The following is a 72,089-nucleotide window of genomic DNA, read 5'->3' on the forward strand; positions in this document are numbered from 1 at the left end:
TTCCCTCCACTTTACGGAATAAATTTGTTCCTCGTTTAAACGTTCACACAAGAGTGATCCGATTTCCGGAGAGGATGACACTTCCTCGTCATTCGACTGCAATGTTTCAACGTTCTTTTACGTACAATGCCATTAAACTTTACAATAACCTACTAACTGAATTGTCAACTTTAGATCAGAAGTCATTTAAATCAAAGTTTAAGAAATATCTTTTACATTTAACCTTCAACCCGTAATTTAGGCCTTTAATTATTTATTTTATTTTTGGCAATTTTTTATATTTAGCTATTTAATATTTATTTAAATTATATATATTGTTCTTTATTTGGGTATTTAATGAATTTAATAGAGTTAATTTTTATATTGTAGCTTCAGTTTATGACCGTTAAGTAGGGTTCAGAAGAGTAGCTGTCTTAGATAGACTGCGCCCTGCTTCTCGGGTACTTAATTATAGAATGTTATTATTGTTAACTACATCTGTAAATTTTGAATAAAAGACATTCCTTATTATTATTATTATATGTGTGGTCGTTTTAGGGCTAGTAGGTTAAATTTAGATGAGCTTTGGGCTAGCGATGGATCCGATATAGACATGTTTAGAGCAACGATGCCCCTAAAGCGTTTTAGGTTCCTACTAAGCTGCCTGAGGTTCGACAATAATGATTCTCGGGAGGAAAGACTTAAAATTGATAAACTAGCTCCAATTCGGGCAATATTTGATCGGTTTGTGGAAAACTCTCAAGCAGCTTATGTACCTTCGGAATATTTAATAATAGACGAAAAACTTGAGTCTTTCCGTGGTAGGTGCGGATTTTGGCAGTATATACCAAGCCAACAAGCCAACTAAATATGGCCTCAAGGTATTTGCACTTGTAGACTCAAAAACATTTTATGTACTAAACTTAGAAGCATATGTAGGCTAGCAGCACGAAGGTCCGTACGCCCTTAGCAACAAACCGGCTGACATAGTTCTGCGATTGGTAGAACCAATTAGGGGAACAAAACGAAACATAACGTTTGATAATTGGTTAACAAGTTATGACTTAGTAATAAAGATACTAAAAGAATATAAACTTACTTCAGTAGGGACGCTGAGAAAAAATAAAAGAGAAATTCCTGGCGAATTACTTACAACAAAGCGAGAAGAAAGAAGTTCCAAATTTGCATTTCAATCAGACATAACATTGGTCTCTTATATTCCAAAAAAAATAGAAATATTCTCCTTTTATCAACTCTCCATCATGACAACACAATTGATCCCAATTTTAGGGGCCAAAGTAAACCAGAAATAATAATGTTGATCAATTGATCAATTGTCTGCCACTTATAGTGTATCAAGGAATAGCCACAGGTGGCCACTAACTCTATTCTTTTTCTTACTAAACTCAGCTGCTATAAACGCTCTTGTAATTTTTAATTACAATACAAATGAAAATCTAAAACGGCGCTTTTTTCTAAAAGATTTATCTTTCAGTTTAGTAAAACCGTTCCAAATGAGTCAAGCAGTGCGACGTAAGATTTCCGATATACAGGGGGAAATTGTCTTGGGACTGTTGGCAACAGTTGGAGAAGACACAAAAAGGCAAAGATTTTCCAGAAGGTATTATATATGTCCAAGAAATAAAGATCGCAAATCTTTTTACACTTGAAGGGCCTGTAATAAATTTGTTTGCCTGAGTCATGCAGCGCAAACATGACGATTATAGCGAAACGACAACTATAGCTCTATAGATAGTACATAAAACATAAAGCAATGTATTAGTTTATATTTTTCTTTAGTTATTTGTAGTTTATACTAATCAAAAATTAATTTTTAAGTAAATATTTTTAAAATAATTATATATTTTTAATACCTGGTTGCGACTTGTTCAAAATTTTTGTAAAAATGTAGGTCTTTGGAAAATAAACCTTTAATTTTTTATTTTTTTTTTTGGTTGATTATTTTCATGTGTTTTATTTTTATTTACTTTCAGAAGAATACAAAAACATTATTTATTGATAATTTTGAAGTTGAAGAAGTAGTCCATACTTGCAGTGGAGTTAATATTATTGATAATGTTTCAAAAATGTTTAGTTTATATTCAAAACATGTTTGTTTTTTTATTGGGGTATGCTATACCCCAGCTTACCAATCTTGTGACAATTACCAACTTTACCAACGAAGGGTTAAAGTTGGTAAATCATGCTTAATAGACACAATTTTCAACACAAGTTGAGCAAAAATCTGATAATTTCTTAAAAATGTGAACAGTGTTTGAATTTTGTTTTGTAATTTATTATAAAATTGTTAAGAAATTCAAAAATTTGTAAGTACTAAAACACACTTTTTTATTGTCGGTGCTTTCTTATCCCTTCTAACAGTTACAATTGTAACGTGGTATTATAGAATTTAAATTGGTTTGCCGTCGATGCTTCGTTTTTTTATGTAATGTTATTTTATATTAGCTTACTTTTACGAGGGTTATGACCTAGTTCTATTTTAAAATATAAAAATTATTATGCAGGTTGTCGTCAAAACGTACCACCTAGATTTCGGCCCCTATAAAAATATACAAAAAACATGTCAATTTTTAACGTTAACAGGGGCGGGCAAAACACTTTTGTTTAACAAGGTTACGTGTCAAAAGACGCGTTATGATATTATTTTAGTGAATGAGGCCGATATCTCACTGACAAAATAATAAAGAAAACCAATAATTAGTTAAAATTATTATTAGAAAGAATGCAATTGATCCAAATTATTACTTGTATGGTAGTCTATCTAAACACGTAGTAGACCGTTGACAAAAACCTCAAACTCTTGAGTAATTGATATAAATTATTCATTATTACTATTATCTTATTCGTTGTTATTGATTAATTGATAAATTGATTATTATTTTAAAATTTAATTTGCGAGTTTTAAATTGAGACCACCTTAACCATTTATTTTGCGGCGTGTCCACCTAACTACACATCTTTTACAACCTTTGGGGTTTTTGGTCCAGTAAAGAAGAAGCGGCGAAAAGCATTGGACGCATGGACACAGGAATCAAGGCGCAAAGGAGTTATCTCTAAAGAGCAATTTCCATTACTTTTGACCAGATTGTGAGATGTAGTTTAACTATAAAAAACAATCTTCAAAGTGCGTTTAGAGCGACTGAAATTTTTTCATTTAACCCCGAAGTAGTTATAAACAAACTGCCATCAGAACTAAATGATTCTGGGAGACTTTTAAATGCAAGTTTGTTGGAGTTTTTAAAGGAATCAAGAGGGTATAATGAAGTTTGAATTCACCAAAGAAGAGGCAAAAAGCTCACCTCAAAACCGGGAACGCAGATTTCATTACATTGTAAATTAATTCAATCTGAAATTACTAAAACTCTTGAACGTCCATCATATAAACACGTGATAGTTGAAGATGATGAAATTTCACTGGAAAATATTGCGACCACCTCCACGAGTAAAAATGAGTCCTCCGATGCCTCATCTGCCTTTGGTTTTTAACTCACAAATAAAGAGGGGTTTGTTTGAAATGTATCAAAATAAATATATTTATGTTTCAAAACATATATAATTCGTTTTTTAACCCTAAAACTATTCAAATTACAAAAAAAAATTATACTGCGATGTCAACGTAACCCCGCGCGGGAACTACTTTCATTTAAGGCGAATAATAACGACATGTCAAAGAAGCCCATGCGGAGTTTCTTTGAGACTAATTTTAAATATTTTTTATTGTTTTAAAAATTTAATATACGATAAATTTGTAGTCAAAGGATCAATTGTTCCTATCAGATAAAACAATTATTAAATAGTTTAAAAGATATAATAATTGTTTTATCTGATAAAACAAACAATCAGATGATAACCCAATTATTAAATATTTTAAAAATTACAACACAAAATTCTCTAAAAAAAAACATGTAAAAGTAACCCCGTTTTAAGGTATATGTCCTGGAATTAGGTACTACGGTTGGTAAGAAAAATAAAATACATAGGAGGCTTAGACATAATTACTAAAGACAAGTACAGAATCCTTCAATAATTGTGAAATCTTTTTTTAAACAGTAAAAAAGGACTAAAATTACATACATTTCACTCGTATTAAATATAAAAACTTTAAAACTGTTTGACAATGATCTCCTAGAAAGTCCTGATTTATACCAGGTGGTGTGTCGCCGAGCGAAAGATAGGAAAACCCATGTAAATTTTTAGGGGGTCAATTATTGGCTTCCCTGTACATTTTACAGAAAAAATGTAAGATAATTTTATAAAGAGACCAATCTGACAAACCCTCGTGCAAAGTTTCAAAAAATTTTAATAAGCGAAACTTGAATTATTCAAATTAATGTAATTGCAAAATTACCAAACTTTCGGTTCAGGTAAAACCAGACACCAGCCACCAGCAAACAATTTGTTATAAAGCTTTGTCAAATCTGACGTACAGTCGAATACAAGAAATGTTTTTTTTTCGTTTTATCAATCTCACAAACATACATTCAAAGTAAGACACGTTAACATTACTTTCTTAACTAAACTTTTATTTAATATAACAATGAAGTTAAACCAATAACAATTATTAAAAAATAATTTTATCATACTTAGAATTTAATTAAACCAATAGCAGTATCTGAAATATTTTCAATTTATTTTCCCTTCAAGCCTATCTGGTCCATTTCAACCATTAAACCTATTGTTAGTAAATTCGAGTCCAAAGACATTGCAATAAATAATTGTAAATATTAATTGTAACTCAGAAGATCGAAAATAGATCCGAAAAAAGAGAGAACAGAACTCTTAATATTTTACTAAGTGTGGAAAAATAAAATACAATAACTTTTTTTAAAATAATAGAGAATTACATAAAAACATCAATTAATCAAATTATTAAACAACCCCCCATTATAAGCTAAACAATATCCTAACCGATCATAAAATTCATTTCTAACGTTACTAAGTTGATATTGGGAAATTTTATTACATTCTAACGAAATAGCGTTTTGTAACTGGTTTAGATTCTCAAATTTTACACTTTTATAAATGACCCCACAAAAAGAAGTCATTCGGTGAAAGATCAGGTGACCTGGCTGGCCAAAGTATCCGGTACCGTGGACCAATAACATCGCCGTTAAAAGTATTTTCCAAGTACTCTCTAACCATACGGGGATTATTGGCCGGGCAAGCATTCATTTGGTACCAGATCATTTAATCTTTCTGAACAGCTTCTTCCAAGGCGGGTCCAATTTGATTTTGGGTAATGTACTTTGATGAATGTACTTCTTTGAAATGACATATGATTTTAAGTAATTTGATTTTGAGGGTAAATGTACATTCATCGGTAAAACAAATATTTCTTAAAAAATTCCTATCATTATTTGCTCTTTCCATCATTTCAAAACAAAATCCCATTCTTCGCTCTTCATCTCCTTCCTGCAGCTCTTAATGTTTTTTAAATTTATAAGAATAATATTTTTGTTTTTAGGTCAGACAGAGAAGGTGGAAGGGTGACCAAAGAGGAGGCGGACCGCCTAAGGCTCCATCTCATCTCTGAGATGAGGAGGACCAAGGCTGAGCTTCACTCTCGAAACTCCGGTCTCACAGAGACTGTGGTCCGGAGTTCCGGAGTTTCGGAAGGGCTGGTTTCTGGTCACGGCGGAGGAAGAACCCCCAAGAGACTGGCTTTTGAGCTCCTGTCAACCACTGACCGAGGGGGGTCACACCTTCACCGCGGTGAAGTCATCCGACGCTCCATAGCCATTGGAGATAGTCTTCACTCACAGGACACGGGAGCGGCCAGACTTAGAGTATATCAGGGAAATCCTTGACATACAGAATAGGGCCTTAAGCGTCCCCAGCTGGCAACACCTGAGGACGGAAGGAGAGTCTATAATATGTTGCTGCTCGACCCGAGGAGGCTAGGTGGACACTCTTCTTCGAACTGGTTACTGTCCGAGCTTTTCGAGTGACCGTTCGGCGAACGCCCACCAGGCACAGCACCGCAGCCGTAACCTCCAAGCCACCAGGAGGGAAGCCTTAGGCAGGTAAGAGGGCTACCCCTACACCCATGGATATCCCCCATGGCGCAATTAAGGGTAAGTCAAATCAATCTCCAAAATAGTCGAGATGCAACTGCCGAATTGACGAGCATCATGACTGGTAAGGCTGGAAAGATTGTATTAATACAAGAACCTTACTTTTTTAGGTAACAAATAAGAGGACTAGGGGCCATCGGCTTCAAACTTATAGCCGGTGTTGAAGGAGACCAGAGGCCCAGAACGTGTCTCTTAGCATCCAGGGAGCTTCAACTAACACCGTTACCATAAGTAAGCTCCAAGGATGCTACGGCAGCTCTGCTGGGGTACACGGTAAGTGGCACAAAATATAAGTTAATAATATGCAGTTTATATCTTCCGTATGATAATGGAAAACTTCCCCCGACGGAAGAACTAAAAAGATTAATAAAATACAGTAGGGATAGTGGTTTTCCACTAATCGCGGGGTGTGACGCAATAACGCAAACAACATTGTATGGGGAAGTACGGATACCAACGCGAGGGGTGCAGCATTATTAGAATATGTAGTATCGGAAAACCTTGAGGTAACAAACGTAAATGTGGAAGTGGCTTTTGTCCCCGAGGGCTACCGACTGGACCAAATTTAAAGAGGGTCTTGTTCAGTCCGTCCATGGGTACTCTAGGTAGAGCCATATCCTCCAAAGAGGAACTAGATACAGAAGTGGTACGGCTAAACAGTATACTCATCAGTTCTTACGAGGCCACATGTGCTCCCAGGAGAGTTGGCGACAAGAGATTGCCCTGGTAAAATAATATTTTGGACCGTCTCAAAAAAGACGTAAGAAGTTTGCACTACCGCGCTCTCAAGGGGGGAACTCAAGAGAACTGGGATTTATACTTAACAGCTAGAAGGAAATTCAAAAACGAAGTCCGACGATGCAAAAAAAACTGCTGGCGCAAGTTCTGTGAAGAGATGGAATCAAACAAAGAAGAGACCATCGAGCTTCTCCTTAAAACTCCTGGAGAAGGAAACGCTGCACCTTGGGGCGAGGAACCAGATCCGGAGCCGGACTGGTCAGAGTTCAGGTTTAGGGCCTCTCCATTTTTTGTTTCATAATTATCAATACTTTTATTTGTAAGTTGCCACGAGAATAATTAGCAGAAATGTTGGCTTTATAAATAGCTTGGCTTTTTTATATACATTCTTGTATTTTATAGTAATGTTAATCTTTATTACTACCATGGTCCATGGTGTCTGCTAATTTCTCCCAGAAATCTTAAATGGGCTCTCATTTCCATTAATTCCTAATTAAACTATCCAACACCACCTTCTAGTCTTAAATTTTTCAGGAAAACATTCTTTATACGACTTTTGGAAGATATTCATAAACCATTCGCATTTCATTTCAGCACTAACCTCAATCATCATTATATTTTAACATTATTTTAAGGACCTTGTTAATACTCGTTGAATTCAACTTGAAACATGTTACATAATTAAAAAAAGGTAATAAATATCCTAAATGTGGCAGCGAAAAATAATTATAAACAGTAATTTCTATTTTATGTTTGATAGCTTCTGACCCTTATTCTCGTCCGGTCAACTTCGTACATGCTGATCGCTAGAGCCATAGTATATTGTTTCGTAGTGAACGGTGGCGGCCATGGGTCCACGCTTAATTAAGGAATTAGTAACAACTGAATCTCTGTGGAGTTATTGTGTGTTGCATTGCTGCATATAATGTTTTTTTCGATGTTTTCATTTTTGGTTCCTTATGTTAATTCTTAAGAAACTAGTAATCGTAAAAGTTGATGCAGATTAGTTACAAGAAGCATTTATTTAAATATATTACTAAATTAATTAAGTTAATATTTAATGTGTTACTTGCTTTCCATAAAAAAGATCCAAAATATTCCCCCATTGGTCTTTAAAATACAATAGATGTAAAATACCCATGAATTTGTAGGTGAACAAAGTTTACATCATTTTACTAATTGATGCTTATTAATAATGTACCTTACTTAAAAATTGACTAATCCTCTTAACACACTTAGTTCTTATACAGGTTAGAAAAATATCATTGCACAATTGTAAATTGTACATAAGGATTGCAGACGGTAGATCAGAATTATTGGAGGCTGGGCGTTCATAGGTTATTTAAGCCACAATTTGTATATTAAGGAAATAAATAGGCGCCATTTAGTTTTGCTAAGACTAAGAATACTTTCAACTAGGTCAGTTTAATTCCTGTTAAGATAATTTGGACTATGCTATGGCAATAAAAGTTTAGAGTTCCCAACAACAACAAAAACAACAAATTTTTATTTACATAACGCTATTTACACTTCATTCAGTATAAAAAATAAATCACTCTTTTAGAGAGACAAAGTCCACAAAACCGAATCAATAATTACTTTTCATAAAATGGATATATGAAATATAGTGACACTTCAAGATTAATTATAACTTATGGATATTGAATTATTTACTTCAATTATTTAAATTAACATAACAAAATATATGTACATCACAGGGAATGATGGGAAGAAGTTCATGAACCTTGTGTGGTGGGTGTAGTAATAAAAATTACCCTAAATTAAAAAAAAAATTAAATTATAACCAAACAGTTTTACAAATTCCAAAAATAAATTGTACAACAAATGTTACAAAAATTAAAAATAATGCAGAGAACAGATTATATGAGCTTGGTTGATCAATGATAAAGTAATGAATATAAAATAATTGGCCTGAATTGTCCTAATCTCCAATCGGCGACACGTGGAGTTTCACCAGGATAAACTGGACGGCCTATCTTCAATTCTGTTCTGTAAAATGGTGCCCATAACTACTGATAGTGCGGTTAGAATCCTCCGCAGTCAGTGATGTGGAAATCAAACTGTTCTGTTGTCACTTGTGGTACAATACAGACGTCCAAACCTTTACACCCTCAAGGCAGTATAAAGGTTAAGAAGCAATATTCGGAAAAATAATGGCAAGAAATGAGAAAGGAAACGAAAAAAATACTGAAATAATTTTCCAGTGATAGTAACAAAGCTCAATGTCACCATGTCGGTACAAATAAAGAAATGGTCTATCACTTATCTCGCTAAGTTTCCAATTGAATCTTAGGCATTTTAGCATAAAAGAGGTTCCAATAAATCAGTAGCAAGCTATGTTTAAGCAGTTTACACCAGCCTATTTCTTTGGGTGGTCGATAACAACACAGAGTGTCACAGAGGAACTGAGTGGAAAATAAAAATCGATACCGCACTTAACGTGTAAAAGATTCCCCTTCCACACCCAAAGCAGACAAACGTCAAGTCAGCTACGCGTAGAAAATAGAAACAATAAGAGCCGAATTCAAAGGATCAAGAATAAAATAAGATATCCGCGTAGAGATAGTGACGCCACCAGTATACAAAACAGCCAATCCACTTATAAATTTGAGATGAGCAATAAAGGTATATTCTAATTATATGTATTTATCACTAAAATTTGTTGCTTTATTGAATTGGTAATTGAAAATAATTTATATTATGATTCATTTCAGTTATACATCGAATATTAAAAATTAAATAAAATTGAAATGCTACAATATAGGTTGGGGAGTCAGTCATTATCCATAAAGCGCTAGTTAAAGGCGAAATATGGCCACACGTAATCATTTGGTGATATTTTATTTGATAGAATTAGAAAATCTTAAACATTATTTGGAAATAAAATTAAAGCTCTTAAAAATCGACTTAACAAAAATTAATTCATTAAATAAAATGCTCAAACGGATCTCCCTTTTTGGCTTAACATTAAGTTACCCTATACTAGAAGCCATTTTGTACTTTTAAAAGAATTTTTGGCAAAATTAAATTTCCAGAATTTAGTCTCGTGATTCCTCTAAATTTGTTGGCCTACTAAAATAGTATTTATAAATGAGTTCCTTATGGACAAATATGGAGATCTAATAGGCCATTTAAAATCAGCAGTATCACTAATAAGATGGCTAGAAAAAGTATGTGTTAAAAATTCTTTCACCAACTATAAAGAAAAAGAAGTGTTGAAATAAATGTTGTCCTCTTCAACACTTTTACTTGATCCTGTTAAATCCACTTCTAGGATACTACAAATAATTTCTTCCAGCTGTTCTTGCTTCCGATTGCTTTTTGATTTTTCCGATTAGTATTTTTTATCACCTTCAATAATAGTGGACTTTAAATAATAACAGAATTTAAAGATATGGACTGTATTTTTATTACACATCAAAAGAAACATGAAATTTAAACAAAACGTACAAAAAAAGTTATTACTTGAGGGAAATACAAAGTGAGCTCAATTCAAGCTTGATGACGCACGAGACCCTCGCCTTTCGTTGTTCTTACGGGGCACAGAACACAAATATAGAGAAATGCGTGCTGCCTAATGATCAGTCAGAAATTCCATTGACGTTGATGACAAGGACGGGCGCAACCATTTTGGGTGGCGTGTGGCGGGAAATTTAAGCCTGATCTATGGCGCGATATTTGAAGTTATTCAGAGAATTACAGAAGTTGATGCGTTAACTGAATAGTGACGAGAGATATATATGTCAATAGAATTTAATTTCACTTTAAAAAATAACAATACACTTATGAGTTTAAAAATACCCACATTTTATTAAAATTGTCAGTTTTGAATTTGAAAGAAAAATAAAATATCTTTAATTTCCATTCAAAGGGAACATAAAAAAAGACAGTAGGGTCTTCGAACATGACAGCTAAAACGTCATTAGCGTTATACAAGAAGAATCCATCCATCATCTTGGGTAGCAGACTATTCCGCCACGCCATATACAACCTTCATATCCATGGTACGGGGACTGGGACCGACTCGACAGTCAATTGTTCCTTTTCCTTATATTTCGATGAACGCAAGCGCAGTCGACATATTTTTATATATCGGTGAACCGGTTAGTCTTTAACTTCCCCCCAGCCTTAAAGCATTACACTTTATCAGCTTTAACCTTTTTCAATCAGCTTTGCCAATTGACTGTTGATTGGCAAAGGACATATTTTAAAAAAGCACATGGGCTCACACCACTTAAAGTCTTAATATCAGCCAAACGATTAATCTTGTCCTTACCGGGATAAACCAACAAAATTCTACCTAAGTTTGAATTCATTGGCAGTACGTTTTATTCTCCTTGATGATGACATATTCTTTATTCCAGCGCTTCCAAAAATGTTGCCTAACCTGCTGAATGCAATCAGGATCGGGTATTCTGGTGAGTCTTTTCCCTATTAAAAAATAGGCCGGAGAACGGGGATTATAATAGTTGAGCTCAGTTGAAAGGAGAGTAAGTGACCGAGTGTTGAAAATATCCTCTATGTGGGCCAATACAGATGTCAACTTTTCAATACTGATATGTGCCTTACGTGCTACCCTTTTTAGGCGATTTTTTTTTAAATTTCAAGTCACCCGCTTTCCATAACCCACTGAAATGGGGAAAATTGACTAGAATGAAGTGCTATTGGATAATTATTTAATTATATCTGTTCACAATAATATTATTTTTTTATATTAAATATTCGCTACGGGCATTTAATTCCCGGTTAGCCCCTTTAAATTTAGTGCGATTATCGCTATAGATTTAACTAGCGCGAAGTGCCAAAATAGAAGCATCACTACTCAGATCTGACACGATATCAAAGTGTATAGCTTTCATTATAAAATATACGAAAACCCACACATAACATTTTAATAACTTGCTCCGCGTCCCCTTTTATCTTTGAAATTTAGTGGTCCCATGTAGTCAACACTTCCAACTTTAAGAGTTCAAACTTTACCAGGAACCAATCTGTTTCTCGGTAGGTCACCCATAAGAGGCTTAGTCTGCTTCGGCTTAAAACGAAAATAGGTCAAGCATTTTCTTATGACAGCCTTAGCTAAATAGGGCAATAAACTTCGTAACAACTGTAGTTCGAGATCGTAACAACTGTAGTCCCGCGTGCATTAAACATTTATGTAAAAAACGACGGACCATGTATTGGATGTCTATGGATTTTACCATGTATCTAATTTTAAAATCTGCTGAGAAAATATGCCTCTTGATAAAACATCACCTATGGTGTTTTCAGAAGTAACATGGGCTGGTATATTGAAAAATGATACTATGGGCGTCTATAGATGGTACTATAAGATGCTCAATATTTAAAGAAAAATAAATAGCGACATATATGCTGAAATACTACAGAGATTTATCAAATTACTAATAGTGCGAAAATTATAAAATCAGAGGGACATATGTACATGAAAATTTATCTTTAGAAGAATGCTAACTACAATTTCAACAAGATCGAGCATCTATTTATTATGTAGTTTCCATTAGGCAATGGTTGGGTGAACATTATCCTAACCAATGGATTGTTGGAAAAGGTCCTATTGAATGGCCACCTAGCCACCATCTTCACTCCTTTTTGTAAGGTCAATTAAAATCTGTGGCTGTTAAAACGAAATCACTGTAAAATATCACTGGAGCATAGAATTCAAACCAGCATAGAATCATTCAGGAATGCTGTGCTCTATCCAGAGAAACATTTGTAAATGTACGTGAAATATTTGAAACTAGGTTTTATTATTTCCAACACGTAATTAACCCTTTCAGGCACATAAAAGAAAGAAAAAGTCTTTAATCAAAAAATTTTTCTTAATAAATAAAGACTTTATACTCTAACTGATAACTTAACTTTAATTTTTTTTCCTTAATTTATTTACAAGTATCCTGCAAGACATGGTTTTATCTGGTAACCACTGTGAGATACAACATAAACTCGTTCCGAAAACAAAGTCTTAAATTTATGTGGTATGGTACGTAATAAAACAGTTTTTATCCGAATTGAGACATAAGCCAACATTACAAGTATTGTAGGCCCATTTAGTTCGATGTGGCATTATTGCAGTGCTACATAGAGCACAACGTCTAGATCCTCCATGGACGGGCATATGAAGAGCATTACTTTTTCTTACCTCAGGCGGTACGTACGGCTTGTACCTATTTTCTTTTATGACGCTTTTTTTTGCCAGGAGTGTTTTTTTAGTCGCGCCAATAAGACCAGAAATTATTCTAAGGCGAAATAACTTCATAGTTAGTTTTTCCGTATTCGGTGAGCTTCGATATAAAAAATACGAGTTTACCACAGAAACATGAATGAAGTGCCAAAACAGTCTATGCCACCATTTTCTTGATTTTCTGTCAATACTGTAGCAAGATTTTATGTCATTATTTAGGTAGGATTTATAATATTTATAAAAATTAAAACTGTAAATCAAATCAAAACTAAATAACACTAATTGCAAAATATATTATCAAATTCTATGTTAATACTAGATAACTCATACTGGTTTTACCGCGAAACCATAACAAGAAACGTTTTTACTAATCTTACTTTTGCAGACATTTGACATATATCGCTCTAAACATAACCGTAATGCTACACACCTACTAATCATATTGTACTTACCGCTTAATTTTATGCCAATTTACAATAATAAAAAAACACCCGCGAAATTGGATACTTCTGCAAAAAACCACCTGACGGAAATATTTGAAGAACGGTAGCCTCAAATTGAATCGATAGAATGCCTTGAAAACATTTAATTCAACGAGCCGATAACAGATATCGCTAATACTGTCGTTGGTTTCACTTAAAAACCACTGTGAGACAAAATAAAGACTTTTGATATGGTGGTTTCATAGTAAAACCACTATGCCTGAAAGGGTATAATAATTGCTATGTTCAATGTTTATTGCTTTCCTTGATAAACACTAAATTTTCTAAAATGTGGTTTTCTATGGTATCATTAAAAACATTTTTCAAGAGTTTCAAGATACTGTATAATACATATTTTTCTTTAATATTCTAGCATCTACTTTTTTAAAATAATTATTAAAGGAATAAATAAAGATTTTAATATTTGAAAGAATAGGTTTCAAGATTCTATATTTATAGTATGAGTAAATACTTACACCAAAACAAGCTATAAAACAAAATAAACAAGAAAATGAAAATTATATTCATTACGTTGAAGGACAGTAACGTCTATCGGCGTTCTCCTCAATGTTGTCAAATCCGGCAGAACGTCGTACGACGTCGAGGCAGAAACTGTTAGTAAAAGGCAGAACGTTTATAGACGTTCCTCTGCCCATAAAGAATGTTAAAGACGGCTTGTTACTGCCACATTTAGCCTGGGTCGCTTTTGATACTGCCACATTTATAAGGTATTGCATCGCTGTAGAACCCCCGCTTTATGGAAGCTTTTTTCCCCACCCAACACATGCAAGACGCCGTAAGACGTCTTGATACTATTGCAAATCAAATTAGTAAATATTGTACTGCCAAACTGAGAGGATCGTTTTTCGTAACATTGCAGTTTTTGCGCGGGAAAAGTGACTTGTTTCTATTTACTTTATAAGTGGATTTCGTGTTTTTTAGGTACCTACTTATGTTTTTAGCACAAAAGTTTTTCAACATAGTTAGATTTTGTGTTGTTACTATTTTATAAGTTAGGTTCAGATAATCTTTGTTTTAGTCAAACCAGGTCCAAGCTCAAAACAAGCAATCTTACTAACCCAAACCTTATTGGATGAAGATGATTTTGATACCCAAAGCGGTATATCAGGACTGGATAGCCCCCAGTTATCAGATGCTGAAAGGGAGAATAATGACGACGAACCCGAATCATCATGGCAAACTACAACAGCACCCATTCCCAATTTTGATTTCAATGAAAGTAGTGTAGGAGCTAAAATAAATTTTGACGAAAATTCCACTCCCCTCGATGTATTTAACTGTTAACGCCACAGATAATGGAATATGTGCTTCAGTGTTCAAACGATTATGGAGAGCTACTCAGGCAAATAAATAGACGCAAAACAAGAAACAGCAGGTCAGCCAATCATCGACCGATAACTATCGATGAAATGAAAGCCTTTTTTAGACTCTGTTTACTTCAAGATCAAGTTTCAACGAACAATATTTGTCGTTTTTTTTCGTACAAAGATGACTTTTTTACCACCCTATATTTGCATTTGTTATGTCTTCTAGAAGATTTGAACAGATTCTAAAGATTCTGTGCTCTTCGCCACCAAATTCGAAGGGAAAGGAGAAAGTTCAGACGCTGTTAGATATGCTTGTGACTCAGTATCAAAATTCGTATGGACCTACCAAAGAATTATCTTTAGACGAATCTTTATTACATTTTCGAGGGAGGCTGGGATTTACAGTATACATAAAAAACAAAAAAGATCGTCATGGAATAAAGTTTTATGAGCTGACAAAATATGATGGATACGTGCTAAACCTAGAAATGTACAGTGGTTCCGGGAGTGTCAATAATACTAATGCTAATAATGGAGAAACTGGTAATCATACTGTGACAGAAAAAGTAGTTCTCCGGCTGATGCAACCTTACTTATTTAAGGGACACGAACTTTACATGGACAATTACTATAATAGCATACCTTTATCCGAAAAACTTTTAAAATTAAGGACTCATAGTAATGGTACTTTCAGGTCCAATCGACGGGGCAATCCAAAATTAGTCGTTTCAAAAAATTGAAGCGAGGCGAGCATTTTTGGATGCGAAAAAATCAAGTTATGTGTCGAAATGGAAAGATAAGCGAGATGTATTAGTGCTTACTACTAGAACCCATCCACGAATGATAGCAGTCAAAAATAAGTTTGGTAAGGAAAAAAATAAGCCCGAAGAAGTAGCAATATATAACGAACATATGTCGGGAATTGATCGATGTGATCAGATGATCTCAACTTAGAACGCTACAACAAAAACAATTAGATGGTACAAAAAGGTTATATTGTACTTGGTTGACATGAGTGCATGAAACGCTTTTTTTCTATATAGAAAATATTGCAAAAGGAATTTGCGTAAATTTCATTTTGTGCAGTTTAGAGATGAATTAATTAAATCCCTTATCAATCTATCCACTGATATTGAGGGACGAGATATGGTACTGCACGGCAATCAAAAGCATAACAGTCGTCGCTTTAAACCAACACAGACTAATGATAATCTTTATATCAATCAAGACAATAATATAATGCAAGAATTGCAATGTCACTGGCCTGAAAAAATCCCAGGGTTTCCTGGCGGCCAGGCTCAGAAAAAGTCCATATTTTTAAAGTGCAGAATGTGCACCAAGAATAAGGTATGAAAAGAAACAAGCTATAGTAAGGGTTGTAGGGAAAAACCACCCCTGTGCCCAGGTTGTTTTGAAGAATGGCACACAAGCTAGGAATAAAATATTTTTAGATATTACCAAAGTAGGTATTCTATTTTTTGTAATACCTTTTTTGAAAAATTTTTATTTTAGAATAAAACATTTTTTTGTATGTTTTTGATTTTATTTGAATACAAATACCATAAATTTTTCTTTTTGTATTTAGACGTCTATCGGTGTTGTGCCAATTTACAACAAAAAATCTACCTAAAAATTGACAGGACGTATATCGGCGTCAATTTAAAAATACTCTAAAAGTTACAAAAATACATATATTTTTTTTAATTTCTAAGAACTTTCTAGGTTTAACTTCGCATTCTAACGAATAAAAACGCTACATCGGTGTCAGATCTAGGGTGTGAATTGGGCGTCCATGGATATCGATAAAAAACAAATAATATTAATAATATAGGTACAAAACTGACCGCTCTACGGAGGACACCTCAAAAGTTTTGCGGGAGCTTGTTGAAAAGGTTAATACGGTAATGTCTGATTTGGCTGCCTTCAGATCCGTTCAGTCGGGATTTACTGAATCGCTTACTTTTTTTGGAGCAAAGATCGATGACTTTAGCAGTCAAATGGAGAACGTAAAAAAATTATCTAAAACGATAAATGAAATGCAGCAGGAAATTTCCGAAATTCGTAAAGAGTCTTTGCACTTAAGAACGGAAATCGAAGTGCTACAACAAGAGAGTCGTAAAAATAATATTGAACGCTCCATTGTTGGAACCATAATTCATGATGATGATATAGCCGCTTCTCATAGAGTTGCTCGTTTTAACAAGGGGTCGGATACCAGCAATAATTATCCTAAAAGCGTCATAGTAAAGTTTTTCTTCGTGTCGAAGAGAAACGAATTTTTAAGTGCAGTTAAGTTAGGTCGAAACCGTGGTCTGAAGGCTTCTGACTTGGGATTTGAGCAGGAAACTAGGTTGTTTGTCAACGAACATCTCTCTCCATACTTCAAGCAGCTACACAGAAGGGCTCGGGAGTTTTGCAAAATGTCAAACTATACATATTGCTGGATTAAGGATTCGAAGATCTTCATTAAAAAAGAGGATAATAGTAGGGCTTTTCATGTCTCCAATAAACAAGTTTTGTCGTCTTTGAGTACTTAATCCCTTTTCTTCTTATGTTTAAATACTTTAGTGTATCTCCTATGTATAATCTCTATTTAAATGTCTGTATGCACTGAATTTTCAATTTATTACCAAAATACCAGAGGACTTAGAACAAAAACTGTTGATTTTTACCAATCTATGTGTGCTGCTCAATTTGACTGTGTATCAATAACTGAAGCCTGATGTGCTGAGCTCGGAATTATTTCCTCCTGGCTACAATGTTTTTAGATTGGACCGTAGTGCTCTAGTGAGTGGAAAAAGTGATGGTGGCGGAGTAATGCTAGCTGTGCGCGATATTCATTGTGCCGAACTCATACCAAGATTATGTAACACCAATAATATAATTGAAGATATATGGGTCAGTGTGGTCTTAAATGGAGGTAATAAATTGTTAATTTGTACTGTCTATGTCCCCCCTCACGCATCTTCGAATAACTATAAACATTTCATGTCAAAAGTAGAGTCTGTACTAAGTAACAAAATTAATGGGAAAGTTTTATTGCTAGGTGATTTTAACTTGCCTAATTTATCCTGGTCGCGTAATAACAAACTAAATTCTGATAACGCCACTGACCCATGTAGCAAATGCTGATTTTAAATTACTGATTTCTACTTCCTTAATGGTTTAAAACAATTTAATTATATTTTGAATTCAAGAAATAGAATTTTAGATTTAGTTGTAGGTACTAATTCTTTAATATATGTATCTCTCTCTCTCTCGGATATATTACATATAAGCTTTTACAAAGTATGTGTAATAAAATCCCATAATTATAATCTATCTCAGTACATTTTAAGGTGCACCTAGGTAACCAAATACCTGTATGTGCAAAAAATCAAAAACAATTTTATAAAAATAAATATTTAAACAAAATATGTCCCATCCACTAACTATTGCAAAGTTTCCATTTAACACCCAATAAATAATTAAACATTAGAAAACAAAAATCTTTCACGATCACGTATGAATACCTAAAGCTATGAAATATGAAAATTAATTAACAGTAGTAACAATAACCGAGGTACTTAAATGTAATTACCCATTAGTGCCTGAGGACAGTCGTATGTCGTTGTAGGTAAATATTAAGTTAAATTATGAAAAAAAAGTGGTTTGTAGTTCTTATCAAAAGGTAAATTTCATTAGGGCAAATTATGCAGTTATTAATGAAAAAATTGGTTCTCTTCAGTGGAAGGATTTATTTTTATCTCGTGATGTAGATAACAACATCGACTGTTTTTACGCAGAACTGAGTAATATTGTGAATTCTGAAATATCAAAAATAAAAATTAAAAAGCGCCAATATCCTTTATGGTTTTCTAAGCACACTATTAATTTAATAAGAATAAAGTGCACGTGCACAGAGACTGGAAAAAATACAAGCTACAGTCTGACTACGATATTTTCTCAAATTTGCGTAAAACTGTAAACTAAATATTAGTAAAGACTATAAAGTTTACATTACTAAAACAGAGGAAAATATTAAGCATGACACAAAGTACTTTTGGTCGTTTATTAATAATAAAAGGAATACAAAAAATTTGCCGTTAAAAATGACCTTTAATGATCAATATGCTACGAATAACTCTGACATTTGTGAACTTTTCTCAAAGTTTTTTAGCAGTGTTTTTTGAACCATCTAATACTCCATCATTAATTGATGTTGTCCAATCAAAAGAATGTTTTACTGTTGATCATGTTCGAGAAGACGATATTAGAGAAGCATTATGCTCTATGAATCCCAAAAAGGGTCCTGGGCCAGACGGATTTCCCTCAATATTTCTGAAATCATGTCCTAATCTTTGTGAGCCTTTATATTTATTATATAATCAATGTATTTCAACTGGTAAATACCCCAAGCTTTGGAAAGAAACTATTTTTAAATCAGGAGATAAAAGCGCTATCAATAACTATAGACCGATTTCTCTCTTGAGCCATTTTGGGAAACTGTTTGAGTCTCTTATTTTGGATCAATTATTTTTTATTGTTAGGGGATCGATTGACTTAAACCAACACGGCTTTTTTAAAAAAAGATCGGCACTGACTAACCTTGTGCCTTACGTTCAACTCATATCTGAGAATATGGAGCAAGGTTCTGAGACTTGTACAGTGTACACTGATTTCTCTAAAGCTTTCGATAAGGTCCACCACCCAACTCTTTTAATAAAGCTTGAGAATTTCGGGGTACAATGGGGCATTGTTTGAAATTTTTAAAAGTTACTTAAGTGAAAGTCTCAGTATGTTGTTGTACTCTCACGAGATGTGTAGAGTACAGCAGCTGTGACTTCAGGTGTGCCTCAGGGGTCACACTTGGGTCCTCTGCTGTTTATCATTTTCCTATATGGTATAGAGCAATGTTTTTCACATAGTAGCTATGCTTTATATGCAGATGATCTTAAAATCTCAAAAACTATTAATTCGGCTGCTGATTACTTCACTTTACAGTACGATTTATCTAATTTTATGAATTACTGTACTTTGTATAGACTTTTTGTCAATTTGGATAAATGTAATTGTATTTTGTTTTCTAAAAGGCCTGTTCCTCTGCAAGTTAAATGTGATCTTTACCTAAATAATGTTAAGCTTAAATATTTGGATTATATTAAGGATCTTGGGGTGACATTGGATCCTAGGCTTTTGTTTGAAAAGCATCTTGAAAATATTGTACAAAAGGCTCTTAAGAATCTTGGATTTGTTTTTCAAGCAACAAAAGGATTTAGCAACATAAATTCCTTAACAATTTTATTCAATAGTATAGTAAGACCTGTACTGGAATACGCAACAACAGTTTGGAATCCAATGTACGCCAATTATATTGGCCGACTAGAGAGTGTGAAGCGCAAATTTGTTAACACTTTAAATTATAGGTTTAACAGACGACGGCATTTCTTTAGTTATGATGATAATTTAAAATTTTATAATATGCAATCGTTGGAGGTCCGAAGAAGAAATTTTGATTTAATATTTATATACAAGGCCGTAAACAACTTTATTGAATTTTCATCTGTTTTAGAAAAACTCAATTTTAACATCAATCCTTACATCCTTCGTAATAGACAAACTTTTGTAGTATCCAGGTATTTTTCCAATTACTTATCGAATTCTCTAATTATTAGATGTACCCGTATGTATAATAGTTTGGAGTTAAACCATCCTAATATTGACTTATTTTTTTTGAGCTTTGATGCCTTTAAACGACACCTAAGACGGCTTCCTGATTAAACTACATAAGTAATTCTTTCTAGATTGTGATGTAATTTTTAAGAATTAATTCTCTGTAGTTGTAAGTATTATTATATAGAACTTGTTTACTAATTTGTATTTGTGATATAACGTGCTTTCTTATTATTGGACAGCTGTGCCTGTCTGTTAGAAAGCCTTGACTGTAAATAAACAAATAAATATTAATGAAAATGTTTAAGGGACTCTCACGAGATGTGTAATTGGTAATTTTTAATGGCCTGTATTTAAACAATGGCAACAAATAATAATTTATGTAAGTAATTATTATTAAACAAAATATATATCAAACGTATCCACAATGTGACTATGTCAAAAATGGTACTCACCCAGTACACTACACGTCAGGATCTTCAGAAGCCCCTGCTCAGCTTGGTTAGGTTTAATTATCACACGCGTCTCCGCAATAATTGATTAACAATAAAAAATAACGAGTCTAATTAATTTAGGTGGAAGAAAAGATAATTATTTTAGTAGTGCGCAAGGTGCGTAGTGTCACTAACTGACTTACTTTCTTGTGTCTTACTGTCAAGCTATCGTCTCTCTTCCACGTTCCCATTCCAAAGTTGAATTGAAATTGAAATGGTTCACGTGAAATTGAAATCTAAATGACCTGGCCGTAAGGCTTTTAAGTTCATCCGCCAAATTTAAACATTTACTGTATTGCGGTGTGAACAAGTAAACTAAAATAAATCAGATTATTAGTGTGTAAAAAAACACCTTGAAATTTCTGCAAAGATAGAAGAAGATTTGGAAAAGAAATTGCTAGAAAATCTCTCTTCGCCCCTAGGAGAGAATTATGCCAAGTTAGAAAAAAGAAATTAAAACTCTCACGAGATGTGTAATCTTCTTCACTGGAAAAGCGGATTCTATTATTGATAAAGGAAATTCAAAGCGGAATGCACCTCAATTTGATGGTACTAGATCATGAAATATTTATCAACGTCAGTTTGAAACTATAACAAAGGCAAACGACTGATCACCCAGGGAGAAGGCGACTGCCCTTACTTCAGATATATAACTCAGCTATGCTGAGGCCCGCTGACTAACTTGTACAGGACGGCCTGGGATGGTCGGTGTTGGTCCTGGAATTCCCGAGGATGATGGCAGGGTGTGGGTAAAAAAAAGGATGGTCAACGGCACCATACACGAATACTACAGTGAAACCCACTTAACTCCTGCCAATATAGCCCCGTGTATAGAGACAGTGAGAAAATAAAATGCTTTTTATTAAACTATTTGGTTTGTTTGGTTCCTGTCGCTGTACCCACTTGGGCTCGACTCAATTGAAAGATAAAGTACTTCTCTACCAGCCGTTTATTTAACACAAATCAGCTTGGGTAGTTGCAAAAGTTAAAAGCCAAAATTATCAGCAGAAACTTTAACCAACCTTCAAGTGGCCAATGGGCTGAATTAAAAAGCAAATCATCATATGCTTCCAGAACAAAATATCTGACATTTCGCAATTGAAATTTGACACTCACCTTGCCCCTGTTTGACCCCTTTTTGTAAGAAAAAAACTGAAAAATTGGGCTTTTAAAAATAATTCAGCTTATGCCAACTAGACTGCTCAGTCACTCAGATCAAAAAGCTAGCAAAACCCTTCAACAAGGAACCCAAATGCAGATTAAACTTAAAAAATCAAATGACTGACTTGTTCAGAGATAAAGGTTAATTTACTTAGTTTAGGAAGAAATATTTTTACTCAAAAATGCAGTAATTCCTTCTGATATGAACATGCTCTTGACATCTGACACCTGCCAAGCTGCCCAATAAGGTCACTTCAAAAGTACCACTGAGATGATCTAAATATAAATATAGAGTCATTTGGACAGACATTGGACACACATCAATGGGTATTACCAGGTGTCGAGTTCTTCCCCTACTAATTGTTAGTCTACCTGGGCTTGAACTTCTTGGCACTGCACTTTTAAGTGTATTGCTTAATTTTGTCATAGACACCTACTCTCCGTTAATTAAAATAGACAAGAACTACGCTTACACAGATTCTCAATTTCTTCTTCATTGGATTTTTCCAAATAGATGGAAAACCTTTGTTGTATATCGAGGTAGTCAAATACAAGAGAATCTACCGCCTAGTGTTAACTAGTATCACGTGAGATCTGGAGAAAATCCTGCCAATGTCCCTAGCCGTGGTATTATGATGCCTTTTAATTTTGCGATTCATCCATTGTGGTTTAAAGGATCACACTAATTAAATCTACTTTTTTCCCATTGGAATTAAAAAAAATCCCTGTTTTGAAAATTTTAATATAATCGGCATTGCAAGTCAGGAATAAAAATACGCAACTCTAAGCGTCACCGTAAAATAAAATGTTTACATAGTTTACTGGCTATATTTTCATGCTTAATTCATATAAGAAAAATTTTTTGTCAGTGCTGTAGCCTATTATTTTATTTTAAGAACAAAAATTCTTCTCTTAATGGTCCAATATTCCCCTTTTACTTCCCCGATCTGACCGTTTCACCCAATTACTAATTGAACACATTCATAAGGAAAATTTGCACCCTGGACTAACTACAATTCATCAATTACTCCCCAATAATTTTGTCACTCCACAGGGCAATCAGTTAAGTTATATTCAAGTGTATAAGGTGTTTTCGATTGAGACCGAAAGCATATACCCCATATCAAGGCGATTTACAATCTACAACTCATGTGTTTTTCTCATGTTACTAAAGATTACGCACGTCCTTTGAGAATTCCTGCAGGTCGTTAGTACCGTGGGCTTAGAGAATTTAAGGCATAAATCTGTATTTTTGTTTGTACTAGTACTTGGGCCATAAATATTAAAGTGGCTTCTGATTGTTTCATGGTAGTTTTCAGGAGATTTTCCTGTCGTGGTTCTTGTAATTATATTTATTAGTCACTTTTAAATAGTCACCCCATTTCCGCCCAGTCCTCAGACTCCAATGATTTTGTTCTCCCCACGCCCGGATATTTCCTTATCATGAAACCTCTTAACTCTCGTCCAGACGTTACAACTTAAACTTAATACGTTATGACGATGGCAACTTGTTCAACGGCTTAATGCTGGCGTAATGGCCTAAGACTCTACAGCAGCGGTTAAAATGGATTGATACAATATCCACGGTTATTTTAAATATATAAATATTGATTAAAAATTCAAATCGTCCATCGTTCTCAAAGAGACAGAGAGAAATTAAATATATAAAAAACTAAAGTTATTGTCAAAAGTATCGTATCTATTCACACATTTATAAGTTACAGATTTCGCCGACCTACACGGCATCTTCAGACCTACAAAGAAATACATTTTTGACTTAAATAAATAAAAAAGTAAAAACACAAACGGGCCCAACAATTCAAGATGTACCGTTAATATTACCCACAACAGATAACGATAGAATTTCAAAAACCCATGCTGAAAAAAGTGTAAGCAAACTAAAAAAGTTAAAAAGAGATGCAACGTCAAATTAAAATAAAAAAATAAAAATATAAAGTTTTCTGATCTAACGAGGGTCAGAACTAACCACCAACCACAAGCTCAAACAAAAAGCCAATAAAGTTCGATAAACCTTGAACGGTGTTAGTTGGTCACAAAGAATAAAAGTTATTATTATTTAATATTGTTAAAAATCAAACCCGGTTCAAAATTAAACACATCGTTCACATAAATCAAATTGGGCTTTTCTTGGCTCTAATGATCTTAATTTTTTCAAGAGGTCAAGTTTAGCATTCTTTTTACACTGATGTAACAAGTTTGTGTCCGCCATACAAAAAGAGTATGGCGGAGAGAGAATATGTATTGCGAATGCTGACTTAGTTTTAGTTATATCTGAGTTACTACATTTTTCCACTAAGCTGAGGTGTTCACGAACTCTGGTGGAAACCATCCTTCCGGATTGGTCTACGTAAATTGCTGGACACTTACTATAATCCAATGCATACACGCCTGAGTTCGAAAGGATATGATTGTTTGTAGCCGAGTCTCTCCTATACACTTTAAATTTGATTTTTTTGTTATTACGGGTCAAAAGTAAGTCTGGGAATTTTCCTTCAGTTTCTTTTTTGATGGTGAATTCGATTTTGAAGTGTAAAGAATTAACAGTTGTAACAAGAAATCGGCAAATTGATCTACCACTTCATACTATAAAAATATCATCAACGATTCTCTTATAGGTTATAAGAAAATTAGTAAATGGAATTGATATTTGACATAAACATTTCACTTAAAAGTGTTGATAAACACGACCCCATAGCTAGGCCATTATTTTGCCTATGTATTCCATTGTTAAATCTGAAAAAATCTTATCTAATACAAGCCTGACAAGAGAAGAAAGGTTGTCAGTAACAAACTTAGGGAGATAGCTACAGCGCAACTCCTCTGGGAAAAGGGTATTTTACATCTATTTAGGGTAAAATTTTTGAGGGAATTAGCAAAATTAATGGAATTTCTTACGGAATAGGTATTGTGGAAGTTTAGTGTGTCTCTGCAAATGTTGTTAAACCATGAAGATAACTTGTAGATCGCGGAATCAACAAAAGACTCAACCGGTCTAATCAGTATGGTTTCTTTTTGAACTTTCGGAAAGCTATACAAGGTGGGCGTTCTGGAGGTTCATAAGGTAAAGTTTACTGTGTCAAAAAGTGTTAAAAAATTCTAAAGTAAGCAGACATTCATCGAACGTCTTTTTCACGCCTGTAAAGAATTTATTTATTGGGTCTTCTTGAATCTTAAGAAAGAACCCAGAACCCAAGAAAACCTTTTGGTAGCGATTAAATCATTATCCATCAGCTTCTTTTTTAAAGTATTTAAGTGGGCAAGTTGCGTTTTTTGTTGCATTTTTAGAAATTATTCAGAAAACTGAAAAGCAGTTAAAATATTTTTGTTGGATATGTTAGTGAATGTCAAGTGTAGTATATTTTGTAGTATATAATCATCTGTTGTGTGTAGTAATAGTGTGTACATCTTGAATTTTCGGTCCCATTTGTGATAGTGGCTGTTGTACATAGGTTTTCTGAGTTTTAGTTTTTTTCACATGTTATGTATAGGTCGAAATACCCTTGTATATATCGAATATAAAAAAAAAGAAATTTCTCAGCTTTTTCTATACTGAAACGTATATGGTTTTACTATAAATAAGTAACCTTGATGTGAGTGAGAGTTTTGTTTTCAAATAAATGGTTTTTTAAGTATTCCTTTTGACTTTTATTTGGATGTTCAGATTAACCCGAACAACAGACTAATATAACTACTACTACATTGGTTTCTTAGCAGAATTGACGAATTGCATCCATGTACTACCTTGTATATAGCAAATGTTGTAAAAATAGTTTTATTACAAGTTTAAATATGATGACAATGAACTTAACTTATTGGTATATTATAGATTTCGACATAGCGGAACTTGGTGCAATATCATTGTCCTATGCTAGATTGGTTGTAATGTGTTTATCGAGGGGTTTTTGGTTTTTTAGTTAATATAGATGCGTTAAGTAAAATAGCCTGCCAGTTCAAATATTTTAAACATTTTAAAACTAAAAATTTCGATAATGAGTAGTTTAAGTGAAATACTTAAGTTTAGCAGCTTAAGTATAGTGAAAAACACGGGAAAAAATTAATCGAAGAAGGTGATAATAGCCCTATCAGGAAATAGTGAAGAAACTTCAGCCGCGAGTACTGACAATAAGCAGACTATTGCATACTGGGAGAAGAATGAAGAAACGTCTTCGAAGGGAGATAAGGCGTGAGATTGCTCATATAGCTGCATGCAGGTCGTAGGTTTTATGGAATGGACATGGAATTAAGTGAAATATTTAGCTAAATGGCCAAAGAAAATAAAGGAGAAAAAGTAAATTCCAAAGATTTTAGTAAATTCATCAAATATATAAATGGTTAGTTCAAATAACAGTTTAATTATATTTACAGTTTAATAATAAATCTTGTTAAAGAAAGTCGGGAAAGGCGCAAAAATTCTAATGGAGTTAATAAACTTTTGACTAATCTAACTAATACAGAGAAAACCTATTCTATACTTAAATAACAATATAGTATACACATAACTTTACCTAATGATGTTTTAAAAGTTATATTAGTTATTCAGATCCCAAGTTTTTACAGCGAATAAATATTCTTTCGCAAAGATTATTATAGATTGATAGGTCACAAAGTTTTAGTAACATGCAGAACGAAGGTGAAAATTTTGATTTAAAAATCGCCGCTTCCATGTTACCTAATATGAACGGTACAGAAAGTAATACAAAACAATTAATCGATGCTCTTAATTTTTACGCTGGTTGTTTAATTAACGAAGGCAAAGCTCTATTAATTCAATTTGTTTTCAAAACTAAATTATCTAAATCCGCGAAAATAAGGTTAGAATCTAGCTACCCAACTGTTAAAGGTTTAATTGATGATATGAAGCGTTGTTTAATTTCTTATAAATCAGCGGCTTTTCTTGCTTCACAATTACACATTTCTAAACGAGAAGGATATTCAATTGAGCAATTGGGAAAAACTATTGAATAACTATTTCTTGACTTTGCTGAATCTAACGGCGATCAAAATTCTTTAAATATTTTATATAATGTTAATGAAAAATTTGCGATACATTCTTTTTCTAATGGTTTAAAAAATATGATTTAAAAGTAATTGTTAAGCCACGAAATTATAAAAAACTTAAAGATGCAATTGTAGGAGCACAAAAGGAGGAAAATAATTTATATTCCACTTCCTCCAATGGAAGTACTTTATTTTACAGTAGGGGAAAGAAACATTTAAATTTTAGAGAAAACCATCGCGCAGGATATCATTCTCGCAATAGATTTACTAATCCATCGCGACCTACTTACAGACAGACAAACCTTAACCGATCATCATCTTATCGTTCTTCCTATGGTCAGCAAAATAGTTTTCATAATAATGTCAACAATAACAATACATATAATCGAGGGCCTTGGCTCGGACGAGGTTTTTTGCCTTCGAGTAATTCTCGCGGGCGAGGATTACCCATACGAGCATTTTTTGCGGAAAAGGCTGAAAATCAAAATGTAAGCCGAAACCAGTTTTTTGGTACCGAATAAAAAATGTAATTATAGTGTAAATAGAATTTTTTTTTATATTTTAATTTAGATGGTATGAATTTTATACAGGTATATTATGAAGGGAAAAATTTTAGATTTTTATGCGATACAGGGGCTAGTAAGTAATTTTTTTGGGGAATATTTAAACGACAACAAAACAAAACAAAAAAATATCAGGATGACTCAATAATACACGAATGTGCTTTTTAAGACTCGTCTATTAAAACTAAAAACTCAATATATTTTCTCAGCCTGTTCCAAACAAAATCATAACACTAAAAGTCTTTCATCAGCACATCAATACGATTCCATGAAACCCATCTTAAGTACGGAAATTAATAACCAACCTAGCTTTCAATAAATATCGGGTTACCACTTGAGGACCGTGGATCGGTGTCGGGCCATATTTTACTTTACCTGACAGTCGGCCATCTTGCATTTGTTTCGTCCCAAAACAACCTTTTCCCCAGGTTGACCAACCATCCTGTAGCTCAAGTCATCAGAAACCTGCCGACAATAAAACTATCGGTCAACCGAATCAAAGACAATATAATTTATTCGGGCCAGAATTCTAATCCACATTAATTTATAGCAATATTCATTTGACATATGTAGAATACAACATTGTCAATCTCTTTTCCAAATCATTTTCAGTACCTACTTTTGTAACTAGAAAATGCGACAACATTTTCTCAAACAGGGTTCTCTAACTCATACTTAGAGCAATCCCACTAGTTTTATCCAAAACCAGGATCTACCACTTAGTGTGCTATACCATGCTTTAACCATCAAGAATAACTCAACTTCATTTAAAGCAAGAATCAACACTAAAATACTTTACACAACCTTATTAATACTCTTCATGTTACAGCTTTGGCTAACACATAGCCTTTCTCAGTATAATAGAATACAGTTATATTAATTCACCTTTTCGCATAAACAGAATACAGTCATGCCTTTAATAGCCTTAATATCAATCAGAATTCTGACCGATTTTATTTTTATATACACTCCAGTATACTTTTATTTAAATTATACATCAAAATAAAAAGGAAATATCAAGAACAGCCAACTGGGATTCTCAGAACGTCTTAATCAATTTACTCAATATAGGCATCAATCATTCATCCACACCACAGAAATAAAATAATGTTAAAATAAGAATCTGTAACTTCTTATTGCAAACCCGTGGATATTACTTTAATTACGTACTAATTAAGTTTTTATCATCAAATGGCAAATAGTTATCACTATTTAATACTACCCAAGGTTTAATTTTATCTATTGCTACAACAATAATACAAGCCCGCTTTTTATCCCTTAAATCTTCGACTACATAGCGATCATTTGGCAACACCGCTTTTATTTTAAAAGGTCCTTTAAATATTGGTTGCAACTTTTTACTACGGCCCGTAGCTACATCACTAGTAATTTTTACCATTACCATATCTGCCTCTTTGTATACCTTGGGACGGAACCTTTTAACATCAAATTTCACTTTCTGTTTTCGCTGAGCCTCTGTTATTCTCTCTTCCGCTCTCTCACGCAGTTCTATTAAATCCGTTTTCTGTATGTCTGTCGCAATTTCTTGCAGTATTTTTGCATCAGCAGGACAATTGGGAGTTATTCCCATTAACAACTCATAAGGGGTCTGTCCTGTACTTTTGTGCACTGAAGTATTAAGACTTAATTGGATCAATGGTATATGTTTATCCCAAGAACACTCGTCTTTGTCATTGGCACTTAGACACCTTAAAGAGTCGAGTATCGTCCCATTAAATCTTTCGCACTGGTCGTTTGCTCGGGGAGTGCAGACTGCATTTAAAACATGTTTAATGCCCATAGTACTGCAGAAATTATTCAATGTTTTTGATGTAAAAACCTCTGTCAGATATAATCCTTTTAGGGACACCAAAAAGATAGATAAAATGTTCAAGTGTCTTGATTACGTATTTTATTTCAGTAGATCGCACCGCTTCTAAGAATACATTCTTGGTAAATCCGTCAACAATTACCAACAAATAAGCTTTTCCGCTTTTAGTTTTTATAAAGGGTCGTAAATGGTCAATATGAATGGTTTTAAATGACACATTGAATTTCAGAACTGGATATAAATAACCAGGTTGAAGGCCTTTGCTGCCTTTCATATATAAGCAATTTAAACAGGCTTTGATATATTTTGTAACAAACCTATTCATTTGAGCAAACCAATAATTAATTCGAATTCGTTTAAGGGTTTTCTCTAAGCCTAAGTGTCCACAGTCGTCATGATTTAATTTGCATATTAACCATCAGGAGGCCCTAGGTACAACCCATTTTAATTGTTTATCTACTTTTCGATATAATACCTCATTTTTAATTTCAAAATTTTTATAATAATTTTTGTTCTCTGGTCTCTTTTCTGAACATAAAATTTAAAAATCTTGTTGTTGCACTGCTTTTACCCACTCTTCTTCCGTCAAATTAACTATGGCATTTACATTATATATTTCTTCACCAGTATAACGGCTTAAACAGTCGACATGTTTCATTTGATGACCAGGTCTGTAATATATCTCAAATGTTTGAGATATATATATATTAGCCCAAAAACAACTGCCATGGTTTCAAGTTCATACGAGTGATATTTGCTTTGCTCAAAAGTGCATCGTTTACTATAATATGCCACTGGGTGAGGACCATCTGGATGTACTTGAATTAAAATGGCTGCCACAGCAGTGCTGCTATTATCAGTGTGTACTTCTATGTCTAGATCCGGATCGTATATTTTTAAGACTGGCCTTGACATTAAAATTTCTTTCACCTGTACTATTGCCTGTGTTTGTAGGGAAGTCCAAACCCAATTTACATTTTTTCGTAAAAGTTTTGTTAATGGACTTGTAATTTGGGCATAGTTTTTAACAAACTTTCTGAAGTATCCAGATAATCCTAAAACTCTTTTTTATTCTTAGGTTCGTGTAAATTAATTAAAGCTTGTATTTTTACCTTATCGCGGCGCACTCCTTCCTGAGATATTTCTCTTCCCAGATAATTAAGCACTTTTTCAGTTGTAAGGTAAGATTATATTTTCTAAATAAACTAAGAACTTTTCTTAATTGTTCCAAAGAATGTTCGTAGCTTTCTGCGGGCACTATGACGTCGTCAATGTATCCAAATGCCGTTCCAGGTGGTAGTTCTTGTAGAATTTTATTAATCATTTTTTGAAACAGAAAAGGGGCATTACACAGGCCAAAACTCAAAAAATTCAAATTTTCCATCCAGAGTAATAAATGCGGTTTTTTCTATAGAAGCATTCGCCATCGGAATTTGGTAGTAACCAGAAAATAAATCCAGTGAGTTGAAGATGGAGAATCGCCTTAGTTTGTCTATTTGGACATCTATGAGTGGACGGGGAAACTTTATTTTCTTCGTTATACTGTTTAATTTCCTGTTGCCAATTAAAATTTGTGCAGGGCAATATCTATCCGGAACAACCAACATTTGTTCTAAAATTTTTACATCATCTATGACTAATAAACTATCGACAACCTTTTTAGTTTCTATTATTTCACCTGCTACACTTATAATAAAATATTTACTACTATCTCTAACTATTAAATTGCATTTTGTTGCAACTGAGTTTTGAATTAACAAGTATTCACTTCCTGTGTCAATAAGTCCGTTAATTTCATTAAATTATTAAACACTTTTTTATAAAACAAATTATTTGCATGTCTATCTATAAAATTAACATTTACCACACAACCACAAATATTGCACTCATTACTTACACCTGGTTTGACTATACTGCCGTCCTAAGCCAAAAGGGCGTATCTCAAAATTTCTCAATTTTTATATTATGGTTCTTAAGGACCCCAAATACAATGTTTAACCTATTTCCTAAGCGAAAAAGACGCATTTTAACTCCATAGCGCCTAAAAATTGGTAAAATTAGATGCATTTTAAAAAAGAATACAAAATCCTACTCCCATTCGACGTATCTCAATTTCCCAAGCGAATATGACGGTTCTCAAAGATGCGCCTTTTTCGCTTAGGATTTTTGATAATTTTAAGCGCGTAATGTATACAGTGTGCATTTAGATGCGTCCAAATTAGTTATGTTTTTACAGGGCAGTTTCTGCGTTGTAATGAGTTAGTGGTGCTAAAGACACACGAGCAACATGTTATCGGCTGTTTATAACCTAACTTTTATATGAATTGTAATAATCGCTTCAACAAATTTGTTTTATTGGGGTGATAAACTTTGAGACTAACTAAATACAGGGCCTATTATAAAGTTGTAACAGAAGACATATCGGCTACAAGACCCTTTCGACCGGTAAGTAATTATTTTTAATTTTGTTTATTCAATTAGATCGGATTTTCGGTGACCGTCTTTATCTGAGCAGCACTTTTGTCTGTGTTTATTCGTCTTTTTACTATTTACGTTTAGTAAGGTGTACATCTTTAAAAAATCCAGAAATAGTTTTTATTATTAAAAATACTTAAAACTAACTTTGCCCTGCCCTTTTAGATTCAATGGACAGAACACAAGGATTTCGAGAAAAAAAAATGGTCATGTTGGCGCTGAACAAGGAAACTAAACAAGCATTCCAACCCAAGGAAAAAAATAAAAACCGTAAGGCTTCGGAAGATTTAGATTATTATCTGACTGACCGTGATTCGGAAAATGATAGTAGCGACACGGCAAGTAAGTGCAGTGAAGAACTTAATATTATTATCGACATAAACTCTGGGAATTGTGTAACAGAAATCGCCCCTGCCATACACATACAATCGGAAAGCCCAGTTCTTCTCGATATTTCTAGGTCTTTTGTGCCAGTTCACTTTGAAGCTCTCGAAAAAGCAGACCTATGCCCCCTTACGTCAGAAGTAGAAAATGTTGAGTTGGAAACAGTGACTGAATTATGTCATCAAATCACGGAAGCAGCCAAGCCACAATTGATGCATGAACCTATTCAAGACGAGCATGTTATGGATTCTGACGGTTTTGTAGATACCGACGCAACTGAAGTAAATAATACCGCATCTGTCATTCAATATACTAAAAAGGGAACAGAAAAGGAAAGAAGTTCGAAAAAGAAAGAAGTTCGAATTATCAGTAAGTTCCAGAAAAAAAGCTAAGCATGAATCACTTGCGAAAAAGCACAGCGTTAAAGAAGGTTGTGGAAAAGATTGTTTAAAAAAATGTCTGTTGAAGATATCAGAAGAAAGAAGAAAATTTTTGAACAATGAATTTTGGAAAATTTTAAATGATAAATCTTTTATTTTGCATTTTACATCATGTTCAAAACCTGTGAAACAGAGAACTACTTCAAAACGTGATCTCGGTTATCAAAGAAATAATACTTACAACAAATACTTTAAGCGTATAAAAAATGAAAAAGGAACATCTGAAAATGTATGCAACGTCTTTTTTTTTGATAACTCTCGGCTTTACTAAACAAAGTGACAAAGTTATCCGTACAGCATTGCGTAATGCTAATAATTCTGTAGTACCTGTGGCTGACATAAGATGCACGAAGCAACCTCACAATAAAATAGACGATAAAGTGATTCGTAATCATATTAATTCTTACAACCCAACTATCTCACACTATCGGAGAGAGCATGCACCCCAACGTCTTTACCTTCCTAGTGCGGCAATGCATTAGGATTTTCTAATTAAATATCCTAATATACAAATTTCTTATGAAAAGTACCGTGTAGTAGCTAAGAAAATGAATATTTCGCTAGAAAATCTTGGACACGAAGAATGTGGAAGTTGTGAAGAATTTTCTCTACATGATAAAAGTCACACAAAAGATAATCTTGACGAAACCTGTGATAATTGTAACAGTTGGAAAAAATATATAGACAGAGCAACAAAGTCGCGTGAAATTTACAGAGATGATGGTAGTCAACCAGAAGAACCAGGTAAGATTATATACTGAGCAGAACTTAAAAAAGTTATTATGCTGCCAAGACTGCAAACATTTAAAACTGCAATTTTCACAAACAGACTAACAGCTTACAATGAGAGCTTTGTACCAATTGCCAAAAAAAGAATGACAAAACGTTTGCCGCCGTTTGGCATGACGCCTTGTTTAAACGCAGTAAAGATGAATTAATAAGCACATTTTACCAGTTTTTCCTTGTGAAGAGAGACGCTGTGAAAATAACATTATGGCTTGATAATTGCTCCGCGCAAAATAAAAATTGGTCATTACTTTTGCTCATTTTTGCTCTACATTGTTAACTTTCATGAAATTATTATAAAATATTTCGAGCCCGGCCATACATTTATGGCCGCGGATTCGTTTTATCACAAAGTTGAACAGTCAATGAAAAAGATGGGCAACAAACTATATGATTTTGCAGATTTTGTTCAAGCCGTAAAACAATCCGCACAGTAAACTGAAGTTCTGCCAATGGAGTTACAGCATTTTTTTCTTTGGGAGGATTACACCTCGCAATATAAACTTAGTAGAATTAACCCCCGGCCATATCTAAATGAAATAGTCCAAGTATCTGTCCAAAGGGGTTTCCATATTATGACATAGCAAGATGACTTCGATGGTCCAAAAATTGCACTTGATTTTCTTACTGTCAAAATTACAAAAAATAAAGTACTGCTACCACCAAAAAAACAACAAAAAGTCCTTGGAATTTTATCTAAAAAGAGTTAATAATAAAAAACCTCGGTGCAATAATGAAGAACAGGCTTCAGTTTTGGAAAGACCTTCCAGTTTCCCAAGACGATGACTCAAACTAAAATGTTAGTATTGTTTTGTAAGCTGATATGTTAAACTTATTCACTTTCAATAAATCTTTGTTTAAAAAATATGTAATAAAGCTCTCCATTTCTTTTGTAATATTAGCAAATATTAATTAATAATATTAGCAAAATGCAATATCCTTCTTGACGTATCTAAAATTTGTACTAAAATCCTAAGCGCAATAGACGCATCTCATTTTTAACTAAAAATCTCTTTCTAAACAAATAAAACTTCAAAGTTATTTATTACTCAAACACATTACTACAAATAACTAAAAAAAAAATTCAAAAATTAAATAAATACGAGTGCTGTAATAAAATTACTGAAAAACTTAAAATCTTGAGATGCGTCTTTTTGGCTTAGGACGGCAGTATATTAGATCTTACATTAGAGTAACTAGGTTTCTTACTATTAATTTTCGCAAAACGATTTTTTGCATCACGAGCACGCCCACTTAAACTATTTTTTACGTTTCTCATTAAAGTAACATCGTCCCAACGACAAAAATATGCTTTTTGTTCGAAAAGTCTAAGTCATTTATTGGCGGAAATGTTTTTATGGGCCGGATCAAATGGTGGAATTTCTTCCCAGATAAAAGAATACTGTTCATCGCTTACCTTATTGGTTTGTTTTTCTTTTAATGCTTTCACTTTATTTACCAAAACCTTTATTTGATTCTGTAAGGACAAGCTCTCCACCACTTCGACAACTTCCACAGATTGATTTTGTGAAGGTAATGGAGGTGTGTAACTCCTTTCCAACATCTTGTCTAAACTTCACAATCACTATACCACAACAATAAAAATCTTTTGATTAGTACTTATGCACACCACTCACACACAAGAGTGTCCCGAGGTCGACGTCACGAACAAAATTAATTTTTAAACGCTTTTCAGTCTTATTTCAAAATTTTAAAAATAAAATTCTAATATCGTCTTCTGACTTTATCAGGATGACTCAATAATACACGGATATGCTTTTTAAGACTCGTCTATTAAAACTAAAAACTCAATATATTTTCTCAGCCTGTTTTCAAACAAAATCATAACACTAAAAGTCTTTCATCAGCACATCAATACGATTCCATGAAACCCATCTTAAGTACCGAAATTAATAACCAGCCTAGCTTTTAATAAATATCGGGTTACCGCTTGAGGACCGTGGATCGGTGTCGGGCCATATTTTACTTTGCCTGACAAAAATTTGCAAAAATAAATGAATAAAAATTAACGGTATATCTGGGTCAATTTTATCAAAAGGTTCAGCTAGAATTGGCACAAAAATATGCAATGAATTAATTTTTCATAATTTTCAAATTGTTGATAGATTTAATGATACGATTCATGGCATTGTGGGATCAGATTTCTTTAGCATGAATGTTATGAGTTAGATTATGAAAAGTTTATGTTTTGTTTTTATAACATGGATAAGCGATTTGAATTACCTTTGGAATCAAAACACGATATTTTTACTTAAGTACCATCTCGTTGCGAAATTAATAAATCAATTTTTATTGAACTGAAAGGAGATTATGTTGTATTACCCCAAGAAATCTGTGAAGGTGTATTTATAGCTAGAACTGCTGTAAGAGCGAATGGTAATTGTGAAATTCCAGTGCGAATTTTATATACAAATGACAGAGACGTGAAAATTCAAAATTTTAAGCCAAATATCGATAAATTAGGTGACTATAATGTCCATAATTTTGATCAAAATAATATTACTGTTGATAAAATATTTTCATTAATAGATACCGAGTCATTAAATCCTGAGGAGAAACTGTCTGCGCTAAATACGCAGATGTTTTTAGATTAGACCTCGATGGTCTTGTAAGGGTTGTTAAAAAACTGGTAAAACTCCACAAGGATTATTCAAACAACTTTTTGTCAAACTCAAAAACACAAAGTTTTTTTTTTATCTTAATAATTCTAAAACCATAGTTTTAGATAGGCGGAAAAGTATGTGTATGTCTCACATAGTATTATTACGTTAAATTCAACGTTTTTGCGCATGCTGGCCATATAGGATATCTTATGATGTGCACCAATTTAATGCGAATTCAATGCGCAATGATAAGACACCTGCAAAAATCCTCTAAAAAGTATAGTATTTTTGAGTGACCGTAACGTCCTGATTCAAGATAGAAGCCTTTAAGAAGGGATCCCTAAAACGTTCAAGAGATATTGATATTAATAATCATATATAATAAATATATCAATCATACTGTGCCTGTCAAACAATTCCTGAGATCTCAGAGCCTACCGAAGAACAGTGAGAAAAAGTAGGTGCAATCTGTTCTGTATGGCGTTCCATTCTAAATTAAACAAATAAAAATTAATTTAAAGATTCTTATAAAAGTTTTCATAGCTTAAAGTCGTAAAGTAGTTTAAGAAGCAAAGTAAAAGTAAAAAATTAGAAAACAAAAAAAGTAATAACGGTTTGCGTAAAAGAATTAAGAGCGCCTGTCGACACAGACTCCTCCCTTTCGCCGGAGTAGAGCTAACAACCCATCCCAAACTTCAAACAAAAAAATATTTATTCACAATTTTAGAAGCATGAATCTACCTCATAATTATCAGTTCTTTTTTTATGTCGATGACTTTGTCATAGCATTTGGCATTTTTTGATCATCAGGTTTTAAAAACTCGTATTATACCATTTGAACAAATAATTAAAAACACACTTTTAAGTAATATAACTGTATTTTCACACCCTTTTTTTAGATTAAATTCTGATACGAAATATTTAATAAAGTTCTGGAAACCATCAAAATAAATTTAATATATATCTTTAAGATAAAATAAAAAGTTTTAACATAACAGAATGATCGGCCTCTACTTAAGCAAATCTATGCTACCCTTTGCAGCTATTGCAATGTGTTTATAATAACGGCATTAATTTTTCAACACAAGGCAATTTTCTTCTAGAACCGCAGCTGTATCATATACATCCAGGACATCTAAATAAGAAGAAACATCTAAATCACATTGACTAGTATGTAGGAAAAATCAGAAGAAACTTATCATGGACCTATTCATGTTGCAGAACTCAGCATACGAACTATTATCCTTTACTTCTAATTATAAATACTTCTACTGTAGAGTTCCAAGAAAAAAACAACCAATAATACCACAACAGAAAAAGAGAATCTATAGCACTCAAGCCATACTGTTATATGATTTACTCCAGAGTTTCAGAAGGGAGACAAATTCGCTACTTCATGCCGACCGAGGATATTAATTAAATAAAAAGCCTTAATAGGAATTTATTCTCTTAAATTACTACTATGCTGGGTAACAACAGTAAAGATAACAAATAACAATCAGTAACAATATTAAAAGAAATCTTCAAAGAAAATGCTCAAAATGCCCGCCTTACACTTTAATACACTTTGTAAGGCGTCTCCTGAAAGATCTTTAAATATTAAGTAACATTTGTCGATTATTTTTAATAATATTAGCAGCTTCTTGAATTTTCTGTTGTAATTCTTCGATGGAATTAATAGTATCTTTGTAAACTATGTCCTTCATGTGTGACCATATTGAGAAGTCTAAAGGGTTTAAGTCTGGACTTCTAGGTGGCCAAACAAATTCACCGCCACACCCAGTCCACCGGTGAGGAAAATGTTCATTCAGGTATCACCGTGCAGAGAAAAATGTGCATAAACCATATGTTCCGCCTTATGGCAAGTGGTACATCTTTTAGTAGTGGGTTTAACCGTTGTGCAATGAAGTTTAAATAAAGGGGCCCGTTCAGATTAGAAGGAAGTTCAAAAGGACCAATAAAAAAACTATCACACCAAATATTTACTTTGAATTCATGCTGAAAATGTCGTTCCTTTATCTTCACACTCTGTAAGGTTTTAAGGTCTTATTCATAATTTAATATTAACAGCAGGAAATTTAATAAATATTACACAAGAAATAATTAATTAACCTGGATCCTAAAAGGTCTATTAAATACAGTAGGCAAAGTAAATAAAAGGTTATTTGATACACTTAATGCAGACGATTAGAAATATTATAATGATGCAATAACAAAATGACACAATAATAGAGATGATTTCATTAAGACTGTAAATTCACAAATTTTATTACCAAAAGACTTATTGATGATTTTAGTTAAATGATATTTATTCTTGTAAATAATCAGGATAAACTAGAAAAGGGGATAATTACGTTACAAACGTATATAAAAAAATAAATTAATAATACATATATTTATATTTTTGTTGAAGATGTAATTTCTTTAATTAATTTAGATAAATAAAAATTTAATTAATTTTTTAGATAGTTTTGAAAATTCAATGAAATTGATAAAGTTAAACAAATGATTAAAAGTCGCAGACTCATTTATGATCCTAATGCCTTACCAAGTTTTAAGAATAGTCTGTCATACTATCAACTTCTTGCAAGTAAATTTATGATCACAAAATAATTTTTGCTATAGATGTCCCTATATTAAAACCTGAACACTCCAAATTTCATCAGTTACTTCCTATTATACAAAATAATTCCATCATTACTCAAAATATCCATACTGGGCACAAGAAGAAGACATTCAGTTTGAAGACAGCATGTCCGTAAGTCGAAAAAACTTTCTAATGGCTCAAGAACTTCCTTAGGACAGTTGTACTACCGAATTATTGAACAAACGTCCACCGATAAGCTGCATATCAATACAAACTCAATTAGTTCAACCCATCACTGAACCAGTTGCTAATGGATAATACTTGATTCTACCTACTAAAAATACTCAAATATTCATCCAATGTATAACTGATCAATACAAGAACCATCTGTATACATTGCTATAATAATTATTTTAATGTTATAATAGTTGTTATCCAGGTGAAAAAGAAGTTTCCAAAATGCCAGAAGCCAAAACCTGGAACTAATATAATCTCTCTTCAAAAACCAGAAAATGAAGAACCAGAAATAGAGCAAGCAAATTCCATTATATTTGCCTCTTAAGGAAGGAGGAGTTGAGGAGATATTTGTGGAAAACGCTGACTATTCACCATAAACATTTTCAATAGCGTAGTTGACTAAGTTATCATCAAGTGCTGTATCTCCATATAGTGCTAGCGGTACACGCATAACAAGAAAAAGGCGCACTTTATGATACAAGCAAGTCACTTTGCACAGGTGTAATATGAACCTAATAGATTGATTTGACCCGTAGTTCTTTCATCCTTTTCATCCCTTAGGATTTTGCCCAAACCAAAATGGTGGAGATTAAAATATTGAAATGCGTAAATACATCTAGAATGGCGTGTTTAAAATGGTTATCGCTTTATTTGTACCTTTTTAAGGCAATGCTAATGTCTGAATACACAAACATTCACCGGCAGACGAATTACAGCGTCATTTTTCAAAATGGCGGCAAAAAAAGTAACATTTGTCAACATCTCCAAATATTAATGTGTTTGGTATCATTTCATAGGTTTTTGAGGTCGCTGAATACGTTTTTAATGGTAAAAATACGATTATATACGGCCTAAGTATGTAGTAAAATCTATGAAAAAAACGAGGAGCCCTTTAGAGCACCTATCTATGCGCGCAACTTTCCGCCAATTCGATTTGCAGGTTGCCGCTCGCATAGTACAACATTCTGCGGTGCAAATGAGATCGTTGCTCAGTTTTGTTTGTTTTAGAATTATATGCGGAGTGTTTTTAGTTTAGTTTGTTAAACTTATACTTATTATGTGTTATTTTCTACATATTAATTAAGATTTAGAAATAACGATAGATCTGTTTATCTATACAAGATGAGTGGTGCGTTTTTTTACGATTTACGTAAAAATGGGATTTATAGTTTTATCAAAATAATTATGTACTAATAACTAATAGACAAACATTAAACAAAGACAATGTATTACACAAGTGACACCTATAAATATAACATACAACAATAAAACCGGATTTAAAACTCATCCCCGACTTTTTTGTTTTTGTTTATTTTTATTTAAATATTTGAGGTGGTTAGTTTTGAAAAAGCACTGTATTTATTTTTTATTTATAAGACATGCATGTTTTAGGTTATGACGGATGGAACGTTAGTGGTGGCGGGCTTTGTTCCCCTTGATGTTGTTTCCGCTTCTCCCTTTAATTGGACTTTATGTTGCATATGCCAGATCGGTGGTGGTGTTTTAACTTGTCCATTGAATAATCCGGTAGTGGCAAGAAGAAGTTTGGGCTATGCATCTCTTGCGTCGAATCTGAAAAAGCTAAAGGGCTACGAGTATAAACTTCCATGCGGACTTGACGTTAAGAATTTAGACGAGGGTAGTGGAATCCTTGCATCTTTTTTAAAAAATGGTGCTAAATGGCACAAGAATTGTACTTTAAAATTTTTGAAACCAAAATTTGATGAGATGCTTGTTCAAATTTTGTCCCAAGAGTCAGAAGAAGATGTTATTAATCACCCTGTCAGCTGGTAACAGGGCAACCAGCATCATACAAATTAATACCAAAGACGATGTATGCTTCTTGTGTAGTGGTCCGGAAACTTGGAGAAAGCCTCTGAGACGGTGCGAGATCAAAGACTTGTATGTTAAGGTAAAGCGCTGTGCCCAGATCCTAAATGATACGAACCTCCTTGCTGTTTTAGAAGTAAATGGTGATTTAGTGGCACAAGAAGCTAAATATCATTGTCTTTGTTTGACCCGGCTGTATAATCGATGCCGCCGGGCAGAATCTACCAGCGAGCATGAAAAAAATGATATTTTGTGCGAAAGTATTGCTTTCGCAGACCTTCTTCTTTTTAATCAAAACAAACTATCAATTTCTTTTAAGTACGTTTTTTGCATGGGAATAATAACAAAAATGTACTCATCTCGACTTGCCGAATTGCAGAGCGTCACCCCGACTGATTTGCCAAAGGAACACACTACGCGCTTGAGAGAGAAAATCTTGTCACACTTTCCCAATTTAAAAGCAAAGAAGTCAGGCAGAGAGTACATCCTTCTTACTCATGACGTAAATCAATTTAAGGGCATGGTCGAGGAAGACCAGGATGAAGATGCACTCGCGTTTCACCGTTTCACCCTTAATTTGAGAAGATGTATATCGAATACATCAATATCTTTTAGTGGCGATTTTGAAGAGAATTGCGAGGAAAAATCCATCCCAGGACCATTGCTAGCGGCCGTAAGCAAGTAACTATATGGATCTTCCTTAATAACTGAATGTAATGCTACAAAACCAGGTATCACAATATGTCAGCTTTTTATGATCAACCAACTCTCAAAGATACCTAGTGGTGAAGTTGTTCGACACAAGAAGAGACTTGAGTCTCCTTTGCCGCTCTACATAGGCTTGTCTTGCTACGGACGAAGTAGAGATAAGGCATGGATTGATGCAATGCACCACAAAGGAGTGAGCGTGTCCTCCAACCGCGTGACTGAAATCACTTCGCAACTATGTCGGATGGTTGTCCAGAGAGCCAGGGAAGAAGGAGTAGTGTGCCCCTCTTCTTTAAAAAAAGATTTATTCACAGTGACACTGATGTTCTAGTGCTGGCAGTTTCATTTTTTTTCGAACTGAAAAAGAATGGACTCGAGGAATTGTATTTATTACTTTTCGGGTCTGGGGTTCATCGTCGATTTATGAGCATTCATGCCATTGCAGAAAATCTAGGGGAAGCAAAGTCAGTTGCTTTAAGGGGCTTACATGCATATACTGATTGCGACACGGTGTCTTATTTTGCAACCAAGGGAAAGCGTTCAGCCTGGGCTGCGTGGCAGGACGATTCAGCTACGAACGCATCTAAAAGACTGGCCTGGCCTTTGAACAACGAAACAGATGAAGAAGAGCTTGTGGAAGCTTTGGAAAAATATACAGTAATATTGTACGGTATACGAGATGGAACATGTACAGGTGTGGATCAAGCTAGAAAGCATTTATTCGCAACCGAGCATAAGCACTTAAATACCATCCCTCCAACACGTGGTACACTTATTCAACACATCAAACGATCTGCCTACCAGGCAGGTCACATCTGGGGCAGGTCTATTAAGGTTAAATCAGACTGTCCTCCTTCACCAACACTGTGGGGTTGGACCAAAGATAAGGGACAATTTAAACCATTTTGGGCACTTCTTCCAGAGGTTTGGAGTGTGTGTAGGGCCCTTGACAATTGTGGTTGCACTAAAGGATGTGAAAGTCAACGGTGCAGCTGCCGTCAATACCAGCTGCCCTGCACTTTGGCATGTAAGAAGTGTAAAGGACAATGCCAAAACCAGAGGTTTCTAAGCCCTTTTGATAGTTTTTTAATATTATTTATAATTATTATTCTTTTACTCGTAGGTTTAACAGTCCTGAGGCAGAAACCGATCCCAACCAAGATGTCGACCTTTCCATTTTAATTTAAAAAAAAAAACATATTGACGTATATGAAAAATTATATTATAAAAATGAATGTATACTTAATACTTATTATAATTATTACCTTAATATTATTTTTTTGAAATATAAAAAAACTCTGTTTTTCTTGCAATCATAGTTTTAATGGTTGCCCAAAATATAATAATTGTATTTACTACTACAATAATTTCCATACTAGTTGCTATATGGCTCAAAAGCATATTTAATCGCATTTTTATGCTCAAAAATGTATTAAGCGACCTTAAAAACCTATGAAATGATACCAAACACATTAACATTTGGAGATGTTGATAAATGTTACTTTTTTCGCCGCCTTGAAAAATGACGCTGTAATTCGTCTGCCGGTGAATGTTTGTGTATTCAGACATTAGCATTGCCTTTCGAAGATACAAATAAAGCGATAACCATTTTAAACACGCCTTTCTAGATGTATTAACGCATTTCAATATTATACTTTTAAAATATACCCCCTCCACCCCCAAACCAAAATCCTAAGGGATGAAAACTTAAGAACTATGGGTCAAATCAATCTATTAGGTTCATATTACACCTATGCAAAGTTGCTTGCTTGTATCACAAAGTGCAGTTTTTTTTCTTGTACCGCTAGCACTAATACCGTGGTTGGCTACTTCATCATATTTTTTATTACATGAAGCCTTAGTTTCAAAAGCAATTGGATTATATTATATTCTTTTAAACCTCTTGCTTCATATTAATCGCATTATTTAAAATAAAATAAATTTAAAAAAAATCGTTGTTAGGCCTAAAGTCAGATAATACTTAGCAGGATACTAATCAGATCTACCGTGATGAGAAAGATACAGAGTTCTAAGATACAAATAAAATCACAAGTCAATTCTCTAAATTCTGTCAATATATAAAGACGATATGGCAATAAAGCCAAAAAATCAAGCCAACAATACATTTTCTTCTTTGACACCTAATAACTTTTGTTTCGTATGAGTACTTTATCACACTTTCAAAGGGTTTTCTACAAAAATTAAAACAAATACAATCGGTTATGAATTTTATAAGATATTTAGACTTTTGTAATCATTATATTACTGTCTAATAATCGAGGGTGTGAGTATAAAAATAGATTTTATATTATTTTTTATTTTTTTGCAATTTTGGTTTAAACCATGAATATAATTATATCATGACTTAAAAAATGTTACAATTTTAAAAATTACGTAAATGCATTTAAAATAAATGAAATTGTTTAAAAACATATAACTAAAGAAAAAGAGCAGAGAACCATAAAATTAATTTTTTGACACATACCTTTTACTATTGGCACTAGAATATGGCGGTGATAAAACTGATAATGCAAAATCACTTCAGACTCGAAAAAAGTTACTGCCTTGAATATCTGTTATTTCCAAGCTTTATAAAAAGTATTTCCGTATAGATTTTCCGTTTTGGGAAAATGTTTACTAGGTAATATCCATTGGTCAATAATTTTTTGAGCCTTTTGCAGATCATCCTTGGTCACAAATATGTGGCTACCATTTTATTAAGAAAAATATGCTTTAAGTTTTATATGACTTTTATTCAGCATACGTAATTTGCTTTAGATAAGTACTAGGTGCTTAAAGATGGCGGTTCGCGTAGCGACAGAGACCGAGACACGAAACAGAGACAGGAGCCAAGAGACTCGGACGGAGACTCGACATAATATCTCGGTCTTGGAGGTGTACTGTGCGTCGAGACCACAAGATTGTAGACAGCAGACCAGTATTGCGTAATTGCAGTTGTATTAAGCGTAGTGTAATGGAGAGATATACAATTATTAAGTTATTATTGGAAGAAGAAGAAGACGATGATCTTCTATTATATTATTATCATAAAACAAAACAAAGAAAGTCGACCAACAAATTGTATACGACTAGAAACCAAGAAGGATCATTTTCTCTATGATCCTATTAGGTTTAATGCAAAAAACAATGCCAAAAAAAGGGAGAATAACTTTGAAGGAAGAATTAGCATTAACTTTAAGGTAAGTATATAACATAAGCAAACAGTAGGTAGATATAACATGTTAGTATCTATTAGATTTTTTTAGAAATTATTGAGAAGTTGATAGTAGATCATTTGACACGTTCTCAAATTAGTTAGTGAACACCTTCTGTACTGGGTCGGTGAAATCATTCCGGAAATAGCATGGCAATCTGCGGTTGGCAAGATGTTGGTGCTAAATCAGCCGCACCTTCTGGTAATGAGTTGGAACGAGATGTGACGCGGAAGCATAAGGAGTTGTGTCCGTTTATGAACTCGAACGTGAATTTTCTCTGTCGATGTCTATTATCTCGTACTTAGTTATTATACTAAATATTTCACTCTTCCATTTCTTACGGCATTCTGAATCTGTAATAATAATTATTTTTAATAATGAATGACTTGACTGTAATGATTTAAAAATAATTCGTATATATATTGTTTTTCAGGTTCATGGCAACAGGAGAAACATTCGCATCTTTGTCCTTCGCATTTCGAATATCATCATATTATATTTCACAAATCGTTAAAGAAGTTCTCAAATATTTAATTATTAATTTGGTGCCTATTTTAATGCCTATACCAAAGAAAAATGATATCAACCTTGTATCCGAAGGTTTTTGGAATAAATGGCAATTTCCCAACTGCACCGGTGCTATTGACGGCATACACGTGCAAATAGGGGCCCCTGGGAGGCCATGGCGGCGTATAAGAGGATGAGAGATAGCGGAGGGTGGCGCAATGTTCACTTAGGACAAGGCCATATGACGGTTGCTCTCAAGATGTGTAAGAACATACTAATTCTGACATCCAGATGCACTACAGAAAGTGGCAAACTAAGGCAAAGAAGGGGTTTCAAGTCGAAATCTCGACAAGAGAAGAATGGTCGGCGAACCAAATTTAAGAGCCAAGTGGTTTCCAGGCCTGGTATACAGATAGATCATGGATAAAAAGCACCAATTTAGCCGGAGCCGGAGTGTACAGGATGGAAACGAACACAGGGGAATCCTTCCCGCTAGGGAAACACACCACAGTTTTCCAAGCGGAGGTGTTTGCTGTACTCGAAATAGCGAACAAACGAGAGGCCTTGGAAGGTAACGGGGGAATTTGCATCTAATCCGATAGTCAAGCTGCCCTCAAGGCGATTCAGAAACCCAAGGCCAGCTCAGCGCTAGTCCAGAAATGCAGAGACGCATTGGAAAGGCTTGCAGCACACAGGGAAGTGAGACTGAGGTGGGTCCCAGGACACCAAGGTGTTGAGGGCAATGAGCGGGCCGACGAACTGGCAAGACAAGGTACCGTTAACCCCTTCGTAGGCCCCGAACCTTGTCTCGGTCTTAGCAAAAAACAAATTTCCCAGGCACTTAATAATTGGGCCTCGGAAAAAACAAGGGAGAATTGGAGAAGGACAGAAGGATGTAGACAGGCCAAAGAAATGATACCAGACCATGACCGCTCTTAAGCAAGGCGACTGCTAACAAAGACCCGATAAAGTATCAAAGACTCGGTGGGAACCCTGACCGGGCACAACAGTCTAAACAGGCATCTACACCTTCTTGGTATAAGAGAAAGCCCACTCTGTCCGAATTGCGGTACAGGGGAAGAAACTTCATACCACATCTGTGATAGGTGGAGTCGCCTGAGAAGGAAAATTTTCGGAGCAACGATACTCCAGCGGGAAGATTTTAAAGATCTGGACTGGGACAACGTGCAAGCCTTTATTAAAAGGACGGGCCGACTCAGTGGAGACCGCGCATTGGGAGTGGAGGCATAGGGGTGGGTAATTCTGGGGTTGGCGAAAAGGGACTGCTCAGGCCTACTTGCTGAGCTTTAGCTCCCCCACCCTTACTACTACTACTAAGGGCCCCTGAACATAGTGGATCTTTGTATTTTAATTATAAGGAGTTTTATTCTATAGTTCTCCTAGCTATGGTAGATCATAACTACAAGTTTATTGCTGTCGATGTTAATTTCATACGGCAAGGAAGGAGATAGTGGAGTTTGCCAAAAACGCATTTGGTTTGCTTTGTCAGACATTCATAGGATTTTACACGTTTATAGGAATAGTGCTAGAAACATGTACTGACATGATATTAGTTGCCTGTTGCTTGCATAATCTTTTACGGGAAGGATTTAGGATTAGAACCTGCACAAACACCTGTATATCAATGGAACCAGGAGGAAAATTTACCTCAAAATGTCTTAGCGTTGCATTGCCTAGGAGGCTTTTCGAATAGTAATGGATAAGCAGTAAGATTAAAATTAACCGAGTATTTTATGCAGCAAGGAGCAGTGGAGTGGTAATAACAACATGTGACACGTCTTAATCGAATGTTTTATTTTTTTTTAAGTTTATAATTAAAACTATGTCATAATTATTAAATCAAATCAAATCAAATCAAAAATGGTTTATTTGTCAAAATGTACAGTTTTATAGGTCAATAAAAATTACAAAGAAAAAAAAATTATATTGACAAATAGGACAATTCTCTCGATTATAAAACCGTTTTCCCTAGTTAGCACAAGCAAAGAAGGGATGAAAAAGCCCTTTACAATTTACAGAAACAATTTTACAAAAATAAAAATAACGTTTTTATATAGGAATGCAAAGTAAGATATAGAATTAATTAACCTAAGATTTTAAGACAGGCAGCGGCAGTGCGACAACGGACGAGCGCAAGGAGAGAGGACAGACGAGGCGAAAAAAGACCCCAAAAAAATAACCGTAGGTAGAATAAATAAATGTAGATATTTAAAAATCTCTTACCACTTTTATTTAGAGTTTCAGCTATACTCTTTCAAATATTATTCTTCAAATTCTCATCTCTGCATGAGTCAAGCTGAGAATTAAATAGCACAGAATGTTGTTTTATTATTTCAACCAATTTATCAGTATCTTCATCAGAAAAGAGACGCGCGACAACTACTTGTCCGGGTCGGAGACCGTCTCATTGTTTACTACCTCGCGTCGCCGTAGCCGGTCTCGGTCTCGCTCGCGAAATGAACGTATAGGAAAGTCTTAAGTCGAGTAGCGGTCGTGGTCTCCTGTCTCTGTTTTGTGTCTCGGTCTCTGTCGCTACGCGAACCGCCACCTTAAGATGATCAAAATACAATTCTCTCTATGTTTTAAAGAGTAAAAGCCATCTTTTTCGCGATGGACAAGAAAAATTAATGAAGATCTACTTAGCAAACATTTTGGAACTTCTTAAATATTGCTTACCTTTTTGAGCTATGTTTGAAATCATTTCTCGTAATTTTTTTGCATTATTTTTGATTGAATTTTTGGACCTCATTGGCCCAGTCTAGATCACTTCTAGAAAAAATTGTATATATTTCCAACAAATTATTTTTTTTTATCAAAGGATCATAACATATTATTAGGTTTTACAAAATTTTTAGGTGCAGCTACATCCCTAAAATCATGTTAAATGAGAATTATTATATATAGTTTATATACTTATAAAATAAATATAATTTATATTAACCTCAGAGCAACGACCAATATTTTTTGTTACTTCCGTTTGATATTCTGGAAACATTACATTGTTTATTTGCTGTAAAAAAAAAACAAAAAGTTTTATTTCTGCTTTTTTTATTTGTATGTCATGGGATATGCCTAGCGCTTTTCCTTAAATAAATCTGCCATTGGTTTTGTTGGCATTTCTTTGATTTTCAATAATTGTTTTGCTGAACTTGAATGATTTTTTAGTAATGCGGCTTCTGCCGTAAAAATTATAAATAAATTTTAATTCCCATTCTTGGCGGTATTTTTGGGTTTTATGTTTAGCCCTTTTTAAGCTTTCACCTTTCGTATTTTATTTTTTTAATATACATCGCCTAAGCTTTTTTCCCGCTTTCACGATTTTTTTCGATATATAAAGAAAATAAGTCGACGATTAACCTCTTTCCTTTTATAAGAAAATCTCATCCATTTTTCACAAAGAGACCGACGTATACAACAGACGAAAAACAATGAAAAACACAAAGTCACGGTCTCACAACATTTACTTAAAGCTACACGTGTTTCGCTCTATTCAGAGCATCATCAGGCCTAAAACAATAATAATTAGTCTTGAAAAAAAAAAAAAGGACGACATTAAAAAGACTAAAACCTTAAAAAGCCACTAACGTTGGCAACACAGTAAATAAACTTACATTTAAGGTTAGGATGACTATACAGTTATTTAGAACCAATATGTTTACAATTATGTTTTCAAAAACAGCTTACTGTTATTGTGATAGAGTAAAAGATAAATCTACCTTATGAAAATAAATAAAACAAATTTATAATTATGTTCAAAAAATATTTTTATTTAACAAAAATTTAAAAAAACTGTCTACCACCAACGCGAAGACAGGCGTGGCATCTTTTAATAAATTATCTTTTGATCCAACTTGCATTCCTAACAGCGTTAATATCTTGGGCTGCGTTATTTATCCAGCAATATTATTTATTGGTCTTGCATAAACCTTTTCTTTTATGCAATGCGAGGGAGTTTAGGTCTAGAGACCTGGGAGGCCATAAAATTGGACAAAGTTGGCCGAGCCATCAGTTGGAGTAAGTTTGGTTTAAATATCGACGAACTTCATGGGCATAATGTGCCGGGTAACCATCATTTTGGAACCACATTATTCTGCGACTAGCCAAAGGAACATCTTCTAAAAGAATTGGTAGATCGTTTTGACAAAAATCGAAATAAGCCTGCCAGTTCAAATTTTCTGGTAATTCGAATGGGCCAATTAAACGTCCGTTAAAGATACCGGTCGAATCGAGAATTTTTTACTAATCGTCCTACACTCTCATATAAGTCGTTTTCAAGATACCGGTCCACAAGTTTACTTTAAATCGGCACTGCGACCTTTCTTCTCGAATAGAGTGGGGATTTTCCAATGCATGTGTCCAAATTATGCATGTTCATTAAGCCATCCTTTTTAAATGTATTCTCATCCGACCACAGTATATTATCTAAAAAATTCGGATCCTCTTTTTCTGATTTTTTTGCAACATTCTGCGGCAAAATTGTAGACGTGGTTCATAGTCGCCAGGCAGTAGGCTTTGCACCCATTGAACATGATACGGGTGATATTGAATTCGCCTAGTAATGTCATTGTGTGTCAGATCATTTTCAATTTCTTCTAAAACTTGATCAACATAATCAATACAAGGTCTTTCCTCTCGAACAGGAGCATAAAGCATTCTGCCTTCGGAATATGAGCGGTAAACATTAATAAATCCGCGATAATCAGGATATCGGGCCAACTTTGGATATCTTTCTTGACAAAGATTAGAGGCTGCTAGAGAATTTCGCTCTGCATTCACCATAAATGAGATGGGCGGTATACGGCAAGGACATAATAAATGATTACCAATAAAACAAACAGCTTAAAAAACACAGTACACAGAAAAATGAACTCAAAAACAAATCCAAAGCAAAAGGTAACAGACACGTTAGGATACAATCAAAAAAGTTGTTGGTTCACGGAATACTGTCAATAAACTAAATTCCAAAACTGTTTGTTGTTTACTGCTATGGTGATAAGAATTACCTTCGCTCTTGATCGAAAATCTGATCCAAGAGTAAAATTTGGGTGACTTATCGAAAACCATCGATTTTTACTAAGGTCATTTTATGTTTTTCTGGGTGCTTATGAGTTGCTCCATCAGCCCCTTCGGTATTATCGTTGATTTTCCGGACATATAGAGGGTGTTCCACGATCAACGTCACAGGCTATAACTTTTTTATTTTTAAATATAACAATTTTTAAGAAAATGTATTTTTAGTTGTTATAGGACCACTACCCAAAATTACTTAAAGTAACTACCCCCGACAAATTTATCCCCTAAAAGCCACACCAACTTTTTTTTTCCAATGGCACTACCATTATTTCTACTAAGGTTTGAAATGCTTGTAAAATTATTAATTCAATTTCATTAAAAAAATCATGTGTTAACATCAACGTAAGACACCGAATATCTTTTATTGATTTTCTTATTAGTTTACTCATGCCTTTGTTAAAAATCTTAGCAAATCTTTAAGTTATTAGTATTTTATTTAAGTAATTCAAACAAGTTAAAAATAAAAAGAGTATTTAATTTAAAAGAGCCAATAATGCTCCATAATACTAGTTAAAAAATTATCAACGGCATAGCGTATTTTTGAATCTGTAAATAAATAATTTAACTTGATCTTCAGTATAAAATATTTAGGTATAAGGTATTTTTAAATGCTATAAAAAATTTTTATGGTCAAATACATGCATTCTTCAAATTAGCAATATCCGTTTTGGTATTCTATTATTTTTATTATTCAATTTTGTTGCCTTTTTGTATACATCATAGACATTTCAGTTCCATAGTTTCCGCCATTTAGTTTTGCTATTGTCTTGCATAATGCCGCAATATTTTACTCCAAATTAATATGTCGATAATCGTCTTATTTACGGAAAGTCTAGAAAAAATTCTCGTAAAGCAGAAATGGTTTATCAAGAATTTTTTCCTATTCGTTCTACACCCTCATATAAGTCGTTTTCAAGAGTGGAGGATAAAGTGCGCACCGTATCATTTCCATATTTAAAACATTCCCATCATTAAATGGCAACAAGAAATAAGGAAAATATTATATCTGTGTTGGCTTATGTTGCAGTAAATCCACATATTTTCATTTGCACTATCGCAGGAGAATGTAATATTGCAAGAAGTACCATTCGGCGAATTATTCGACAACATCAACATCGCCCTTTAAAATCCATCTGGTACAAAGATTCCGCCCTAATAATTACCAACGAAGGTTAGGGCTTATTGCATTCGGCTTTTAATTCATGACAATCCTGAAGTTTTGTTCAAATCTGTTGGGGCTGATGATATTAGATTTCAAAATAATGGAATAGTTAATAGACATAATGCACATTATTGGTTTGAAAACAATCCCTGGTGGATAATGGAAACTCGTTTTTAAACTATAATTGGCATACACATGTGTGCCGGTGAGGTACATTTACTTCAGAGCAGTATTTAAATTTTCTTCAAAATTCACGGTGTGAACTATTAGAAGACGTGCCTATTTTTAAGCGGAATTTAATGATTTGGCAACAAGGCACTCCACCCCATAATACCCAAATTATTACAGATTATTTAGACAATAGATTTCCTCAAAGGTGGATTGGAAATAGAGGTCCTATTGGTGGCCAGCTCGATCTCCAGATATGACCCCAATGGATTTTTTTTATCTGGGGTTATTTAAAGGATATTGTTTATCAACCACAATCCAATAATCTTGAAAAGCTTAAAAAACGAATTCGTGAAGCCTGTCAAAACTCCTTCCGTGATTACTGCAACTTGCACAAGAGAAATCTTTCGGTGATATGAAGCTTGCGTGGAAGCTGATGGAGCTCAATTGGAGCATTTAATTATATATAATAGATTTAAATTTTGTAAAACACATGTTAAAATATTGTATATTAAATAAATTGAATTTAAAGAACTTGCTATTTTAATTTTTACAACAGAAACATTTTAATTTAAAAATTTCTTACGCTAAAATTGAATTAATAATTTTACATGCATTCCAAACATTAGTAGAAATAATGGTGGTGCGATTGGAAAAAAAAGTTGGGGTTCTTTTAGGGGATGAATTTGTGGCGGGTAGTTCTTTTAAGTAATTTTGGGTAGTGGTCCTATAACTTTTAAAAATACTTTTTTTAAAAAAAATTTGAGGGGCACCCTGTATGCTCTAATATACAGATTGGTGATACGTAAAAGCTCCTAACAGGCAAGATGTTGCAACACCGCCGCCGCGACAGTACGCTGGTGTTCGAAGTTCGAGCTCGATTATTTTAATTTTTTTTTAGTAAGCATATGTATGAAGCTTTTATGGTGAAAATCGGAATCGTATGTCGGCCATTTTGCTTGGCAAGATTGACAGGGAGCTAACAGACAGTTGTCTAGTTGACATTGACTGATAGAACATCATTTGTCATTGTCATATCATTTGAGATGAGTTACTTATTATATTGGGTATTACGTCACTTATAGCAAAAATCAATTTAGAAATTGTTATCTCACACGCTCAAAAATTGAAAAGAAGAATAAAATAGACTTATTCACATATTTAAAAGAAATATGAACTCAAATCTGTACCGATACCGTTCGATATACTTAATTTAATTTAAGTTCAATAAGTTTTAAATACAATAATTTACTTGAGGTATAATAGATTTTTTATATACCTAGCAGCTGAGGTTCAATCTATTAATCTCTGAGCTCGTTTCTTCTTTTCAATATCTTACCTAACTTTGTTATGAATATTAAAATTAAAAAACGATAAAAAACAACAAACAGACCTACTTTTAAAAAAAAATACCTAATTTGAACTAACGTTTCGGTAGTTATATCTACTACCGTTATCAAGGTAATTAAAGTAAGATTAAATTAAATTAAAACTAAAATATACTTAACTTTCAAATTTTTAGCTATGTAGTATCATCAAAATTTCTTCCTAATTCGAAAATATTTTATATACTTTTTTTATATGATTTGACGGTTTATTAATAGTTTGACAAACTATTTTGAAAGATAACAAAAATTTCAAAGGGTACTTTTTTAAAATTAAAGGGGTGTGATCTTAATGTAAATTAATTATAGAAAATATATGAATATCAAATATTTTAAATCATTAATTAATTTTGAGAATACCCTGATCTACCTCTCTCTTTAGCAAAGGAATCCATGTATCCATGTATGAAAATCAACCGAACAAGTAGCTAAGCATTTATCTTCATTTAACATTATAAATGCAAATAATTTAAGGATATAATTAACCTAATGGGAATGCCTTTAGATGTGTGATGAGAAAATAGCACAAAAATGTTGACAACCTTTTCTAATCTGTTTAAAATTAGGGTAGTTCAGGACTAACAAAATACTGTTAAACATTTTAAGAATTATTATAATTTATATAATGTCTGTTATAATAAGTTATTGTATATTATGTATATCATTTTAAGTAATTTTTTTTTCAGGAAAATTAAATAATAAATGTATTTAATAAAAACATTGTTTTATTTCCATTTGTCCAATTGGTGATATGTCGTACACTATTGCTAATACACTGTCATAGACTAATACAGTAAATTAACTCATTTAGATACGTTAAAATAAAGCTGAAAAGTTTTATTTTTGTTCATATCAATATCTGATGCTAACACCTAATCAAAAAGGCCCTTTTCTCTATGAGTAAACTTTTTGATTAGGCGTTTGCTTTAGATATTACGATTAAATGATAAGATTGTCAGATTAAATGAAATTTGCTTTCCCGCCTTAATTTGGCCACAATGTTCTATTATTTTGATTGGTCCAATTAGACACGTCAAACTGTCAAGTTAGTTACAACAGTATTCTTTGCCAAGCGAGAGGACGCTAGCAGATTTGTCAGAAGAATTTATATCAGTTTGTATGCAACCACCACCTCTCTATATATTATACAGTGCATCCCAAAAGTTATGTCTAAATTCATTTAAAATTCAGGGGCGTGTTCGAAAAAAAAACGCTCGGACCCGTCAATTTTTATTTCAAATTGCGCATTCTTGTACGTGAAGTTTGTATATAAAATATAAAATAAAATAAATTACGACCATCAACTTAATTTTTTCAAATGAAAGCACCTTTTTTTTATTTCATTTTTGAATTTTGCGTGGAATTCTACGTATGTTTCATGCATCATGTCCTATACCTAAAGTCAACAGTTATCGAAAGAAAAACGACCAAACATTATTATTCGTTTACCTTATGAGTTACCTAATCTCTGAGAATTTGTATACAGAGCAAAAATCCATTTATTCGTGTTTTTTTATTGTTGGCTGGTGACCGTGTATTTTCATAGAAACTGTAGAACAGTTGTACGCCAAACAGATATCGTCAAGTGTGAAGTGTATGATGTGAATGAGCACAGTTGCGGTTTTCACAATGGTAAAGTTGACGGAACGAGAAAAAATAGAAATTCTATGCATGGTTGGGTTTGGTGATAGAATACGTACTCAACGAGAAGCTGCTTAATTATTCAATGAAACCCATCCTGATCGTCCTCCGATATGTCAAAAGGTGGTGAGTAGAATAGAGGCTAAATTTAGAGAATTCGGTCATGTTAGAGATCTGCCGAAATCTGGTCGTCCTGCTCGAGATGAAAATGAACAACTTGACGTTTTGCTTTCTTTGGAAGAAATCCATGCACTCCTCTGTCGCAGATTGGGGCAAATTTACACATGGCGAAATCGATAGTTCACCGAATAGTTAAAAAGCACAAATATCACCCCTACAAAGTTATTCCTGTGCAAGAGTTATTTGATGACGATTTCGATAGGCGAAATGAGTTTTGTGAACGCTTTCAAAACATGTGCAATCTAAATAATAATTTAGTAACAAATATTATTTTTTCCGATGAAGCCACGTTCTGTTTGAATGGTAGTGTGAACAGACAAAATTGTCGATATTGGGCAATAGAAAATCCGCATTGGATGATGGAGGTAAACACCCAGTACCTTCAAAAACTAAATGTGTGGTGTGGAATAGTGCGCGGAAGAGTAATAGGTCCCTTTTTCTTTGAACCGACTTTAACGGGACAAGTGTATCTCGATTTTCTCCAATTTGAATTAGTTCCAGCATTACTAGCTTTATTTCCAAATCCATTAGACCCAGACTATCCTGACGAAGAACTAATTTTCCAGCAAGATGGCGCTTCTCCGCACTATGCTGCCACTGTGCGTACATTTTTGGATGAAACCTTCCCCAATCGGTGGATAGGAAGGAGAGGACCCACCGAATGGCCTGCTAGGTCGCCTAACCTAACACCAAAGGACTTTTTTTTTTGTGGGAATTCCTCAAGTCGAAGGTATTTGTTAATAGGCCAAATAATCTAGACGACTTGAAAGAGAGAATTCGCAGAGAAGTGCGCGCCATAACTCCGGAAATGATTAAAAATGTGCAACGAGACTTTATTGATCGCCTTGGATATTGTCAAGCCGTAAATGGCAACCATTTTGAACATTTAACTTAATTTTTGTTCTTTTTTTATTTGTTACATGAATCGTCTTTTTTTCGATAACCGTTGACTTTAGGTATAGGACATGATGCATGAAACATACGTAGAATTCCACGCGAAATTCAAAGATAAAATAAAAAGAGGTGCTTTAATTTGAAAAAATGAAGTTGACGGTCGTAATTTATTTTTGAGCAACCCTGTATATACAAACTTCACGTACAAAAATGCGGAACTTGAAATAAAAATGAGCGTTTTTTTTTTCGAACACATCCCGGAATTTTAAATGAATTTAGACATAACTTTTGGGATGCACTGTATATTATACAGTGCGAACGTAAAGGTTGGAATAAATTCATTTAAAATTCAGGGGTATGTTCAAAAAAAAAAACGCTCGGACATGTCGATTTTTATTTTTAACTGCGGGTTTTCTTACTATAATTTTATGTATACAGGGTGGCCCAAAAATAAGTTACGGTCATCAACGTAATTTTTTTAAATGTAAACACCTATTTTTTATTTTAGATTTAGGTTCTACATCAAATTCTAAGTACATTTCATGTACCATGTCCTATACCTAAACTCGACCGTTGACGATTGAACACAATAAAAGGCTATTTTTGGAAGAGTTATTTATATCAAGCAACCTATCAGTTATTGTTTGGTTATTTACATTTGTGGTTGGTGTTTTTGATTGTTAACTTGTCACAATTTGTTGACATCAAATAATTTTGAGATAATTTAGTTTGATTTAGATGCCTAAGCAAAGTTTTGCTTGTGTTAAGTTTATCAAAAGATAAAATTAAAATTTCAAAAAATGGTACGTCTTAGTGAGCGAGAGCGAATAGAGATTTTGATGATGATTGGTTATGGAAACAGGATGCGCACTCAGATGGAAGTCTGTGAAATTTATCATGCCAAGTATCCTGATAGGCCACGTATATCTCAAAGTACTGTCAGTAAAATAGAACAGAAATATCGGGATTTGGGTCATGTCAGGGATAATTATATGAAAGGTCGGTCAAGTATATCAGAAGAGAAGCAACTAAATGTTTTGCTGGCAGTTGAAGAAGATTGCCATAAAACGACTCACAATATTGCGTTAGAAAATCAGATATCCCAGACATCCGTCGTTAAGTATTTAGGTATAAATAAATGGCACCCTTACAAAGTTCAATTGGTTCATGAACTAAATGAAGATGACCCAGATAGGCGTTTAGAATTTTGTGAGAGACTTATGGACTTGTGCCATGCTAACCCACAATTTTCAAAAAAAATTGTATTTTCTGATGAGGCAACGTTTTGTCTTCATGGTAGTGTAAACCGGCAAAACTGCCGATATTGGGCTACTGAAAATCCGCACTGGATAATGGAGTGCCACAGCCAAGTCCCTCAAAAAGTAAATGTTTGGGCGGAGGTGATTGAAAACAGGGTTATAGGGCCCTTTTTCTTTAAAGGATACTTGAATGGTGAGAGGTATTTGGAGTTTTTAGAAAATGACTTGGTTCCATGCCTTGCCACTTTATACCCCGATCCAGAAGACCCGGATATATTAGATAATTCCTTATGGTATCAGCAAGATGGAGCTCCAGCCCATTACACTCGTCCCGTGCGCCAGTACCTGGATACCGTTTTCCCTGGACGTTGGATTGGTCGGAGGGGTGCAATTGAATGGCCGGCCAGATCGCCGGATCTGACTCCTTTAGATTTTTTTTTGTGGGGGTATCTTAAGTCCAAAGTTTATGTTAATCGGCCAAACAACATTGAAGACTTAAAAATTAGAATAACGGAAGAAATAAGATTGATAGAACCTTCTGTTATCGATAACGTTTTACAAGAATTTCAGCATCGACTGGGATATTGCCAAGAGGTTCGTGGCAGCCATTTTCAACACTTAATAAATTAATTAAAATATTTTTATGTATTCTTGCTTGATATAAATAACTCTTCCAAAAATAGCCTTTTATTGTGTTCAATCGTCAACGGTCGAGTTTAGGTATAGGACATGGTACATAAAATGTACTTAGAATTTGATGTAGAACCTAAATCTAAAATAAAAAATAGGTGTTTACATTTAAAAAAATTACGTTGATGACCGTAACTTATTTTTGGGCCACTCTGTATACATAAAATTATAGTAAGAAAACCCGCAGTTAAAAATAAAAATCGACATGTCCGAGCGTTTTTTTTTTTTTGAACATACCCCTAAATTTTAAATGAATTTATTCCAACCTTTACGTTCGCACTGTATATTACGTGGCATTCGTATAATATTTTTCTAATGCAGGGAATACATGTGTAAAACCCGCATAGATTTGTAATTAAATTTTTTTTATGCAGTGCATTGCATATTGAAAATTAAAGCGTCGTTCTTATTAAAATAAAATATAATACAACTCTAATAAAAATTGAACTTAGAAAAAAGATATTAAACTATAAATAATAAATCTAACAAATAATTATTTAAATAAAAAGCTCAGAAAGACCTCCTTTAGCTAAACAAAAGATTATTGAGAATTGGCAGATTCAACAATTTTGTTTATCAAATCCTCTAAATTCCTTAACTAAGTTAACCCCACAAACAAAAGTCATTTGGTCACAAATCTGGAGGTCGTGGAGGCCATTTAATTGACAAGGGACTGACAATAAGTCCCACTAATAAGACGGTTAGGAGAAGTATTATCCTAAATAATACAAATGAAGTTTGTGCTGAGTATTCATATTTAGTCAATTATATCTTGGAAGATATAGTGTAATCCTAGCATTTCTATTTAGATCATAAATAAATCTTATACATGAATTTTACATTTTCTCGTTTAAATCAGAGTACAACAGAGCTAGACCAGATAAATATTAAGGGACCCTGCACCAGTACTTTTAGATTTTATTTGTCTTATTATTTGCAATATTTCATATTGTTATGGTTGAGGTATATACTAAAAAGATTGTACCAAAACAATAATTACCGTAAATCTGACAAATTTACTTACCCGTAATTACAGCTGTTAGACAAAGTAATATAAAGAATACATATTGGTGCTAGTCTTATGGGTGGAACCTTTGGTTTGACACTCAAATCACGAAACAGTTTTACCACTAACCAAAACTTATCATTTTACCATAATTTTATTCTCAACACGTGTTTCGCGATTCTAACGATATTAGCATCCTCGCGAAAAGATTAAAACTATACTAAAACTATTTGCAAGTAGCCTAATATACTAAAGATGTAACTAATAGAGTAAAAAATGCAACGAAGCAGGGCCGCATAAATTTTTAGCACTAGCCATTATCCCTGTTGAGAAAGGTTTTTTGATTTTTGCTTTTTGAATATTGCTATACTTTTATATGCACCTAATTTTCTATTGTTGTTAACTAGTTTCAGTAATTTAAAGTTATCTATTCCTACACAGTGACCGGTATTTAAAACATGTTCAGCCAAACTTAACTTTTCAATTCTTTCATATTTTATATGAGCTTCATGTTCTGTAAATCTGACATTAATTGATCTTCTTATTTGCTCTATGTACTTCTTATCACAATCACTACAATTAATCTCATAGTTGGCGGACTCTTCGTTAGTCACTATTTTATCTTGTGGGTTTCCTAAAAAATTTCGTAACTTGGCCGAAATTTAATAGATCATTCTTAGACCTAAGTCTTTAAAAACCATCAAAGCCTCTTGTCAAGATATGATCATATGGTGTTGTAACGAAAGTTTGTTTATTTTCATGTTTTTGAAATGTGGTAGAGTTTTTGAGCTACAAATGTATCTAAAAGTATTCTATAAATACTCTATACTAGTTTCTTTTCTATAGATATCAAAATCTAATTGATTATTATTTTTGATGACAGAGGTATCTAAGAATGAAATTTGTTTCTTGTTCGAAGATAAATTTAATAGATTAAAAATAGTTATTGAATTGTTCTACAAAATGATTGTATTTGCTTTTATCAAACACGGTCAACATATCTTAACCAAGCTCGTGGAAAGTATTGGAATGTATTTTTTGCATTTAACTCAAAATGGTTCATCAAGAGAGAATACTAGAAATACTAGAAATACTAGAAAAGGAAACAGAAAATTACTATGGTAATTACATTACTTGAAATTTGGTTGCGAATCGTTTCTCTAGCAACATCTTTTGAAGACTCTGACAGATACTGAATTGATGATTCAACATTTACTATAATCTTTTCCAGCTTGTTTTTACAATTTGAAACTTGTGCAAAGTTAAAACACTTATTAAGAACATAAAGTTCTTTCTCATTAAAAGCTTCAGAGGACTGATTTTCAACGATATTAATTGTTTTTTCTTTTTGTGGTTTATCCTTCGAACTCACCAACTTTTTTAGGTTTTTTATTTAGTAAAGAAAATTTGGTAATATATGTTAATAACCTTAAATTTTTTTTTTTTGAAAATCACTCTATGCTTTATACTCTAAGAAAAAAAAATTACAAAAAAAATAAATAAATTGTTTATTCACCACGAAACACTAAAATAAAAGTTAAACGAAAAGGAAATACGTCTCTGGTAGATTGGTGCCTAATTGGTTCTTCCACGTTCGCGCTCCCTGGAATCAACTATAAACTTATATTATCAGATTCAGTGGCGTCTGAGTGGCCATCAGAGCCATATTATTAGGAATAAGGTTTCTAGCGGAAACTAGATCCAAGCTTTATTTTTAAAAAAGATTGCTCAATACTATTGTTGTTGAGAATATATCATTTAGGCATTTTAAAGCACCTATAAATGAAGACGTTAGCAACCTATTTAATAAAATATTAGCCTTAGAACTAGAAATATGGTCATTTCAGTTCTAGTACTTCTATGATAAATATGAAATTGTTTTGGAAATATATAGAGGTTTCATGCCATTCTACCCATCGAGTATCACAAAGTCTCTCCTACTTGGTATCTAGGTGTTTTTTTAATAAATTACTTTTTTTGCAGATGCATGAAAAAAGGCAATAACTTCTTCAATAATTTAAATCAAAACAGTTTCTAATACCTTAAATGTTTATACATTTTAATAAACTTAAAGTTAAAGAATTACTATAGCAAAGTATTTTAAGTGCCATTTTAGCTTTCTTACTATATATTTTTCTTTTTTTCAGACTACACGTATCGGTACAAATTCCGACACAATTATTTTAATTAAAAATGTTTTTTCTAATATGCTTAATACGGGCTGGCCCAATCGTATTCCATCAATTTTAGGTTCATTATCATATCAATACTAAGCTCCATCTCAAAATTAAAAAATTAAAATCATGCACATCAGTAAATCCAATAAAACTTATAAACATATCTTAAAATAATAGTTATTTGAGAAGTTGCAGAAATTGATTCATTCTTTGATTCATTGACAAAACTTCTAATTATGCTTAAAACTTCTTCAGCACAACAGTCAATTATGGAGTTTCGGGTACTTTTATGTTGCACGTGAATTGGTAGTTTCCAAATGATTTTTAAGATTATTGTACGCCGTGCGAAATCTCATTTTTAAAATTGCTCTAAAATTACCCTTATTTGTAATGGACTGTTGTGTAGAATGTGACGGTAAGTCTAAGAATCCGTCATCTCTGACACGTCTAAAAGCTATGTTTTATTTTATCGTAGTTATTGTATCAATAATTACTAACGCCAAAATCAACGCCAACTCAATACGGTTCCCGGATTGAGTTGGCGTTGTCCATCTTGCCGCCACTTTCCACTGGATGATATTAAAAATACCATCAGAGAGTCCATGCAGACTGATATCTCCTCATTCAAAGAATCCATCTTGCAGATTGTTGAAGATAAACTTACCATTCTTCAATCCACCGAAACTCAACCAAAAGTCACGTACGCCGACGCGCTAAGCAACCAAAAGAGGAAGCTTATCATAAAACTCAAAAATGCTGAACAACATAACAGTCATACGAAGACGGATATTTTAAATCGCATCAAGCCATCCGATGAAAATATTACCTTCAGTCATGTTAAGCACATTTCGAATGGTGGTCTTCTTGTTACGATTGAAGCGAATAGTGCAGACAAAATGAAAACTTTGGCCAATCAGAAACTCGCTGAAGAATATGAGATTCGTAAAATTAAAGCGACTATGCCATTAGTACGATTGGTTGGTCTATCTGAGGATTACTCTAAGGAAGTTCTTGAAAATCATTTAAAATCTCAAAATAAGTTTATTTTTAATAATACATCTAGGATGAGCGTTCTTAAAATATGGCCTACTAGAAAAAATGCAATTATCTTCAAGGCTGTTCTGCAGTTGGATAATGTTACATATAAGCGGTTGATAGATCTTAAAAAAATCGTTGTAGGTCTCGACAATTGCATTATTTATGATTCAACATCAATAACAGGCTGTTTTAAATGTAACAGTTTTGGTCATTCTGTGAAATTTTGCAGGGGTGATACAGTTTGTCCACTTTGCGCAGGGGCACATGAACTTAAGGCTTGTTCTGTCGCAGCGATCGATAGTAATTACAAATGTAATAATTGCGTTTCCTTAAAAAATAAATATAAATTAAATATTGCAGTTAATCATGCAGTGTGGAATTATTCTATAAATCGGATGTGTTTGGGGGCACCCTGTAGCAATTACCGACGGACATCGCGGCCTCCTCCTCTCGCGACACTCGTGAGCGTCATCGGCTGCAGTCGGTTGAGGAATCACAGAGCGAATGTACCAGTACCACCGACCTTCGTATATTCTATCAGAAGTTGATTCTTGGGTTTTCTGTCTTGTTTATTATTTTATTATATATACCGCCCGGACTCAACTCCCAGGTATATGAAGATATTTTTGAATATTTATCTACTTTAACCTATTTATATAATCAAAGAGTACTTGTTTTGGGTGACTTTAATATCCCCGAGTTTACTTCTTATTCAGTTAATTCTGCCTCATCCAGTAGACTAAGTCAGTTTATTCACCTCTTGAAATTTTTCGACTGGCATCAAATTAATTCTATTAGGAATTCTCAAGGTAGGATATTGGATCTTGTCATCTCGTCTGATTCTGAGCTTTGCACAGTGGAGGGTTGCTCTGATTCTTTGGTGGAGGAGGAAGCAGTTCATCCATCTTTACTCATAAGAATTAATGACGTCAAGAGCAAGAAATGTAATACTTGTAAAGTAGAAAATATTTTTTATAATTTTAAGAGAGCTGATCTTAGAGTTTTATATGATAGCTTCCTCGGAATTGATTGGAGTGATTTGGGAGTCGCTGGGGATGTCAATAATGCCCTGGAGCTCTTTTATCAAAAAATTTATTCCTGTCTTAATGAGCTTGTTCCAAAAACTGTAAAACGAACACGAACCTATCCGCCATGGCTTACCGGAGAGATAATGAAATCCCTAAAATAAAAACATAACAAGTGGAAAAAACGTTTTGGTCATCTTCACGATTTAGCCAGATTTAAAGAATTACGTTCGAAGATTAAAAGAGATATTGATCTGTCTTATAAGCAATATTGTAGAGGGCTTAAAGATGAGTTAAAATTAAAACCTCATAATTTTTGGAAGTTAATTCAGAACTCAAAAGAAAATAGCTCCTTACCACAATCTATGTTTGATCAGAGAAGAGAGCTGTTAAGTAGCCCTCAGGGTATTGCCAATGCATTTGCCGATTACTTTCAGAGTTCTTACACTACTGGTGAATCACCGCAAAATAATGTTGATATAACTCAAAAGCCTTATGTACAGTCCATAATTTTGTCTGATTTCACTGAAAATGATGTTTTACTGGCCTTAAAGACTATCAAGCCAAAATCAATAGTTGGCCTTGATAAAATACCAGCTTTTCTCTTATATGATTGTGCTTGTATTTTTGCTAAACCGTTAACAGTTCTCTTTAATCTGGCTCTAAAACAAGAATGTTTCCCGAACCTCTGGAACTCATCAAAGATAATTCCAGTACACAAAAAAAATGATAAAAATCTCATGGAGAACTGGCCAATTACAATAATCAACAACTTTTCTAAATGTTTTGAACGTGTTCTTCATTCGGCCTTATTTCCTTCAATGAGGGGTCTTATAGATCATCGTCAACATGGATTTATGAAAGGTAGATCTACCATCACAAACTTAGTTTGTCTTACAGAACATATATCTGAGTCAATAAATGCCAGGTCACAGGTTGACGTTATTTATACAGACTTCTCGAAGGCTTTTGACCGTCTGGATCATGGTATTCTTCTAAATAGTCTTTACCAAAACTACGGTTTTTCTTCTCACCTAATACACTTTTTTAGCTCTTATCTTCAGCACGTGGAATGTTATGGCCGTAGTTCGGCTCAGATAGTTGCAACGTCTGGAGTTTCACAGGACTCCATATTGCGGCCGCTCTTCTTCAACACATTTATTAATAGTATATCGGAACAGCTCACTGTAAATAGTTTGTTATATGCGGATGATACAAAATTGTATTATGGCATCAATAGTATCTTAGATTGTATGGAATTGCAAAATAATATTAATCTCTTCAATGCATGGTGCAAAAATAACAATCTTCCTCTTAATGCTGCCAAGTGTAAAGTTGTTTCTTACTCTTTAAAGAAAAACCTGATTATGTATGACTATACTATGGACAGTGAGACTGTCCCGAGATCAACGAAGTTCAAGGATTTGGGGGTGACATTCGACAGCACTCTTTCCTTTCAGCCACACATTCAGGACATTGTTAATCGGAGCTACAGAATGCTGGGTTTTGTCATTAGGAACGCACATAGCTTTAATAATATCTTTAGTCTTAAAAGTTTGTATTTTTCTTATGTGAGATCAATACTGGAATATGCTTCTTCTGTGTGGTCACCATTTTATATGAATCATATACATGAACTAGAAAATGTTCAGCGTAAATTCTTAAAGTTCCTTTCATACAAATGTGACGGAGTGTACCCAGAAATTGGTTTTTCACATCAACGCCTACTAGAAAGGTACTCCTTTAGTAGTCTTGAAGAGAGGCGAAAATCTGCTGATCTGAAATTTTTATTTAAACTTTTTAATAGTAAAATTGATTCGCCAGACTTATTACGACATGTAAATCTTCATGTGCCCCGCATATCATCTAGAAATTTTGACACATTTTACCTATCTAGACCTAGAACGAATATTTGTAAATATTCTCCAATGCGTAGAGCATGTGGCACTTTTAATTCTTTTCAGGATCAATGTGACATATTCAACTGCAGTTTGTCCGAAATTAAAAGAGTACACTTTTCCTAGATAGTAGACATAAACAAAATTATTTTTTATTTAAGTACTGTATAATATTGTAGGAAACTATTGCTATTAATAATGTATTCTTTTTTTTTCTTTAGTTTTGGATTGTAATTTGTATAATATTGTATTTTTTTCCCCACTCAATAATTGGAATTTTTTCTGTGGAGTGGTGTAATTAAAATAAAATAAAATCAATAAAATAAAATAAAGTATCAATAATAGGTGGTAATCTTTTTCGATTTTCTTGAACTTGTAATCTTGTAGTGGATAATTGATTTTGAATAACAAATTTTGGCTTGTGAAAGCTTCTTAAGAAACCTGTACTTTTTTAAATGGCTGTTCTGTGAAGGCATTATTTTAATGGGTTTCTAAGTAACCATCCTTGCCAAGTCGTTTATCAGTATTTTTTAAAGCTTTTTTAACCAAAAATTTTACTCTTATCTCACACTGGCTTTTATCTACAGCTTCAGAAGAAAAAAAGGAGCAAAATCGACAAAGTGGGCCTTGTTGACCAAGCGAATGTACTAGCAAGAATATTTCTCCAAATGACTATGATTTAAGTACCTTTTGAGCACTTTTTTTGTAACTTTTTCTCTGAATATGGAAAAGTATAGTTTTTTGGAGGCACAAAAGTATTTTGCAACAGTTCTTTTTTTATGCAGTCAGTTAAACCTGCTGAATAAAATTGTTTTGAATTGAATATATAGTCCAAAATCATTAACATTTTGAGTTGCAGATGAGTCGATTTTTGTCATTTTTTCAAGGGTCTCAGGGTCTGTCTCTGGTTCTTGCAGTTTGCATCAACGGTAAACTTTAACTTGAAGAGGAGTTGAAAGTCCATATTTTCAAAGGATCCTGATATAAATAAATTAAAGGAGAACAACACAAATATAAATAAAAATGTTAAAGAAATCCTAGCAGTGGAGGCTGAGAATATAATTCATTCTAACAATATACCTAATAAAAACATAGTTAGAGCCAGAATTATAAATTTTCTTAATTTAGAAGGGATAAATAGAACACCGCATAACTTTAACATAAGACTTTTAAATTCCCTTAAAAATAAAATTCAAACACGCAATCTCTTTACACTACACACTAAGGCAGACAAAGGCGTTTGTCTGGTAGTCATGAATAAGGCTGATTATGTGGATAAAGTTTCGGAATTTCTATCTGGCGATGATTTTGTTTCGATAAATAAAGATCCCACTCCTAGCTTTTTTAACGAAGTTAAGAGCTGTCTGGACCGTTGCCTCATAACTTAGAGTATTTCGAGTCCAATAAAGCCAGCCTATACCCTATGAACCCTAGAACTCCCTCACTGTACGGCTTACCAAAAATACATAAAGAAGGTATTCCTATGAGGCCAGTGGTTTCTTTCGTCAGTTCATCCTGCTATAGACTGTCCTCTTGGCTTAACATTACTCTCAGAACAATAACAGGATTTCAAAATGAATTTTCGATCAAAAATTCAATAGAATTTGCAAATTTTGTAAAAAATATTAATATACCCGATAATGCTATTTTGATTTCCCTGGACGTAAAAAATCTCTTTCCCAACATACCCGCCTCAGAATGTGTAACGTTAGTTGAAGAATTGCTTAACTCCACCAACCTCCCTAAGTTAATTATAGACAACCTCGTATGACTTTTATCGCTGGTTTTGGAACAAAACTCTTTTAAATTTAATGGAAATTTTTTTAGGCAATCAGCAGGACTCGCTATGCGCTCATGCCTTTCACCTTTCTTAAGCGAAGTATTTATGAACCATTTAGAAAATCAAATTATGGTTAGTAAGTTTTTTAAATTTATAATTACATACAAAATGTATGTCGATGACATTTTTCTAGTCTGCAGAGGAAACGACGATGATTTGGCGGGATTTTTGAATTTCGTAAATTTTCATAGTAACATAATTTTTACTTTGGAAAAAGAAGTTAATAAGACTTTACCATTTTTGGATTTACTTCTGACTAGGTACAACAATGGAATAACTTTTGAAGTGTACAGAAAACCATCCGCTACGGATAATATTATCCAATTTAGTTCCCTTTCTCCTGGCCAACACAAGTTTGCTGCTCTTAACTCATTCTTCTATAGATTATTTAATTTACCTCTCTCCAATGTAGCCTTTAAAAAAGAGTACAATATAGTACAATCTATTGCAATCAATAATAACTTCCCTCTATCAAGTTTTAAAAAACTATATTTTAAGTTTTTTAATAAGTACAAACTTTCGTACCACATTGTACATCAGGAGGAAAGGGAACGTAATAATAAAAATTTTAGATGTTTAACTTACTTTGGAGGTATTTCCCAGGGGGTGGCCAAATTCTTTAAACCTTTTAACATCTAAATCGCTTTTAAGACTTCTAATTCCGTAAGGCGAAATCTGGTTAAACCATTGGATAAGCCAGATGCGCTTTCGAAATCGTAAGTTTATAGTTTGCATTGTTCCGGTTGCCCTACAATTTATGTGGGACAGTCCGGGAGGAAAATTTCAACAAGGGTACAAGAACATTTAGGTCTGGTGAACAAGTTTAAAGCCACCGATATTGTCGAGACCCAGTCAGCGTTTGCCAATTATTTATTGTCAACAGGTCATAATTTTTCCTACCTCAATAATGTGGCAGTGAAGCTAAGCTTCTAGAGAAGCTAAAGATTACAAGAGCGAAGAAGAGTCCAGTTTTAACTTGCGTTAACGACGTGTTCAATTTTGAGCCGGGACTCATTTTTAATAACATCTTGTAGTCCCCTCCTTTCTTTTCAAGCTATCGCATGAACGGTGTTGCCTAGCGGTCAACGCAGCGAACGGTAACAATCTTGCTGCAAGGTTGTAGGTTCAAATCTCGATAGTTCCTTTTTACTTTTTTATTATTTTCTTGTATAAGTTCTATGTTATTGTTTTCTATATATTTGTGACGTCAGTTTTTTAAACTTATATTTTACCGTTCAGTGTGTGTATATATTTGACCCAGTCGGGCGTGTTTTTAACCTTCTTGAGGTATACTTTTTGTTTTTTTTTTGCTTTACTTTAAGGTCTTTTTGTAATTTTTGTAATTTTGTTTACATCATTTTTTAGGTCTGATGATGTTCTTAGGAGCGAAACACGTCTCACCACTCTAACAAATTAAAGAATGTTTTTGAGGTCGAGACTTTGTGTTGTTCTCCTTTGAATTATTTGAAGTTGATTTATTTGAAGAGGAATGTGTTCACTGTGTTCATTATTAGATCTTGTAGGTTTTGGTCGCTTTGAAAAAAAAGTCCATACTTTTTTGTTTCTTACTGAAAAGTTCCATCATGCAAAAATATACTAAAATAGTATATATAGTATAAAATAGTAATAAAAAGTTACATTCAGTACTAACTAGTAAAATTTAATCAAGAGATAAAGAATTAAATATTTATAAAAATACCTATGATTTAATAATATACTTAGTAGTTTACAATAATATATTATTCTGGATACAAGTACAGAATGCACCCAGATTACAGAATACAGCCAGAGTATAGTCTAAAACCTAAATAGCTCACTTTAATAAAGAAGTTTATAAGTGTAAGACTTATCTAATCCAATAATCAACAGTAGGTATACCAACCACGTCATACGTCAACAGCGCGGCGCACGAATTTCCACGCGACGCGACATATTCAACGATAATTCTGATAGAGTACGTACATACGTAGAGAAGAATAATGCAGTAATAAATAATATCAATAAAATTATATTTTTTTAATTAATAATTTATTTTTGATATATATTTTATTTCAAAACAGCCCCGCAGGGGAAGAGTAGATATACTACTCTTTTGGGTGGGTCAAGTCACCCCGGGTCCCAGTGATTTAGAGAAGGGTCTGCACTCAAATTGAGCGACTCCCTCAACAGCGTCTGACCCAAAATAGGCGGCTGAAATTACCACCTGACAGTAGGTATAAAATGCACAAAACTTTAAGGCAATGTCTGTTACCAATATGGCCTCGGAAATTGCGTTGCCACTCCTCGACTTAGGCAGATGGTCGAGTAACGACATGAGACAGTCTCCAAAACGAACTGGAAGTGGAGCGAATGGCGCTTCCAGCCGCGATACTACCTATTCGGTACAAAATGTTTTTCCTCGTCTTGAAGAACAATCTAGTAAAAGGCCTCGAATAACCTCCCCTGAGGTGACCCTTGAAAACATGCATTTTACAAATTATTTTATTATTAAAAGAAAAGAAAGCCCATTCATATTATGTAAACAGCTAACAGAAAAAATTTAAATAAATTCAGATTTAAAACGACTAAGAAATGGCACTCTATTATTAAAAGCAAATAGTCTAGAAACTTATAAAATAAAACAAATAAAATAAAATTAGTTAAACGATTGGGTGAAGCTGAGATTATTTTAGAACCACATAAATCTCTTAATTACGTTAAAGGTGTTATATATAATAAAGATTTAATAATATGCTCAGATAATGAACTGTTGGAAGGCTTTGCAAATCAAGGAGTGATAGAAGTTAAAAGAATCCTAAATAAGTGAAAAGAAATTACACCAAACATAATTTTAACATTTAAAACACATGAACTACCAAACCCAATTTATGCAGGTTTTATTCGAATAAAAGTCCGCCACTATATACCACCTCCTTTTCGGTGTTTCAAATGCCAAAAATTTGGGTATAAGCATCAATCTGTCATGAAAAAGACATATGTCCATCGTGCGGAAGTGAAACAAATACAGACCAGGAATGCTCCTCTCCGCCAATTTGTGTAAATTGTAACGATAATCATTCACGGTATAAAGGATGCCCAATCTATAAAAAAGAATTTTAAATTCAAAAAATTAAAACTATTGAAAAAATACCATATAATTTAGTAAAACACATTTACCAAACACAAAACCCAGAGAATTCTTCAACGTTTGCAAATATAACAAATAACGATAACCAACAAAAAATTAAAAACCAACAACCCCCTAAAAGAAATACATCTTGCTCAAACCACCAAAATCCTTCTTTCACCCCTATCCACCTCCCGTCCCTCCCAAAAAATACCCACCTCCCAAAAATCAAGAAATGGAAATTGTGGAAAACCAGAATCTCAGAAACCGATCCACATCTAGAGAAACTAAATCTAGAAAGAAAAACTAACTTCTGGAAAGAAACCTCGATCCAAATCCCCAAGATGCTTAAAATCCTCAAGTCAATCTCGATCACCATCTAAAGATAAAAATAACTCTGCTAAAGAAAAGCAAAATACTTAAATCATAACATATTCGGTTAAATGGTCCTCTCTTATGGAATATACTTGGACTTCAAAATAACTTTGGAGATTTAAAATTACTTATCTCTGGATATAAACCAAATTTAATAGTACTACAAGAAACAAATCTAAAAACTCAAACGAATTCAAAATAAAAAATTACAGTATAGTAAACAAAGACCGGCCAACAGAGCATCAGGTGGTGTGGCTATCCTAATCAACAATAAAATACAATATAGGGGAATACTATTGCATACAGATATTGAAGCAGTAGCAATTACGCTTGATATGACGGAGCTCCTACTTTTATTAGCTCCTCCTCCGGAACCTTTTCTGCCATAGATCTAATTCTATATAGTTCAGCTTTAACTACTCAATAAAAATGGAAAATAAATGGAGATACTTATAGCAGTGACCACTACCCGATTATAATAAGATCTTTACATTGGAATCCTGCAAATATAAATAAAAAAGTCTGCAACTTATCGAAAGCTGACTGGAAAACTATAAAAGATCATTTAAATGTGACGCAGAACTCAAAAGCCACACTTTCTAGAAAAATTTACTGCAGCCATCAAACATTCGACAGACCAATATATTCCAATAAATTTGATAAACTATAACAAAGCCACTGCACCTTGGCGGTCCAAATTTGCAATAAAGTGTAGCAAAAATCGCTCACCTGGGCCAGACAAGGTTTTGGTTTCAATGATTGCAAATCTCCCAAATGAAGCCCTACATAAACTATTAAAATACTACAATTACATCTGGTTCATAGATTTCTTCCGTAATCCATGGAGACATTCAACTCTTATTCCAAATTGTAAAACGCGAATCCACATACCAATATAGAAAGCTACCGATCTATAACGCTTACAAAACATTTAAGCAAAAATTTCAGAAAGAATGGTAAATTTTAGATTGATGTGGTACTTAGAAAAAAACAAACCTCATTGATCTAAATCAATTTGGTTTTCGCAAGAGAAAATCTACAATCGACCATATAATGGGATTTACTCTAGATTTATATGAAAACTTTGCTAAGAAAAATCACCGTGTTGCTACTTTTCTTGACCTGACATGTGCATTTGACACCACGTGGAAATACAATATTAATAAAACTCTATTTTCTTGGGGAATAAGAGGTCATCTACCAAACTTTATAAAAAATTTCTTGACAAACAGAACCTTCTGCGTAAGAATAGGAAATAACCACTTTTCAAAATTTATACCAGAAAATGGTATTCCTCAAGGATCTATACTCGGCCCAACCTTCACTCATAACTCATCTTCAGATAGCCAAATATGTCAACGAAAATTACAAAAAAGCATCAATAACATTACATCTTGGAGACATAAAAATGGATTCACTTTCTCACCACATAAATCTAATACAATGCATTTCTGTAAAAAAAGAAACTGCCCTAAGACAAATATTATTGAAATACAAAATTCCGAAATTCCTTATGTAATATCAAACAAATTCCTAGGATTAATTTTAGATAATAAAATGACCTGGAAAGATAATTTTAATTACTTAAAAATCAAGTGGGCTGCTAATATAAACTTACTAAAGATTTTAGCAAACTCAAAATGGGGATTACAAGACCCTCCAAATAACCAAAAATAGAATATGGAAGTATAGTTTATACACCTGCAAGGAAATCATATGTAAATACAATAAATCCAATACAAAATCTATGCCTTAGAGTGTGTAGTGGAACTTTCCCAACTAGTCCATTTACC

Source organism: Anthonomus grandis, chromosome 22 (genome assembly GCF_022605725.1).
Source record: "Anthonomus grandis grandis chromosome 22, icAntGran1.3, whole genome shotgun sequence".
NCBI lineage: Eukaryota > Metazoa > Arthropoda > Insecta > Coleoptera > Curculionidae > Anthonomus > Anthonomus grandis.